General features: G+C 38.8%; 1 protein-coding gene across 1 annotated transcript; it reads left to right on the plus strand.

Annotated features, from left to right (window-relative positions):
- Nucleotides 1-2,026: 2,026 nt before the first annotated feature.
- On the plus strand, nt 2,027-58,798 carry CPE (carboxypeptidase E). The gene is made up of 9 exons (XM_051617849.1): nt 2,027-2,340; nt 39,851-40,047; nt 41,885-42,052; nt 42,994-43,111; nt 44,108-44,290; nt 50,161-50,300; nt 52,444-52,543; nt 54,869-54,987; nt 56,079-58,798. The coding sequence occupies exons 1-9, from the start codon at nt 2,058-2,060 to the stop codon at nt 56,175-56,177; spliced, it is 1,407 nt and encodes a 468-aa protein (XP_051473809.1). The 5' UTR covers nt 2,027-2,057; the 3' UTR covers nt 56,178-58,798.
- The last annotated feature ends 13,291 nt before the right edge of the window (nt 58,799-72,089 follow it).

Raw genomic sequence — 72,089 nt, forward strand, 5'->3', positions numbered from 1 at the left:
GATAACAAATATAGGTGAATACAGACAAATAGATCTGTAAGTATTTATATACAGTAGTTGCATTTTCAGGTCTGAAATTCAGATGCTGGATGAGTTTCCAAGCTGGTGTCCTAGAAGACATTATTTCCATTATCTTCTTGGTCAGAACTAGACAACTCATAAATTAGGAAAATATCCATAGGATCACAAAGGATTATTAACAAAATGTCCTGAAAATGGATTCAGTATATATTGGTGATGGAATGGGATGTTACACAGGCTCACCCTTTTAGATTAAAAGGTTAGGGTATAATACATATTACATTTTGGGAGACAAGATTCTGTTTGTAGAAGGAGGAACAGGATGTGTGATTTTTTAAACTTTTCAAAATTTTTAACCTTTCAAAATTTTCCAGTGGGGCTTTGTGTCCTTTAAAAATAGTGATAAAAACCCCCTGTTACAGAAGATGCTCTTTAGCATTTAGTCTTTTGCTTTTATCCGTTGTCCTTTACATAGTGTTTTGATGAAGTCTAAACACTTATGACTAGAAAAAACAAGTTGAAAAAACAGGTGGCTTTAGAAGTCCTGTAGTATTTGTGATCTAGATGAGACTGTGACATGATGGGATTTGCTCTCAAAATAATATTCTCAGTACCAGAAAGGAATTCTTGCTTTATTCTTTGCTTTCTGTGATGCAGCAAAGCTACCTTATAGGTGATTGTTCATAGTTTTCCCTGTGAGGTCAATCAAACACAGACATGTTATTCTGCAATAGTACTATTTGAATATTTCAGAGAGCACTCTGTCACTCCCCAGGGCTCAGAATTTGGGTCAGTTGTGTCTAATATCTTTATCAATTATTGAGTGCACCCTCAGTAAATTTGCAGATTACACTAAGCTGGGTCTGAGAGTAGGAAAGCTCTGCAGAGGGTTGAACAGGCTGGATCGATGGTCTGAGGCCAATTGTATGAGGTTCAATAAGGCTGTGTCAGATCTTGCACTTGGGTCACAACAACCCCATGTACCACTACAGGCTTGGGGAAGAGTGGCTGGAAATCTGCCCAGAGGAAAAGGACCTGGGGGGGCTGATAGACAGCTGGCTGAATGTGAGATAGCAGTGTGTCCAGGTGGCCAAGAAGGCCAACAACATCATGTCTTGTATCAGAAATAGTGTGGCCAGCAGGATTAGGGAAGTGATTGTCCTCCTGTACTCAGCACTGGTGAGACCTCATCTCGAATTCTGTGTTCAGTTTTGGGCCCCTCACTACAAGAAGGACATTGAGGTGCTGGAGCCTGTCCAAAAAGGGCAATGAAGCTGGTGAAGGGTCTGGAGCACAAGTCTTATGAGGAGTGGCTGAGGGAACTGGGGTTGTTTAACCTGGAGAAAATGAGGCTGAGGGGAGATCTCTCTCTCTCAAAATACCTGAAAGGAGGTTGTAGTGAGGTGGGTATTGGTCTCTTCTCCCTAGTAACAAGGAATAGAACAAGAGGAAATGGCCTCAAATTGAGCCAGGGGAGGTTTAGATTGGTTATTAGGAAAAATTTCTTCAGGAAAAGGTTTGTCAGGCACTGGAACAGGCTGCCCGGGGAAGTGGTTGAGTCACCATCCCTGGAGGTATTTGTAAGACATGTAGATGTGGTGCTGAGGGACAAGGTTTAGTGGTTGATTTGGCAGTGTGCTAGGTTCATGGTGGGACTTGATGATCTTAAAGGTCTTTTTCAACCAAACCGAATCTATGATTGTATTCATTTAGGTTTTTGCCAGTGTATTAACTCGGTGGACTGCATCCATAGCGTGAGGGATAAAAGTATTTCACCAAATTTAAAAACAAAGTAGATATCACTGGATTCTTCCAGTGCTTTCCTGCATCTGGTCGATGACCACAGCTTCAGTGGTACCCTAACCCCCCGCATCCCGCTTCCCCTGGCACACCCCGCCGCCCTCCTGCCGCGGGGATGGGGGGAATGGCCGGTCCCTCCCCTCCGCCCGCCCCCCGCTCCTGCCCACGCCCTCCCTTCCTTCCCTCCCTGCCGCCGGGTCCAGCAGCAGCTGCGCGGCCGCGGGCAGGCGGTGGGCATGGCGGTGCGGGTGTTACTGGCGCTCTGCGGGGTGGTGGCTGCCTGCCGGGCGGCGGCAGTGGCGGAGCCCGGGGCTGGGGTCGCCAGTCGGCGGCGGCGACTGAGCTCCGAGGAGGGCATCTCCTTCGAGTACCACCGCTACGCCGAGCTGCGGGAGGCGCTGGTGGCCGTCTGGCTGCAGTGCCCGGCCATCAGCAGGATCTACACCGTGGGTCGCAGCGCCGAGGGCCGAGAGCTGCTGGTCATCGAGGTCTCCGACCGCCCCGGCGAGCATGAGCCCGGTAAGGGGTCGGGCGGTGCGGCGACCCCCGGCGCTGTCCGCACCTGGCGGCAGGTAGCGGCGGAGCGAAGTGGGGCTGCTGCTTTGGGCCTGGGGTCCGGCGGCACTGAACAGACGCTGTCCCTAAAATACTCGTGCCGGTAGCGGCGCCGGCTGCCAGCGATCGCCTGCGCTCGGCGCAAAGCGTCTTCTTGTCTCTGCGGTTGAATTTAGCCCCCTTTAAAGAGCGGAACGCGCTGAAATCGCGATGAAGTATCAGGAGATGCAGCAGCATCGGGAGTGAAGACGCTGCCGGCTGCTCTGCGGGGAAGCACCTGGTGCAGATGTGCCGAAAGGGAAGGCGTTGGCCTTCCCGCTCCCTGGCAGGAACCCAAGGTTCAGGGAAAAAAGCATGGAAGAATGAACGTGCCCGTGTGAGCTGTGTAACACGACCAGGCTGCCTTCCGAAACCGTGTTACCGTGGCACGCTTGCGGGCGTTTGCACAGGTGTCTTGGGATAAGGTGGTTATGTGTAGCTGGGATATAAGATATTTTTTATAAAAGGGCATGTGAGTGACTCTGCATTTTTTTTATGACAGCAAGTGTGCATTTTTTATAATTTCCAATTTGGAATTGGTAATATCACTTAGGTCTGCATGTGAAAAGACTTAATCTTGAAAGCAGCTCAGTACTTGAGGCCCAGCCATAAGCCACCTGCAGTCATGTCTTCACATTTCCTTGAGCAGGTTAAAGACCGGGCCTGGAAGTCTGTGATTTTTAGCTAGAGATGTGGATTCTGTGAGTCTCTGGGGATTTGGTAAATACACTTGGTTCTCAGTGTGCTGCTTTATGATCTGAATATAATGTTACTTTGCATCCTGTAACCTTGCTTTGCATCCTCAAGGATCTTGCATTTTTGCTGACTGCATTAGGGCTACTGATAAAACTTGAAGAACATACAATAATTGGATAAAAAGAAGATAGAAGAGCAAGGCAGGGTAGCAAAGCATTGTCTTGAGATGAAAAATGTAAGAATTGCAGTGAAACTTGAGAAAATGTCTTTGCGGTTTGTTGCCGTATTGATATGAAGGGTGATCGTGCAGCTAAGAATTAAATCTACTGCCACTATGTAATTTGCATGCTAGAACGATATGCAATGTTATTGTGACTTTACATTACTGTTAGGGGACAGTCATGACAGCTCATTTATTTGGCACTTCTGTCAAGCCAGCTGAAACAGGGATAAGAGCAGCACTCTGTGCAGTCTGAGATGGGGCTGTGGCTCTTTCTACATACATGGTGCTTCTCCTGTTGGTGTCTGTGACATGAGAAAGGAAACCCTTTCTCATTGAGCCCAAGCAAAAGAGAATCGAACTTCATATCAATGAGCAATAGCAAACCTCAGAAAAAGAAATTTGCCATGGATTGTATCCACATAAAAGCTACAGTGAACATCAGGCTTTTTCCTAGAACATGCTCGGTCCCTCACAAAGGGAGCCCTATAGATGAAAATGCCACATGTAATGTCGAAGTCACATGTCAGGGAATGTGATGAGTCCAGGCAATCTTTAGTGCTGAATACTGAAAATGCTGGGGTTTTTTTAGAGGTTAAACCAGAGTTTGAATCGGAGCAAATTAATTGTTTTATTTAAAACCTCAGTTTTATTTTGCAGGGTCCTGAGTATTTCTCAAGAAGTGGAGAGCTGCTGCAGCTTTCAGTATCTGCAGTGGCACATGAGCGAGGCTCAGGATCTTTTTAGGAGGAGCAGTGATCCAGACTCCACACCTACTTATGGTTTTGCTTCTTGGAAATAATTGTAAAGGCACTGATAACATCCCTGCTTCTTTGGTACAGAGCCTAAGCACCTATATATTATGCTAATGCTTGCATTAAAAGTGTTTTCTTCTTAATAACATGTCCTTTATTCTACTATGTAGGGAAAAGTAGCGCTGTTATTTTTCTATGTGAGCATTTTTAAGTTCTGCAGTAAAAGAAGTGGAGTCTTGTCCTGGCCTTGGCAGGAGATAAGAGGCTCATCTCAGTTTGTACCTGAGGGTTTCTCACTCCCTCGGAGCATCCTACCTCAATTCCCAAGGCGACAACAGGAATAATATTATTATTGTGTGATTAAGTCTTGCAGGATCAGGACCTGATTTATCATAACTAATTATAAACAAATTGTAGATTCACAGATACACACATACAGGTATTAATTTTTTTTTTTTTTTCATGACAAGCCAAGAAGTTTTCATTCCTGAACATAATCTTTTCCTACAAGATATCCTGGGTGTCACAGAGTTTATTTTAAAATATATATAAGTATAAACTCAATAATGTTATGGCTTATAGGTTTACGGCCTGTAGAGAGCTCATGCTTCTAGAAGGCTGGTGAGTATTCAGGGATGATACCTGAATTATCTGGTGAGGTGCTGTGAAAACGAACAAAAAATGTTCACTTAGTGAGCAAGTTGATGACAAAACAAATCAGCAGATCATCAATAAAGATGCTTTGTATCAAGTAAAGTGGCTTTGTACTGAATAAATAAAATACTGCACGCACACATACATTGCGTAATCATGCATATTGTATGGCCATGCAGCATTGCATGAATGCATTTGATCATAGGCAAGCATATAAATCAACTTTAATTTTAGAATATCAGCTATTTTCAAAAATGAATTTGTAATACATGTGCAGTGTTTGAAAAAATGTATGAGAGAAATAGGAAAATTTTAGAGAAGTGCTCTAGACTGCCAAAGCAACTGGAACAAATCCTTAGGGAAAAAAGCAACTGGAATGATTGTTAAGGCCTCATCTTTTGCTGGGGTAAATATACATAATGAAGTGGGGTTTTTTTTGTTTGTTTGTTTGTTTGTTTGTTTTGAGTCCTGATACTGCATTGGAAAGCAGAATGACTCCATATGAGCCAGGGTGATTTCTTTTATAAGTATACAGTGTCTTGGCAGATCTTGGAAACCTTGATTAGTCACTTGGAAGATGAGCATGGCATTCATTGAGCTCTTCCCAGGTATGTGCTAAGGCCAGAAGCATGAGACTACCCGAAGTTTCTGATCCTGCATTAAATACTCAGAGAATGTGCTGCCTTCTCTGCAAACTTGAACATCACACCACCTGTGCTTCCCTTCTGGCTCATGCCAGAGTTTGTTCTAATATTTTGCAGTTTTTCATTGTGGCAGCAGTTTCTTGGGGCTGATCTTGCACCTGTATGGGAGACTAGAGCTTGCAATTGCTGATGGAAAAGAAGCCCTTGAATAAGGAGAACAAAAGATGGAGTAGAAGATATTTGAACTCCAACGAACAGGTTTACACTGAGGCAGCTGTTCCATAGAGATAACCCTTGAATTGATGGGGACTGGCAGAGGAAGATGTGGATCACAGTGGTTAGAAATAGAAGGCATTTTATGAACCTAGACTAGAAGTGATCAAAATATTTTGGAGTGGCTTTGATAGCAGGAGAAAATGCAATTTTTTCCTTGTGCTTCTTGAGAGAAGATGGCGGTCGGTAAGGTTAAATGAAGCAAGGAGAAAGCTTGTGCAAAATTGATGGTGCACCAAGGGGAAACAGAGGGCAGATGATAGTAAAGCACAGGTGATTTCTTGGACAAAGTAAACAGTATTTTGCCTTAATTTAAGTGCAGGACAATACTGCCTGCTCCTGAGAGAGGAAATAGGCTCTTGCTTTCGCTATCTGGTGTTCTGTTGAAGAAACACCCAATGGATGCTGATCTCTGGAGGCTTTTTTTATTACCATAACTAAGCTCATTAGGAGCATAAGTTGTATTCTTTAATAACAATGAAACATATTTAGAATTGATTAATGCAAAAGCAATTTCTGCACCATTCATGTTCAGCCACTTGTTTAGGCATGCTGCCACTTTGGACTCGTGTACCATTGATTTCGGTGGTGCAAGACCAGTCCTCTCCCATTACTCTTTCACTTTGAATGTGAAAATGAAACATTCTGACATTGTCAAGATTCCTAGGGTTTTTTTTTTTATTCTTTACATGAAAAAAATGCAGATAAATGTTTCTCTCAATGCCTACTTTTAAAAAATAAATTAGTAAGACTTTACAGTGGTTATTTTTCAACATTTGGTTTTGTGAAAAAGCCCTCAGAAGAAGCTTTACCAATATACTGGTTATGTGTGTTTTACGTACAGGCTCTGTAAATTAATTTTGCATCAAATGGAAGGGAGAGAGGATGGATGAAAATACAGATTTTGTGACAAGAAAATTATTTGCAAATTTGTGACTACTAAGTCAAATTGTTCATGCTAGAGAAAAGCTAACAGAAATCCTGAAAAATACCAGAATAACGGCATTTTGTAAACAAAATAATGTTTTTTAAAGCAGCATTTAATTTAGAAGTGTTTTTAAATTTTAAATATTTTATCGTTCAACCTTCCTACCACAAGCATCTCTGAAAACACCTCCAATAGAAGGAAAAGGTTTATTTGCAGTTGTGTGAGACATTTCTTTCTCTGTAAAATGGCATGGTTTTGGACTTGGCAATTTCGAACAACACATCACAGTGAGGTGGGAGCACGCTGTGTGTGAGGTGAGCAGCACAATTGTGACTCGGAGCATTTGCAGGACGCGCGGGTGTGACTTCAGTCACTTTATATGAGGTGCAGCTCTGCTGCATTAATCCTTGGACCCGTTGCTTTGTCAGAGACCCCTCTTGGCACAGCGAGGAACTGGGTTGGGTGGCTTAGTGCTGGCACTGAGCCTAAATAAGCTGCTTGACTTCCCAAACTGCAGCTCCTGTCCTGGCCCCCACAAAGTCACCTAATCTCAGGCTCTCAGCTTCTCACAGTCCAGCCCAGCAGTGCTGGAGCCATTTCCTCCTGCAAAATGATTAAAGGATTACTAAAAGGGAAATGAAAATCATGCCTCTACTGTATATTAGTGAATGGGGAAATCCAGGATCTCGCTGGTAATACAGAAACTGTGTCTAGGGTGGTTTTTTTCTGTCATTGAGGTGCTCCCTCATTCAGCTGTGGCACCAGCCATGTGAGCTAATACTTTCTGTGATAAGAAATTACGATGAGCAAAGCCAACAAACTCACAGGGAAAAAAAATTCTTGCTTATAGTCTTCATATTTCTCTGTGGCACAAACCCCATTTTAAAATATTGTTTAAATGATTGTAATTTGGAGGGCTCTGCAGCCATTCCAAAGGCCTATAAGTGAGTGCAGCAACAAGACGAAACAAATGTGTAGGAGGCTGCTGTGATTTCAGCCCAGCGTGGGTAGGACTCTGCTGTGCTGCTTTATTAGGGTAGACCAGGAGGGGCGAGACCGCTCAGTACCACCTGTGGGTCTTGTGGACTTCTCTTCTTCAGACAGGCAAATGCAACCCTAAGTTCAGCAGCAAGGCATGTTGGCAGTGGTGATATCAAGAGGCACAGAGCTCATCTCTTGGTTATGGTGATGTCGTCATATGCTGTTGTTCTAATTGTATAATTTACAATTAATTAAACCTGGTTTTCTAAAGCATCTTTACCCTTGTAATTTGCCTGTAAAAATCTCGTGAGCTCTTTGATGTGCCCTATTAACATTTCCCAGTTTTTCAGGGCATTAATATACGACAAGAGCTTGGTATTAAAACTAGATATCAGAGAGCAAACCTATTTTTTGCATGCCTGAGATTTAAGCAAATGTCAGTTTTTATCAATGGCCACCCATTCAGCATTCCCATTCCAAAGGGAGCTGGGTGGTGGTCAGTGCAAGCGCACCAAGTTCATACTCATCCATGTGCATTGCATAAAGGTGTAGGGACTGTCTGTGAATGGGGGGATATAACCAAACCAGTTTGTATGAGGAGTACAGGAGATGCTGTGCTGACCATGTTACACTGTCATATTTTTCTGTCAGCTTGTGGTTCAGCTTCTCTCCTCCCGCAGCTTATGTTTGCAATCCTCTTTAAAGACGAGCTGCTCTTCTGGCAGCAGGCTAAGAAGAGTTCCTACAGCACCAACCCCAAAGGGTGAGCAGGGCAGCTGCTGGTGTCTCTGCCGGGATAATAAATAAGCTGCAGAATAAAACATGGTTGAACTGATTATTCACGTAGCCTGCATTTGGATTTTTCTTTCCTTTGTGCATCAGGGAACAGATTTTTCTTTCAGAGCTTGTGAGGATGTTCTGGCTTTCCCGTCAAACACCACCTGGGATGTGCTACTGTCTTGCTTTCTGGGAGTGCTGATCTGGGACTGGTTCTGCAGAAGGTTGAGTGGCTGTAATTAACTTTCCAGTGAAATCCTTTATGGGCTGTCGTGCCACTTAGGGTAGTGCCTCTAGAGTCCCAGCCAGGATTTGGCCTGGGGTAGTCTCCGGCAGTTTGATTTTTAATGCTGCCTGTGTTCAGGGTGACGTGTCCAGTGTCCTTTGCAGATTTTACGGGTTTCACAGGTCTTGGAAGAGCTGTAGGATTTGCTGGCAGCAAGATGGCTGTCTTTATGTGCTGAGTGAGTTTTTTAAAAGCATCTGTTTTATTTTTAAGAGCCTTGGGTTTATTCTTTTTTTTTAGATTATATATTATTTTTTTTTAGAATGTGCTTTGTGACACACAGTTTTTTGAAATTAGATTGCTTTTCTTTAATATTTTCTTTCTTAAAGGAATAACATAATTTCCTTAATATCTCTGATGTAGTTCTATCTCAGTTTCATTGTCCAGCTAAAAAAAAAAGTCTAGAATACCAAGAGAAAATTGTTCTCACAAAACTCTGGTGAAAATCAGGAGAGATATGCATGTTTGTAGAACACATTTGCAGCTAGTTGTTAATGCCTTTCATGTTCTCATTGAAGTCACTGGAAATTCACAGTAAGTGTGGGTAGTCAGCTATGCTAGGCCATCTCTGCAGTGTTTCCTAGAGGGAAACACCTTCCTCCAAATTGTTTCATTGGTGGAGTTAATTAAAGGCTTCCCTTTTTGTTAGATCATGTAGGAAAGGATTAAGAGATGCTGTGTGCTGTTTGTGAAAATGCTGTAGATCCCAGCTATTACATCGCAGAAGTTTCTCTTTCATTTGCTAGAATAAGAAAAAAAGGGCAACCAAGCTGTAGTAAAAAAGGGCTGTAATCATAAAGAGTAAACATGACTCCACAGAAGGCAGTTGTTTTAGTTTTCAGGCTTAAAATTAGTCTGACTATGCAGAGCATTCAGAGTTTGTTGATCTGACCCAGGCTGGTTTTGAAAATCCCACTTGTCAGTAATTTCTTTTAAAAAGAAGGGTTGTCATCACCTCCCACATCTGCAGAATGCCTTAACAGTTTCCAACGAAAACAGGAGGTGAGCCTGTTTTGTTGTTGGTTAGGATTAAAGGGGTGTTTTATTATGGTGACATTAGCATGAACTCCAGAAAAATTAGAGAGAAGACTACAAAGCACAGTGAATTCCTAAGGCTTTGTGAGACATTTTGTTATAAGCAGTAAATTGCAGTTGTGAGATTTATCAAAAAGCGACCGTGTTGTTATATTAATTCTTAATTTATTTTACTCAGGAGAAACTCTTTATTTTTCTATAATTTAGTGATTAATATTACGCAGAGGGTGAAAAGTGCAAACAGGAAAGACAGGTCTTCCTATTTCAGAATAAACACAATTTTTTTCTTGTAACAATGAAGTTGCTACTAGACTTAGCCGATCATTTAATATTAAAACTAATTTAGAACTAGTTCTGTTTTCATTCCACCTTATTTTTGTTTTCAAAGGTGGTAGGTGATTTAGAAGCCTATATACTGTGTAATCTCCGTTTTCTGGTTAGCAGGTAGACCTCTTGGTTGGGCTGCAGTGCCTTCTGAAAATGTCTGTTTTCTCTGCTGGCTTTAAGAAGAGCTGACATTGGGCAGGCTTCTAACTTAGGAATGTGTGCAAGAGCTTAGGGTTACAACATGATGAATCCTAGCCTTCGTGTGTCATCATCTGAAGTACTCCATTGTGCTTTATATGCTTGCTTTGTGAAATGTACTGTTTATGAACTCTATCTGATCTTCTCTCAGCAAGTTAATTTGTATTTTTAAGTCTTCATACCTATTTTAGTTCATTTTCCTTCTAAAAAAGCCAACAAAAAACATAACATCTCTTTTTGGTTTACATTTTCTTTTTAAACAATGTCTCATTCATGTGTTACCACAGGCTCTGGCTTGTGGGGTTTTTTTTGTTTGGTTGGTTGGTTTTTTTGGGTTTTTGTGTGTGTGTGGTTTTTCTTTATCCTTTAGTTGAGAATTACACTGGAAAAGTTTGTAGCTGAATTCTCTTTACATTTTGTGGAATGAAAAAAAAGTGGAAACTGCAATGTGTACTGTAAGGCTTCTGAGTCAGTTAGTTTAAATGATGGGTAGAATTATGAGCAGTGGAATAAGGGGTGTATACTTCATATAATTAATTTTGTAGTAAATTGCACATTAGAAGCCAGGGGTCCGTGAATTCAGTGAGATCAGGATATTTGATTCTTGCCTTCTAGGATGCTGAAGCTACATGAAGACACCAAGGGTCTTCATAGTTAAAACGTTGAAAAAAAGTAATCCTTATAAATAAAATGATAGCAGAGTGGGCAGGTTTGACTTGCCATGTGACATGAATCTGAGGTCTTTTGGCTGCCGTAGATCTACATGTGTTATCTCAGGTTTAAGGTTGAAAACTTGTGCTGTATTTGGACTGTGTTAGGAGCTCTGCAGAACAGTCGTACAGGAAAAAAAGAAGCTTGACTTGCTGGGATTTGGGAATTTGGAATGGAAGTTCTGCCATATTATGAATAAATGACTGTATGTGCTGCAATGTGATGACTGCCCTGTGGCAATGAAGTTGTCACCTCCCTTACTTCTTTCAGGGTTGCTCTTTTGGGAATAAGGACACTAGACTAAAAGTTCAGTCTTGGTCCATAGTGCCCTTCCCTTTGGAGTGGGTTTCTTGCAGCATGCTAATGGTGTGTTAGCTGAATCACCACGAGCCACATCTTCCCATCACAGCAGCAGGTAACAGGGTGATTGTCAGAGGGCTATGGGGTTTGGTTCCATACAAAGGCATACATTAGAAATGCATCTGTGTAGCTCCAATGGCCAGGTGAGACAGCATCTTGAATCATAAACCCGTGGTTGGCAGTTTGAAGGCAGTAAATGTTTGTTTTTAATTAATCCTTTTCCCAAAGTGAGACGTTTGTAACCGTGTAAGCTACTAGGTGCTTCCTGGTAGCTGTTAATATGGAATTATGAGCAAATCCTGACATCCTTTTTTACTCACAAATTAAGTCCCATGGAGCAAGCCGAGGTAGTCATTCTTCTATGGAGCTGTTTGTGACCGTGGAACATGAGCTGCCTGATTTAGGACCAAAGAAAGAGACTACCCTGGCTGCAGACCCTGCAGACTACACTGAGAACAGCCGTCATATGCCACTTTGAATACTTTTCCTTAGGTGTGGATCTGCCTCAAAGCTGAGTGGAAAGAATTGTTTGATCAGGTGGGACATCTGACTGGTCAAGGTTGTGTCTGTTTTCTTGGCAAAGGCATCATCCTTGCTGGTGCACCAGTCTAATGATCTGGTAGTTTTTTCTGATATTTAGAGAGCATGACCCTGACCTTTGCCATATTAGTTCTTCAAACAAAAGAGAAATCATGCAGTGGTTGCTATGAGAAATACAACTAATAGTGTAAAGATACAAAGAAAGTGAAAGGGCAGTGAGGCATTTCAGAAACCAAAATTTTTTTGCATAGTTGTGTTTCCTATACCACCACATAACTAGATAACATGTCTGTGAATTACTGCATGTTTTCCCCCTGAGATTTCTAGCTGCGAGACAGGTCATTTGAATGTCCTTTTATTTTTGTGTCCCTTAGAAGTAAAGGGAGCCCACAGTGTGGTTATCTTTCAGTTACACATTACTGTCCTTCACTGTTATGAATGTCTATACCTTGCACATTTATCATTCAAAATTAACCTTTTTTTTTCCTATGCTAAACTGAAGTTTTTGTGGTTGTGGCTGGCTCTACATTTTGGCTTACTGCATAAAAAACAGTTTTAGAGCTATAAGCAAAATTGGGGTGAGTCTACAACCTAAATCACAATTTTTACACATGTAAAATCTTGTTACTTCAAATGGAGCTTTATGACTATATTAAGCTGACTCTCCATGTCTGATCTTCACCTGATAGAAACTAGACAGGGGCTTAATTTTTCCTCCCACCCAGCTGCTGAGCATCCATAAGTCAAACTGAAGTCAATGGGAGCTGTATGTCTGAATCTTTGTTACAAGCAGCAGGCTTATAAATCCTAACATGCAAGGCAGCTTACTTCTGTGTCCTTAGGAAAGAGGGCTAAATATGACTTCAGTGCTGGATTAGTCTGCGGTTAAGGAATGAATGATCAAAGCTGATGTCTTTCTGAATAAAATTTATTCTTTCTTTTTGATGATGTCAGTACATAGTGGGATGGAGAGAAGAAAAAAAACAACTGTGGAGTTGGGAGCTGGGCTATCTCATGTTTAAACTTTAAACCTTGTCATTGTAGGAAGTTGTTTCACCGAGAGGAAAAGCAGTCTCGTAATAAAGGATGTCTGGCTTCTTTCCTGGCTCTGCCATTCTTACTTGTCTTTTTGGATAAAAACATCCTTTCTGTCTGCCTCAGGTTCTCATCTATGTGCTTAGGTTCTCATCGTCTATACTGCAGGTTAATATATGGCTATGCCATGTACCCAGTATGTAGGCACTTGATAAACAGCATGTGGTTCAGCATTTGATCTACCTATAGGACACCATTCCTACCTGATTCCAGGCAGACTTTCCTAGTAGCAAACAACCCCAGTCTTTGTGCTGACTCAGCGATGGTAACATAATGTGAGGAGGAGTCAAGAGTTTCTCTCCCTGGTTATCTGCTGCAGATCCTATTTTTTGTTATGTTTAAAAAAAATCTGCTTTGATAGCAGAGGAGTATGAAGGTATCGCTTCTCCCTTTTTGCCCGGTGTCACAACAGAACCATCTATATTTGCACAGTTTCCATGTCTTACAGTTATGGGAACAAATCCATAGTAGAAATAAACAGTACAAATATTTAGTGGAAATCTTATAGTACAAATCTTTAATGGAAACATCTATAAATAAACAGAAACAGAGGAGCATCTGTTCCTTGGTACAGATGATGAAAATAAATTCTGTATTATAACAGTAGCCAAGACAAAATGGAAAAAGTACCTGACAGCGGAAGACCCCCTGAATAGAGAAGTTTAAGGGCCAGCAAGCTCATCTGACTTGAAAACTGAAGAATTGTCTGAAATAGATGTTGCTATGGAGACAGAGAGGATTAGCAGCCTGAGACTAATTTCATTGGTCTGCTGCTAGCACAAGTTGCTTGTTTGAGTAGCATTAATATGTTGTCTCATGCTGCTTTATATGCTGAGACCATCTGGCATTACTAGTATTTAAAGGTGCAGCTCTGTTATGGAAAGAGTTGGCCAATGAGGCTTGATTTATGCTTGTAAGACAAGTTACAAGAGTCAAGAGGTCTTTGAAAAGCTGCCTCATACGCTAAAAATACTCAGAAAAGTCAAAGCACGTATAGAGATGAAGTGGGGCTTTGGGAAGCGGCACAGGGAATTTTGAAAGTTCATTTTATACTCAGCTCACATTTAAAGTATTAACTGCACAAACAGGCAACTCTGCATGTTTCTTCAGGTGTGTGTGTGGAGGCAGCTGATTTTCTCATTTCAAAAATAAGCTTTTTCACTGGACACTGTGAAGCTGCTTGGGAGCTAAAGCTCCACCACCTTGAACAAGCATAAGATCATAATGTTTATCATATTGTGCATCAACGAAAGGTATGTTGTAGACTTAAGTGAATAAAACAAGGTCCAACCAGACAGAGACCCTCTAGGTTAATTCAGAGTCCATGCTGTCAAGAAGAAATATTTTCTTATTTCTCTGCATACCATTGAAAACATATTTTATAGCAAAGCATTTGATAAGAAAGACAGGTTGCACAGACTAAGATAAGGTTTATCTTTGATCTATTTATAGCTGTAAGTCTTCATCTGCTTTCCTTAATACTACTCTGGAATGGGTCTTATCTTCCAAAGGAGCTTATATTCACTGACATTCCTCAGATGCTTGTTAATTTTCACTATTTTTTTCTTTATAATTATCATAATGAACCTTAACTATTCTTCAGATTTTTTTCCCCACATGGAGATGAGTGGTTAATGCATGACCAAATACTAGCCAGAAAATGAAGCTTTATGAGTTCCAGTGTGGGGGTCTCAAAACTGGAGGCTTTGTTCTCCTGGACAGACTTAAAACCAAACTGGTCTTGAAGTTGTATCTTGATAATAAACACCGCAAAAGGACAGGAATTGAAGTGTTTTTACATTCTCAAGTTGCTGATGGTCTAAATCTACTGATGGAAAGCATTCATAATGGTGTTCTGCAGCTGTGTGACACTTGTTCACTGGTATTGATGTGATTGATACTAATTGGATAGTTATGGTGTACTGTGTAGTATAATAATAACAAGAAACAGGAACTTGGGGTCTTTCTCACAAATCTTTAGGTTTTAACCTTTTGTTCTGCAACTCTGACATTGATGCCAAAATAAATTCTTCATAGAATTTCAGTTCAAATGCAAGACCCAAGAAATACATAGCTGTGAATGTCCTAGCTCCATTAAATAGCTTTAATATTGTATTTGATGCTTAATGTTTTTACAGCTTAGTTTTGTTTTAACTCTGTCAGAATGAATGTAGGATACATGAAGAAAGCTAAATAACTTGTCTCCCCAGCCCACCTTCAATCCCCAGTTCCTTGTTTTCAAGTCAGTTCAACCCTGTTTCTTTTTTGTTGCTGATTTTTGTGGGGGGTTTTGTTTTGTTTGTTTTGGTTTAGTTGTTGTTCTTTTTTTAAGCTAGTCATGCATTTCCCTCTGAGACAAAGCTTGGGTGCAGTTTTGGGGAGCCATTTACCCCAAGACCCACCTTGCCATGATACAGACAGGACTGCAGGAGGATTGCTTGCTACCACCCCTGAGCAGTATTCCAGTGTTACCTTGAAATGTATCACAGCATCACATACACCTGCCTACACTTAGAACCCATCCAGGCTATGCTGCAGACTCTCACAGTGTTGTGCTACTAAAATCAGCCCGAGAAGCTGTGACAAAGCCCTCATGTGACCGCAGGAGCTTTCAACTAGATAAACACACAACTAATTACATCTTTAAGATACCCCATGGGGCTCTTCATAGCCTTGTCCAGCCATGGGGATGATCAGAAGGGAATAGCCTCGACCAAGTGAGGGTGTCAGCCACCTACCCTTGGCGTGAGGGCTCTTCTGTGTGCCCTTGGGATGTAGGCACAGCCATAATGGGTGGTTTCCAGTTTTATAATCAGAAGTTTTAGTTACTTGAAAATTATTTGTACTTGAAATCTTAATTTCTGGAGCTGTCTGTTTTGGTCAGATGCTACTTCATTCCTTTGCAGTATTTCGTTTGTTTCAGTTCTTTGGATTCTGAAATTAATCATATCTACATATATGGTCTGGGAATGATTTTTTTAAAAATTCTGTTTCATTAATTTCCAAGTATGCAATGCCACTCCCTTCTTGCTACATTTCCATAGCACTTAAGTGAGCCTACTGCAGCTGATTAAAGTAGTTACAGATTATTTCACTGTGAGGAAGGATGATTACATTGAGAATCAATAATACCTGAAATGGCAGTTGAACTACTTGACATTATACTGAGTTGCAAGGTTTGGTGACTTGGATGATCTGAAGTGGAAATAGATGCAAGTATCCTTTCTTGTCTGGAGCATACAATGCAGTTCTTCACTGTTAATGTGAAGTGCTATGAACATAGATGAATTTATAATATATTTTGTGATCTATTTTACTGGTAGCCCTGAAAACTGAGGATAGAGAAGTGTGCTTTTTCAATAACCAGCCGTAATGACAGATTCTTCTCACAATACCTTTACAATAAGCATGTAGAAACAATTGATGTATTTTAACAATATTCACTGGGTTTCTTTAATTAATATAATTCCATATTTCAGAAACCTGTAGTTGAAAATAGCTCCATCATCAGAACGTGAGAAGTCTCCTGGACAAAAAACACAAAGGCTCCAGCAATGCTCTTTTTGAATTAAGAAGAGGTGCTGTTAGATTTCTGCTTCCTAAGCTTTGTCCCAGGTGAATCACGTGTTTGAATAGCATTTCGGTGCTATTCTAGTAATCCCAGTGAAATTGCTATATGAGGTCAATCTGAAGTGCTTAGGTATTACTCTAAAACTTGACAAAGATTTGGTGCCCATCTATACCTCTGGCTTCCTCTGCAACTTTGAGAAGGAAATTTGTTCTGCTTTACTCAGTTTACCTTCTAGGATCTTGGAACAATAATGCTTGCACAGTTCGGAGCAGTCTGAGAGGGAGTCCTTTGCCCAGACACCATAGTGACTGCAGGTATTGGTTAGTGCAGTTCAATCCGCTTTTCATTTTCACCTTCCTAGGAACTGAAAGAATTAGGATAATTTGATCCAAAAATAAGAATTTGACATGGCCAGAAGAGGTGGAATCTCCTGTTTCAGGTCCTGTGTAAGTGTTCTATATTGTCCTCTCTAATGACTAGTGGCTTTGCCTTCTTTTCTTGTTCATCCACTACTGTTTAGAACTGAGTATGGTGTCACCAAAGTGAATAAGGAACCTATAAGCAAACTTACTTTAAATTTCTTCAAAATCTTCAATCACAGATCTCATGGGTTTTTCTCCAGTGTAAAGTAGATTGGTGTGAGGCAAGTACTTAAGCATCATTCTACTAACTGGAGTTAGGAAGAGAGCAGTATTTTGCAAAGGACAGATTAGCATCCAGACCTGAGCAACTTGCAGTTTGCTTACTGCTGGTGCCAGTCATTTGGGAGCACTTCCCAGACTATTTCTATTAAAATTAATTATATGGACATTGAGTATATATATGGACATTATACCCTGTTGCTGGTATAAAAAATGTAGGTTGAAACCTTTAAGAGCTCCCAGTTGTAATTTAAACTCATTGTATACTGGAAAGCTGTGAATGCCATCTATGTTTTTGATACAAGGATTCATTTAAAACATTTTCCTCTCTCTTTTTTTCCTTGTAATTTCTTTTCACTATTCCTTTTTTCACCTCAGTTGTTTGTGGTGGGGTTTTTTTTGTGTGTGTGTTTGTTTGTTTGTTGATTTTTTTTGTCACTGCAGTTGTCTTTTAAAGGCAGCCTCTCAAAATACAGTAAAGGTGAAACAGTAAACAGAAGAGACTAAAGAAAATGTGGTTTTGCAGATTCTTTAAGCTTTCAATTTTCTCCAGCTTTAAGGCTGCATTATAGAGTGTATCAGGATTATACTGTCTAGAAGGAAGCTGTAGCTGTAATTTACAAGAACACAGCACGTTAGTAAGCAATCTGTTTATAACATTGTGGTTTAGAGCAGAACATGCCCTTTCTGTAGGAGGATCTTGAGCAGAATCTCAGGAACACTGAAGCAGTTGTGGGTGTAGAAGGAAATGTCCATTAAAAATGCCGGGGAGAAACCACAAGCAGGGATCTTCCTGTGCCATTTATAGCTCTGTCATTAACTGTCCCTTTCAAAGCTTCAAATGGAGATAGAAATCATGTCTACATTTAGATGCATAAAAGAAATAGACAAATAATTACATCAGTGGTTCAACTGATGATGAGGTGATTGCTGCATTCTGTACCAACTGGGATCTGTCATTGCAGTAGTGTCTGAAGTGAAACCTCTGAGAACAAGAGCACGGGAGTACGGGAGGCAGTAAGTGTAGCAGGTCTCACCTAGTGTATAGGAGTAGAAGCAAGAAATGAAATACTGTGATGATTTCACCATTAATATTGGTACCAAAAAATGCTGATTTGGTTATTGAGATTTTCTTGCACAGAGTCAAAAAGCAGTATGGATCAAACTCTTCTCTCTGATGGCTTTCAGTGGGGGATAGGTTGATTTTAATGCACTCATCATCCTTTTTGTTTACTTTCCTTGTGGTTGCCCTTGTGTTACTCTCTGTTGTTTAAAAGAAGTTGAGATTAATGTAGCATAGTTTCTCTTTGTGTTTACTTGGCAAATTGGGTAGCATGTTTAATTTTTGAAACGGTTCATCAGAACTGCACTAAGCACATTTCAAGAAATGGATGTTGAGGTTTTTTTTCCAGCTTTCCCATTAACTGTTTTACAATGATGAATGTGTCCTCCAGCAAAGCAGTCAACATTAAATAGCATTAAAATCCATATGGGTTTCAGTTCTGCACACAATGAAGCCCATTGAAGCTTTGCCAGTGACATCAAGGGTTCCAGATTTTAACATATTACCTGTGCTGTTAAGTATTATGGAAGCCACGTGGGTGGGTGGGCTCCATGTGCCTTCAGAAGCCATTATTATTATAGTTCCTTGTAGCAAGGAAAAATTTGAATCTTTCAACTATTGGCTGTGTAGAAGATTAATTTTTTGGGAGTTGTAGCAGAAGGTTATTAATGTGGAAGTGAAGGCACACCCTATCAGTGGTGTAATTGCTGAGCTGATCTTTAAAGTTCATTGAATACTCAAGAGGAGAAGGTATATTTAAAGAGGGGAAAATTTGTGCTAGTCCTTATCTTAGATAGAATTTCACATTAAAAACTAGACACTTGGTAAATTTTGCAGGCCTTCATGTTAATGCTGAAATTACCTTTTCATAACATGATGACGGGAAAATGTGAAAAAAAAACTATGGTGAACGTTCTATTTTAAAATAGTACTGATGGCATTTATTTGCCACAGCAGTGAAATCTCATCTAGACTTCTAAATTATTATGTGTAGGGCAGGCCAAGAACCAGCCAGTGAGCAAGTGAATCACAGATAACCTGAAGATTTTCTTAATATAAAATACATAGATACAAATTAACATATCTTGTGTTGTAAGTTGTTATATATTGTTAACACTGTGAAGAATCAAAGGTTTAGCAAAATCTATAGTCTGATTTTTGTTCCAGTTTGCTTGGGCATCCCTAGTAGCAATTATAATTTCAGACTTTTTCAAAAACCAGTCTCTTTTACTAAGCTCTTGGGGGAATAAAAAAACCAAACACAACAACCCAAAAAACCAAACACCAAAACCAAAGAAATGAGAAGCTTTCCAAATTGGCATTTTCTTTTTAAAGGCTTGCAAAACAAAAATGTGGGATTTTTTTAGTTTTTATTCCTTTGGATCTTGTGCTGTGAAAAATTACTATAAAAGGAATAATAGTATCCATATGAAAGTAACTACAGTCATGTGGTTGTTGTTTGTTGTTTTTTTTTTTTAATTTAGTTTTTATTTTGGACTTTGACATGTGAAAAATAGTAAGTCTTTTATTTATATTCTTTGATTTCCTGGATTGGTCGAGACTGTGGTCTTTCCTTGAATAGTCATAATTCTCCCATGGCAAAGTTTCACCTTGAAGACAAGAGATTTTTTTTTTCCCCAATACAGTTTGTTTAAATAAATTTTAATAAAAATGAATAAACATGTAAAATTACCCAAATATTTGTTGGAGTTTAAAGCATGAAAATATAGTTGAACTTCAAGTCTTGGTTTTCCATTCTTGGATGGTGCATCAAAATTCTCCAGCTGCTTATTAAGTTTTTTGCAGGTGATTTCCTGGCTTATTTTGACTCATCTCTCAAAAACTTCAAGTGTTACTATATGTTGCAGAAAAAAGGTCTTTTGGAATTTCTGTGGTAACTCTGTGAAAGTTACAGTGTCCTCAGTCAGGGGAGGTTTCTTAGGTCAGGCTGCTTGCTGGACTCACAAGAGTGAGGCCAGTGTCTCTTAACACTGAAGACACAGTGATCCTGTCTTGCCCAAGAATCAAGGCAAACCAGAACACCATTGGTAGGTGGTAGAATGAAAGATACCTCAGAAAGCAGAATTTCAAATGTTCACATTGAGCTCAAAAGCCTTTGAGATCTACTAAGCCTGAACTGTGTTCAAGTCAAGAGCTTGCTTTGTTTGCAATTCAGGAATTTCAAAGGGGAAGACCATAAATAACTTTAAAAAGGAAGTGGTGTTAGAGAATGGGAACAAAAATATCAAAGCTAGCTTTCAAAAACTTTCTCATGTATTGAAGGGGTAAGAGCAAATAGGTTTGAGGCATATGGTGCATCTTGAATAACTGTTTTATTTATTTCTCTACAAATGGAGAAGAGAAATAAAAGAATCTACCTAATGTTAAAGTCTGTGAAAGATCTTTAGATAAAAAGAAACAAAATTCTCCCAAGAGAGTTAGTGTGTTGCTATGTGAACAATTATAATGCAGTAGCAGAAAATGTTTACTGAATGCCCAGTATTCTAGGAAGGATTTTCTGTAGAATATATCAAAAAAGAAAGAAGTGTTTTGATGCCAGTTAAAAAGACCTGTCCATGTTGTGAGATTTGTTTGTAGTGTTGACTCTGAAGGATCATGGCAAGACTATTGAGACTTGAGCAGACTCTGAAAATGCTGGAGTTAAAAAGACATTCAAGGACAATTTCATTATATTTAGTTATTGATATATGGGTAATACATGTGTGCAAAGGACAAATTTTTTCAGAAAATAGATGCACAGATCCATCCCTTTGTTGGGTGTCTACCAAGTGCAGTTCTATCGGAAAGGCTACTTTGTTTTCTCAAGTGACTGGATCCAGTGGTACTGATGAAAATCTGTTGAGAGAGGTTTTCTTCTGTGTTAACGGAGCTTTTCCTGAGGGTGTTTTGAGGTGACTGGGATTGTTGGGTGCTTATTTGTATTGCTAGCCTGTGCTTAAACCTGCATCTTAATCACTGTCGTCACCCACTTAGGTAGGTTAAGCTCATCTGTGCTGCTGTCATGTCTCCAATTATGAGATTTCCTCAGGCAGTATGCTTGTTGAAACTGAAATCTGGAGAGAGGACCAAGATGAACAACCCGTTCATTAAGGAAGTGTCACAGAATTTTTAGCAAGCATAGATATGAATTAATGATGATTCCTAATGATCTGGAGATTGATACCCTCAGGAAAAGATGATCTTTAACAACGTGAGACATCCTTTCACAATGGCATTGGAAATATTGTAATATTCTGTGAAAACAGACAGGAAAATAAATCTTCTGTGTTGGAATGTCTTGCTTTGTCGATGCTGATGACTTTGTTGGAAGTGCTGTTATTACGTTTTCCTTGATGTTTTTGTGTGAAATAATGTTCCTGGCTGATGCCCCAAAGATGATGTTGAATGTTCTCATTGTCTTATTGATGCCACTATGTTATTAAACTTCTTAAAATGGATTTTTTTCACATTTCCCTAATAATTGAAATAAACATAATTTATTAAAGTGGACAAGTTGAATATAATTACACTTATGATTTAGTTCACATTTTCTTTCTCAAGGAGAACTACAGAAATTAGCGTTAAGCCTAAGTATCATTTTAAAAACTTTCCTCTGTTCCTTCTTTGTATTGTTATGATGTTATTTTTTAAAAATCATAAATCTGGAAGGAAATTCCTGATCTTTCATTTTTTCCCATGGAAACGCTGAACTGCATTTGACATGTCAGCTCATAATGTTGTAAAAAAATCATGATTACCCTTTCAAACCTGTGTCTCTATGGGATTTCCTCAGGAACCAGGAATCATAAGCAGTGTTTGTAGATAACACTATGGAATTACATTTCACTGTTAAGTGGAATGCGAACAGTGAATTAAAAAGTAGTTTTAGTTAATTATTGAGCATTATCATTTTTAGAGTGATTAGAAGAGAAAGAACTGGGAAAAACTTCATGATTCTAGTAAAAGTGAAATCACTGTATATATATGATTTTTTAATTAATGTGACTTTTGAGAGTGATCTGCAATTGAAACATAATTGTGGTCCAGATTGTGGACATCACTTTTAATGGTACTTTTTCCTTTATTTTACTTTATTCTACTTGTAACAAATGTGGATGCATTATTCCTAGGTAGTAAAGTCAACACAACAAGGGAAAAATTAACTGGTTTTTTTTTTTACAAACATTGATCCACTGCAAAGCTACTTAAGTGAAAAGAGAAGTTGTTTACAAGATTTCTTTCAGGAGTAAGCGTACTGTGATGATGGATATAATGTAAAAATATAAGAAAGGAAGTTTAAAAATGGTCCAGAAAGACCAGTGTGTAATTTTCAAGTGCTGAGCCAGTAGAGATAGCAGCCAGAATAATTTCACCTTTTGACCTCTAAACTGGGACAATTCATATCCCATCATTTTCCCAATGCATGTGATGTTCCATTAATTCCTAGCACTTTGGTGAGAAAAAAACCCCAAACAAACAAGATTATGGTCCTGTGGGAGGCTAAGCACTAGTTTTACTTGCCAAAGCCATCAAGAGAATAAATGGAAGTATATTAGTCTGGCAGTAACTTGTGAGACTTAGCTGCTTCTGGCCTGGGTGTCCAACAGCTCTCCAGTGAATGGATGCTAACTACTGTGCCAAATGAAGTATTGTAATGGTGGATGGACAGAAATGAAAGGGTAAGGATTAGGATTGAGCAGTGGTGAGGTCACACACATGGAAACTACTTTCAGTGTGGAATACCTAACCAGAGAAGAAGAAACTAAGTAAACTTAGTAGTGGGAAGGTAGTTTATGAGAAAAAAGTGAAAACATGAAATAAGAAAATAGTAATGTAAAAAAATACAGGAAGAACACCTAGTAATATTTGAGTTTGGAAATTAAATTATGAAAACAACTAGGAGCAAATTCTCAGAAGTGTTCCCATTTTATTTGTTCTTAGGCCAGTGTCTGTTGGTCTTGTTTGGTCTGTGACATGATAAGTCAGTGAAGGTTCCTCCCCTTGCCTTTTTTTTTTTTTTTTTTCCTTCTGATTACCAGCATAACAAGTCCTTGCAATTTTAGATTATGTAAAAACAGCAGGAGGCTCTGGGTTGTGTGATCTCACAGGGTGTATGATGATGGAAAGCTGATGCTGTGGTCACTAGGTTGTAACGAGGTCATGGAAGCATTAACTTTGTGGCCTGGTGCTGCCTGTCGCAGTGTCTGAGCATGGCACTCGGAGTGGACTGGCCAGCGTCTTATTTCTGGGAATGAGCAACACTGAGACACGGCTCATTTGAAGGACATGCACCTGGGTGCTCAGCAACTGGCAGCTCTATTGCTCTGGCTTCAGAAGAGAACACTGTTTGTGCACAGGTTGCTAAGTTTGCACCTTCTGCCTGCTGTCCTCCCTCTTTTTGGGTCCCTTGCAGTGTAACTACCCTCTTCCTCCCCTTTAACTTCAGAGAATCTCCACTTTCTTCAAAGTACTTCTTTGCTGTTCTCAAAAACATCAGCTTCAATCATGGAATAGCCTTCTGGGTATGCGACTGAATTTCCAAGTTCTGTTTTCCAGCTGCTGTGCTGCTGTGAGGTTACTCCCTTTGTTCTCTTAGAAGCCTGGCAGCAGAATTGAACTGCTGCCTTTCAGAGGCTGACATAATATGTTATTTCTTATTTCATCTTATTGTCTGCCGGGGGTAACTTATCCTGGACTTGTATTCTTCTCCATAATTGTCTTTATTAATCGACCTCATATAGCAGATTAGTGTAATGCTGCCTGAAGTCTGTAGTATCTTTTGAAGTATTTTTGACTTGGTGGAAAAAGTCCACAGAAAATGTGGAAGGTTCAGTATCCAGCATCCCCAGGCATAGAATACTGGTAACAAAGTAAAATCTACATTTCCTATATTTGACAGAAAAATCCATCTAATGGAGAAAATGTACTCTGAAGGGAATCTGTCTTGCCTTGTTAGTGCACTGGAAAGAATGTATCTTCAGAGTGAATTATTTATGGAAGGCACATCTGTGTTTTGTGGGTCCTCATAAGACCAGCAGTGTGCTACTTCTGTGGTTGCTGCCACCCAAACTCAGCTGTTAATGCCTCTTATTCCTCTATAGCTGATAACTAGTTGCAGTCAGTTCTCAGAGTAATAGAGCAATCCCATTCTACAATACTGAAATGATAAAAGCAACGAACTAAACCATAACAAAAAGTCCAGCATGGCAAACTTCTGAAGAGGAAAATCCTCTTTTTAGATGAAATAGTACAACTAGCACCTTGTGAAATGAAAAAAAACCCAACCAAACAAGCAACTAAACAAACAAGCAAAAACCCCACCACCTTAAAAAATGGGAAGCATTGCTTACCCAGATCTTATCCACATAACTCCTTACATATGGGCTCATACATTTGAATTGTGGAGTTTCTGCACTTTCTAACATCTGGTTCTTAGAATCATAGAATGGTGAAGATTGGAAGGGACCTTAAAGATCATCAGGTTCCAACCTCCCTGCAATAAGCAGGGACACCTCACACTAGACCAGGCTGCACAAAGACTCATCCAACCTGGCCTTAAACACCTCCAGGGAGGGGGCTTCCACAACCTCTCTAGGCAACCTAATCCAGCACCTCACCACCCTCATGGTGAAGAATTTCTTCCTGATGCCTAACCTAAATCTCCCCTCTTTCAGTTTAAAAACATTACCCCTCATCCTATCACTATCCTTTGTGGTGAAAAGTCCCTTCCCAGCTTTCTTGTAGCCCTCTTCAGGTACTGGAAGGCCGCTACAAGGTCTCCCCAGAGCCTTCTCTTCTCCAGGCTGAACAGCCCCAACTCTCTCAGCCTGTCTTCATAGCAGAGGTGCTCCAGCCCTTTGATCATCCTTGTGGCCCTTCTCTGGAGCCTGTCCAACAGCTCCATGCCTTTCCTGTGATGCGGGCTCCAGAGCTTTATGCAGTACTCCAAGTGTGGCCTCACCGGAGCAGAGTAGAGGGGCAAATTCACCTCCCTCTTCCTTTTACTATAGGTACTGAAGTTAAAAAAAAAAAATAAAAAAAATCAATCATTATTGTGATTTCTGTGCCAGTTCTTCTCTAAACTTAGTTCAGGCTACTATTCAGAAACAGGTTTAAGTGCAGTCTTGAACTGTAGTCTAGTTACATAAGGCAATGATCCTTCCTTAATTCATAGACAGTTTGGCACAGGATTTGAAGTAACCTGATATGACACTGTTTTATCAAACCTCAGATATAGTAAGACTTTTCCATTTTATGTAGAAAGTTATATTTTTTCATAAATTAATGTTCCTAGCCCTTCAGAAAGTCAGAACTACTTCTTGAGTTTGCAGACTCAAACTATAATTGTAACAGGCTCTAATTTTCATATTATAAAAGGTATGACTCTGAACTCTCACAATAAGTTTGAGTATTAGCATTTACTCTCTTACTGATGGATTTAGCAGACAGATTAATTTTAAAAATAAAATTGTTGTGGCATGGACATTTTCCTTTGACAGGTGTCTGGATACTAACTCTCCAGGATGCTTGCAGTCTCTTAAGTTGTTCACTTGAGGAAATAGAGAGTTCATCTAGCTCTACTAAGATCTCTGCTATTAAGAGAGATGGAGTTAAAGGAAAGGACCTAGAAACTCTGAATAGGAACAGGTGTTCAGTCCATATAAGCCACAGTGGGAGAGGGTGAACAGCAAGTCCAGTTTTTCTGATGGTGGTGCTGTGTTGTGAAGCTGCAGAACTTCATCTGTGATTGTCACCTTTCTGAGTCTCCTCTGGGTCACGATGGCTAATTCAGTAGTGGCACACTTAAGCTGTGCCCCTTCAAGCAGTCTGGCCATTCCTGGCTCCACAGCCTGATCCTGAGACCTTGGTTCAGATCTGGAGCTCAGCTGCAAAAGGAAGTGCTGAGATTGCTTTCATGCTTTTTGTGTTTCCCTTTTTCTCCCAAGACAGAGTGCTTGTGCAGAACTGAAAGATGCTTTGCAGATTATAGATTAAAGGAAAAGCTGAAGAAAATGGCAGTGAGAAACCTACATCAACTGATAAAAGTGTTAAGTAGCTCAGTGCAAGGACTTGTTATAGTGGTCAAAATGATAAAGAAAAATTTCCCTGTAAGGTTCATGAAATTGTGGAATTATCTAGAAAGGGCACCAGAAGTCAGTTACTTAAACCAAATGGATAAATACTGAAGGATAATTTAGAGCAAAATCTTCTGGAAGGAAGAGAATATACAATATTCATATAGATCTTGCTGAGTTCTTTGGCTTCTTCACTTACCTGTTTAAAAAAAAAGAAAAAGAAAAAATATTTTTTTCACTCTTTTATGTTGAGATTTAGAATGTTCATGGCATTGAAATTAAACTACACGTGAAGGGCATAATGAAAATACAGTGTATTATTTAGTTTTGTCTAATTCACTTGAAAACTGTTTACTAGTTGCTTTTCACTCAACTTTTGTTTTCCTTTTTAGGTGGATTTGGGTGGGTGTAATCACAATTCAGCAATCCTAAAATAAAGTCGTAAGATAACACATTTCCTCCCTTCCTTTAGATAGAAACTTATAGCTCTAAAGCCTAATGTTAAGCAAATAGCAGCTGAACATCACATGTCATCCTGCTTTTTGTGATATGCATCGATGTGATACCAAAATGACATCTGTTAATGTATTTCTGTGGTGAAAAATCCATGAAGAAACAGCTCTGCAGTACATTTGCACAAACTTTCAAAAATGTTATAACAACATTCTTCAATTTTTGTTTAGTGGAAACATTAACAATATACTTAGGAACAGTTATGTAATGAGGAGTGCTTTGTATTTCTTCCTCTGCCAAAATTCACCTGCTTTTATACTAATATATATATATATATATAATCTCCCATACCCATGGAGATGTTGTTCTGTTGTGGCTGCCTAACATATAAATCACGAAGTTAAAACATAACACTGTGTAACGTAGGAAACCAGAATTTATCTGGCTTTCTGAGCTCTGTGGTAGGAAAAAACTTCCCCACAGTTGCGTCAGAGGCCATGATTTGATGCCCTCCTTCAGATATCTCTTTATAATATTTACCTTTTGTCACAGCAGTTCCTAAAGGCGAGGGAGGAAAAGGGGTTAATGAGCTGTACAGTAAGATCATTACTTGCCCTGTGCCTGCCATATGCTTCTATTTTCTTTTCTTCTTTTGCTTAGATAGCAAATGCTCTGAGAGCAGGTACAATCTTGTTTGTTCAGTCACAGAGACTGCTATCCTGTGTGCTCCTGTACATGTAGGGAAAGAGGGCTGTTGTCCCCAGCCAATGTTTTTTCTTAAAGGCCTCTTGGTTAGTGATCAATACAATAAACTATATAGATTTTTTTTTTTTTTTTAAATTTGTGTACATGTCTCAAGCCACTCTCTGTTGCTGAGCACTCTAAAATAAGTGTTTTTCTTCTTCTGGGAAAAAACCCCCATCATTGACTGTTTTTGCCCTGGTAGGAGAGAGCTGTAAGCCAAAGCATAAAGTGCTCATAACAGGAGTGTATAGCACATAGCTCGGAAAGCCGGATAAATTCTGCTTTCCTACGTTACACAGTGTTATGTTTTAACTTGGTGGTTTGTATGTTAGACAGCCACAACAGAACAACATCTCCATGGGTATGGGAGCCGTTCCTCGTCAGGAGACTTTTACAGTTCCTGAAATAAACTCTTGTGGTTTTGGGTTGTTTTTTTAGCTTCTTGCCATAAAAGACTTATGTTTTCCCTCATATACTGCTTCCTTTGACACATGGAGTTGATTATTTGGATCTAATAATTTGGCCTTCTAAGTAGCGTGAGATGTAATAATAGCACTGTACCTCACTTGAAATATTTTATTATCAAACCTTGGTTCTAACACTGCAGAGTTTGAAATAGTCATAGCATAGCAGTAGTAAAATGTATAATTTTACTTTCTGTTTCCCTCTTTAAGCAAAGTAACAGAAAGGTGGGCTTAATATTGTTCTAACCTCAGTGTGCTTTTCTACAGTTGGTTACCAGGTATGAATCTGCAGAGTAGACAGTTAAGCATCCACACTCCACTACATCTGTGTGCCTTGCGCTGATACTTTACACACACCTTTTCTAGTAGCTTTTCAAATAGTGTCATGATTCTAAGTTTTGTATTGCCTATCACAGGGTGGAGTTTTCAAGCTTTTATAAATCTCTTGGTTCATACCTGGTTTGAAGAGATTGCCTCAGTGAAAACAAGCCACCTGGAGAACTCTAACATGAAAAATTAATGTGTTTTCTGGGTTACACAAGTGCAAAGAAATTATCTTTATATATATATATAAAAGTCTTAGTAGGCCCTGTATGTTTTTAGCCTCAGATCATTTATAAATAGGTGAAAAGCTTTTGCTTAAAAATAAAACAAAAAGTAGATAAATGTGGACAGAAACCAAATATGGAAAAATTGCATCCAGAAAGATATTACTCAGAAATAAAGACTTGATCTAGAATTTTCAGGACTGAGTGGAAAAGTTCTGCTCATCATTGTTGCTTTTGCATGAGACCATAATGCCTTATTCTGGAAAACTCCTGAGCTTGTGCTTGACTTTATGTTCCAGACGAACCCCTCTGACACTAGTATACTGAATGCAAGCATATGTTTAAAATGCTTCACTGCTTCAAGTCCTAAATAAAGGGAAAAGACAATAAAATGGTAGTTTTTGCTGCTAGAGAAGTTTAAAGGAATAATGTCTTTATTGTATAAATATAGAAATCTTTATGATTAGAAAAAGAGCCATATCACATCAAATATCACTTTGATATTTTTGGTGGGAAATACTGTTCTTACCTGCTGGCTTAGTAGCACATGTCTGTGAGTTTTATGCTCTGACTGCTCTTTCCCAAATTTGTTGCCTTTCATTAAGTGCAGTCTTTAAAGGATAATGTGGTAATCTTCAGTCTCTTTGCCTTCCCATTTCTGTGTTCCTCTAATCTAAACATAATTTGTAAATTATTTTATGGTTTGTAACTATTCAATTGTTTCTTTATGGCTTTGCAGACAGCTGGAAAAAATACACTGAAACATGCCTTTGGCAGTCATTACTCTGTGATCATAAAAGCTAAACCCAGGATGAAAGAGAAAGTTAAGTAAATTACATGTAAAAAAGAAGTAGAAAATATGGCAAGGACTCGATAGTGAATACTTTTTGTAACAATGCAAGGAGCTTTAATTTTGTCTTTTAATGCAAAAATATAATAATTTACTAAAAAAGGCTTTTTTTTTCAGATTATATGACTAAATAAGAATGAACTACTGAATCATAAGGTGTGAGAGAGTTAACAAAGACAGGGAATACTGGGTTGCTTCCTAAAGGGTTCAGTTTCTTTCTCCCTTGGAGTCACATGGTTTTGATTTTGTTTGTGAACTGTGTCAAATCTGGCTTTTCATGTGATTTCAAAATCTGCTACTGCAACTTCTTCAGTTAAAATTAGAAGCGTACTTTAGATCTAAGAATATGTTGGCAAACATGAAACATGGAAGTCAGTTTAATGACCTGGGGATGACCTCTTGGTGCCCAAGTCTTTCAGTGAGGGATGTTGGTATGTGTCTGTAACGTGTACATGCCAACAGACACACACAACAGCAGGTAAGTGCTTCTGTGCAGAGTCAGAAAAACGTTTTCTGTCCACACTACCCAGTACTGTTGTTGAATTACTGTCCTTGAATTAGGAGATAGTCAAATGTGTATTGGATGAGACACCACATCTTCCCATTTTACTGGAATCAGTATTTCCTAAACTTCCTTTTCTGTCCATTAGACAATTTTTTCTTCTCAAAAAGCCCCGAATGCCTGAAGTTTCAAATTGAAAGTGTTGCTGTAGAGCTTCTCAGGAGATGCCTTTTGGCTGTGAGTTGGCTAGTTAGCTGCTTCATGGAGTCTCTAGCCATGAAGAATGACAGTGAAGTATAAAAGAAGTAATTGAAACCATCTCAGAATATTTGCTAATAAATAAAGGCGCAAAAGACATGAAAAAAGCACCAGATTTTATTATACTTTTTAGTTATACCTCTCTGGTCTTCTACACCTGAATAATATTGAAATAAAATGCAGTAAATTGGGAAGGTAGGGCACAGTTTTGCTCTCACTTTCACTGCTTCAATATTGGTCTGAATTACAGAATTATGGCAAAATACTTCAGCTCCTACTGTTTTATTGCACTTAATAAAAAATATAAATTACTACCCAGGATTCATGGTGCATACACTCAAAGTGGTGCTAGATACGGCTAAAACCAGTAACAAAAACTCTAACAGAATTTGTCTGATGTACTGCTAGTAACATAAAAGAGAAATAAAGTTACAAGTGAGATGAAAGGAACCACAAGATGGATTTGCTGTAGTTTTTGTATTGATCAGAGGAAAAATAATTACACAGTGTTAGGAAGAGCTACTTGGCTTCTGATCCTGCTGGTCATTGCCCTTTAATGTGCTTGGCATATTGGAAGCATAGTATGTATAATTGTAGGAAATGGCTATTATTTGCCCTTTTATGAGGAACATGCTTTTGAACTAACCTTTCTGCTAAGCAAGTCCGTTTTATATCAAATTGCACAGTGCTCTATTTGCCGTACATAGACCTCGTTATAAAATACCTCATTGCTCGTTGGAAAAGGTTGCCTAGGGAGGTTGTTGATGCCCCCTCCCTAAAGGTGTTTAAGGCCAGGTTGGATAAGGCTTTGTGCAGACTGGTCTAATGGGAGGTGTCTCTGCTCATAGCAGGGAGGTTGGAACCTGATGATCTTTAAGGTCTCTTCCAACCTTAACTGTTCTATGATTTTATGATTCTATGATAAGCTTGGAGCAAAGTAGTTAAGATACCATGCTTTTATGTTTGTTTCCTATATGATGGAAAAAATCTGCTTGTTTTTAGATCACTAGGATGTGTGTCTATGAGCAGACCCAAAAGCCATTACAGATTTTTTGGTGAAACATTTGTTTCTGTTGTATGAAGGCTGTTCTGTGTCTTGCAGCTCTACAGCTGTGCTGTGGCTCAGGGCGTCAGGTCAGTCTCCATTTGGGATTTTCTCATCTGAAACTCCCTTATCTAAAGGCAAAATGCCTTCTGAAAGCCTTCTGGGTCCATTTGCATCTGCTGTTGAGATAAAGAATTTGTCTGGTTCAGTCAGCACCGTTATTATTTTTGAGTCAACAAGCTCGTACATGATTCACTTCTTCCTCTTACGCACCAAGCTTGATTTTATTAGCCTCTGCTCTGGTTTAGCTTCCTCTCCGTATACTGTGTTGCTAGGAATCATCACCTTTTTGCATTTTTTTTTTTAATGGTTAAGATGATATGGGAACATTTTCTAAAGGATATCCATATTTCAAACATATGTGAATGTGAAGAGATAGAGTCCCTTCAAGCATCCGGGTCTGCATATCTATCTAAACTAGATATATACAAATCATTATACATTTACATATATCTATGATATATAATACAATATCGATTTTAAATAAAATTTTACATACCATTACAAAATTCTAAAGTGTTGCAATGTTTAGTGATATAGTGTTGGATTACCAATTTCGATCACTCTTCCTACTTAAGCTTTTTTTCTTCTTCATAGTGACCTGATTTAACCATTGGTATCTCAAGAACAAGTGGGATCCAGATTTAGTGCTGCATTCAAACCTCAAATGCAGAAACTTCAGAGTGTCAGCTGCTAAAATCATGGTGAAGGTGAAGTGTAGCAAAAGAACAGATCTCAGTAAGCCAGTTTTTAATCAAGATTTCACACAGTTTACCAAGTTTTTAAACTTACAGTGCAGCTGCAGTTTTTCTGGCAAAAAAACCCAAACCAACCCTAACTTCTAAAATGACAGAATTCTATTTTAAAAAATTCTTTATATAAAAAGGATGATGCTAATACAGTATTGGGACTAGAAGAAGCCACCTGGCTATTTGTTGGTTTCTGAGGATAGTGACATAAATCAGGTCATTTGTCTTCTGATGTAAATGTTGTCCTCTGTTAGTCATCACAAGTCAATCTTTCATATTTATTTTTTTTTTCCACAAAAGGAGCAAGGTAGCAGCATAATTGGCTTGCTTAGTTTGCCTGTGTCTTTCTTACTGCAATTCATTTTTTTAAAAGGACACTTCATAACTCTTTATGTAAGCTCCATGGCAAAGTCCCAGAAGGTAAGATCACTAAATTGTAGAGCTCACCTAAGCAAGGGAAGCTAAATAAATATGCCAGTACAAAAGCCACTCTTATTCTGTAACATGTTGTCTACACGAGGGACTTGTTACAAATGTACATGTATGGGGAGATTTTATCCCTCTCCATCTGTTAGCAACGACCAGTGCACTTCAGCATCATCTGTCTGAATCATGGATCTGCCCACAGGATTTCACACAGTGTCAGACTGTGATAAAACATCAGCAGAATAAAATTAATGTTCCAGTTACCAATAGAGAAGGAGCATTCAGTGTGTGGGGTAACAAGTGGCATTGCTGTGCCTTAGAAAGCCTCCTGGAAATTAATGGAGGGAGTTTGGGGGGTTAGTACTACTTATTCCTAGATCCTCAAGCACAGAAAATATATTTCCCAAGGATTCAGAATGTTCTTATGGTGGGAATTGTAATCCTTTTCAGTCATAAATAGCTCTCCTCTATGGAGATAAAAATGCAGAGTTTTGGTTGGTGAAGGTGAGCTCTGTGAGTGCACTTTCCGTGCACACACACTGGTACATCCTGGGGCCTAAGGCAGTGCAGCCCAAAAAGCTTCCCTAACTTGCTTCTGTAGCATCGCAGCAAGTACTGTGGCAAGAGGCTGCAGAAGGGGGAGCCCTGGCCTGACTTCACTCCCTCAGCCCTCTTCAGATTTGCTTTCTGCTCATGGCACTGCTTGCGAGGTCACAGCACCCATCGTTCCCAGCCTGGAAATAGCCTCCAGGTGAGCTCATGCCTGCGCTTCTGTGCTTTTGGTCATGTGTTGGCAGAGGGAAGCCACATGGCAATGTTGAATCGGGCCTCTATAACTTACTCGAAAAAAATTGTTTACATCTTTTCATTGACTTTCTGTTTGCTTGTTTCCAGTAAAAAGGGAGAGCTTACTTTTGTTTTTTCACCTTCTTTGCCCAACATTTCTGCCTACTTCTTTGACTTTAAAGTCTGGGATCTGGATACAAATGGGTTATTTTTTACTTTTATTTCTTCGCTTCATGACATCAGGATGAGGAAAAGCAGAGCTGGTAGCAGGCATTTGAAGTAGTTCAGCTTTGAAATTTCTCATGTATTTGTTACACACAAAAGGAATGAGATAGGCAACTTCATCCTTTTCAAGTGCTCTGATGGCTGGCAGGTACTTTTGTAGTTGAAGTGAAAAAGCTGATTCTAGAGTTTACTGAAGGGAGAAAGTTTGTTAAGTGAACTTGACGAGGAACCATCATAAATACAGGTCTAAATTATGTATCAACTTTCTCTTAATCAGAACGTCTGTTTTGATGATGGATTTAAAAAGTAACTTTGCTCTATGTGCCAACCAAAACTGGAGGAATACAGTTAGTGTCTTTAAAATGAAAATTCACTTGGTCACACATAGTTATAAATGGAAAAGCCCCCCCCCGCCACTGCGTGCAGCGGAAAAGGTGAATTGAATCAGTCGTATCCCAGCATCACTGTGGACGTATATAGAATTACTTGTGCCAACTCTTTTCTGCTGGTGTCCTTCACAAAGAGCCCCAGGGGCATGTTTTGGTCTGAGTTTTTTCCTAGCAGTAAGAGTAAAAATGGAGAGGATAAAAAATTGTGTTTGTCTTGTATTCTGCCACAGACTGGTGGTTCAGGGCAGTTCATTTCATGTTTGATTTCTGAATAACGTCATCTTCAATGCTGATCTAATGATACTTGCTGCTGTAAGGATGTAATGAATTCTATAAATGCTAAGTCCTATTCAGTTTTCCTAGAGCATAAAAAATGCAATGCAGTGTAAAACAGATCTGGTGAATTCAGTTGTATGTATAGATAGTTTTGTTATTTCAAAAATTCTGATTCATTTTAAATCTGCTCTTTTTAACACATTTACATAAAACCAGGGGTTTGTGTATATGACATCTCAGTGTTTCTTATAAGGTAGAGGGTTTTGGTTAAATAAGTAAACTTGTTTTGTTTTACAAATGATTAGTTATGATTTAAAGAATCATCGTCAATTCTATGAGCTCTCAGGATCAGTTTGTGCTCAGTAGCACAAAGCTAGCAGGCAAAAACTGTTGTGCTCTCTGGTAAAGCAAGTGAGCTTTACCCAAAACATTGAATTCAGTGCAATATGTCAGTGTGAGCACAGGGTGTTGCAGAAAGATCAGCATTGGGATGTGCCAGCAAAGAGCTGTAGGTGGGGACTGGTGGGGCTGAGCAGATGCTTTGCCCACTTCTTGTGGATGGCTGTGCCAATTTCTGTAGCTGAAGGGGTGAGAGTGGGCTGTTGGAAATCTGAAGAAAGCATCGAGTCACACAGAGCCTTTTTGGTGGAAATAATTGTCTTGAGCATGAGGTAATCTGTCTGGAGAAGTTAAATTCCAGCGCAAAGATGTGTAAGATCGTACTTTGAAGCTCAGCTGACAGACTTTCTACTCAGTAGAATGGAGCTCGCCTCTTAATGTGTATGTGTCAAGGCCAGCAGAAACATATCTGTTCTTTGTGTGCTTTTGCTCTAGGTTTAACATGCTGTACAGATTTTGTTGTTAACTTTAATTTTAAGCAGTAGTGTTCAAATAATTCAGAAGAGCTTGAGACCAGTTTTGAATTATAGTTGCTAAAAATTGCAGACGTTTGTTTAAAGTGGGAGCTTGCCAAAAGATCCGTGATTTTTTTCCCTGTTTTCTCAATGTATTTTCTAGCAGTTAATGGTAAGAAAGTGAAAGATTGGATTTTTCACAGGCCTCAGTGTTGACCCATTTTTGCATTCATGTAAGCCACCTGTGAAACTTCCAGTAATTTCTCTTTCAGCAAGATTAGACCAATGATACATCTTCATAAATGATGCCTTAACATTACATAAGGCCTATACTATACAGTGATTTAGGAACTGATATTGCATTGCAGTTATATCTTTCAGTGCACATAAAAGTTGTGGAGATGAACATTTTTTTAAAATCCTGTAAGAGGCAGGTTGCAGACATTTAGTTTACAGGTTGTTAGAAATCTAAATTTTCTAATTCTTTCCAGTCTCACCTCCTCATTTATTGTCTTCTTTCCCCCTCTTTTTTCATGTTCAAAGGAGAAACCCATTTTATAATCCTGTGTTTTCCCTGTAGTTCACCTCCAGAGAATTTCTTTCTCTTTGAACTGCTAACAAAATGTGGAGCATAAGAAAGTCTTCAATCACATTTAATTAATTTCTTGCCAGCAGGGGTTCTGAGATTTTCCATGCCATTTGTCTACAAGAAAAGTTTACTGGTTGCCAAATTAAAAATGACAAGCGACTGTAAGTAAACAAAAACACTAATTCTGTTATTTCAGGAATGTTGCTGGCTTTTACATGATAAATACAGGAAATCAGAAGTAGGACTCTAGTTTTTAAGTGTGTTTGAGGCAGATTTGCAAAACCCATCATTAAGCACTCAAATTTCCCAGTAGTTAATTTTTTTTTCTTCCATGTGGCTTGCAGTTCCATGAGTGAGCTGCTGTATATTTTAAGGTTAACTGCTTTACATTAGACCATGACTAGTGGCATGACATTACCTTGACTCATAGTATATATAATTAGTAGGTGCTAAACTTTTTGTCCCTACATTTTAGATAATTACTGTCCTTACTGTATAAATGCAACCTGAGATGAAAATGGCAGTGGTTAGTCATCTTTAATTGGATGACCTGTCTAATATCAATGATGTACATGCTATTTCTTGCAAACTGCAGAAGACCTTAGCTGGCAGTAACTGCAGAAGCAAATGATGACATTTTAACAATGTTTGTCAGGCACCAGAAAGGCATGATATTTAAAAATACTTTTTCCTTAATAGTTTATCAGTTTGTAATGTACCACACAGTCAATCTAAGAAGGATATAAAAGCCTTCTAGTAGTCATAATGATGTGATGGTGGAGGTTTCACTGGAGATACTGAGATATTTAGAAATTTGATTGCTACATTTTATTTCTTATGACTTGTCCTGAAAGATGTTAGTATCCACCCATTCATTTGCTGTCGCAAGCATCTGTGTCTGAGCTGAAATGACATTTAGGCGTTTATAAATGTCATGCTTACATCATTGTGCAAGGCATACTTTTGCTATTGTGAATGAGAGATTATAGTTTGAAAAGATATTGTCAGAAGATAAAATTAATTAAGAGTTTTAAATATTTAAACAACAGAAATATTCCCTTGTATTTGTCATACTTGGAGTGTGGGAATCCATTAACGCAATTGTGCTTTACCTGTGGAGGTCAAGTAAATGCTGGCTTAAGGACTGGGCAGCTGCATCCTTGGTGTTTGAGGTTACTATGTTAGCCCATGAGGTGGAGAACGAGGAGATGGTTCCTTCAGGACCCATAGCAGGACTGGGATGCTGGCTGCTGGCTGCATCATGGAGTTATTCACTAAAATTCAGGCAGCTGGGTTTGCTTACTCAACAAACAGAACAATGGCCTCAGCTAGCAGTCTGCCTTACAGCTTGGCCTTCATTGTCCTTGAGAAAAAGGTGATTAGGAAAGGGTTTAGGTAACAGTGACTACTACAAAAAAGGTTTTCAGAAGGTATACTCTGAGTTGCAGTTTTTACTCTAACATGAAAGATGGAAGTGGAAATGCAACATAAGGGCTTCATTAGTTGCAAACTCCTATTAGCAGATAGTTGCCTGTGGAAGCTCTCTCAGCTTTTTGGGCACTGTAATGGTAACTAATGACTTCAGCAACGTTGTCACTTTTTCCAGAATGGACTCCCTGACTTTCCCGATGATGGGCATGGACAACTAATGAGCAAACTGCTAATTCCTCCGCAGCCAGCTTGTGGCATTTTTTCCCCTGAAATAAACCATAAAAATCAAGTTTGTTTCCTTTGGAGCAGCTGCAGAGTTTAGATATGAGAAGGACCCACTGTTGAATTAATAAAGAGTTTTCCTAAAATGGTTGGATGCAGCCTGAAATTCAGGATCTTCTGATGCGGATCAGAAATGCAGTATTTCTTTGGTTGCTGTGTCAGGGGAGAACAGTTCCCACATGCGTGAACCACTCAGCCTTGTTCTCCACAGCCACGGGATGGATAGGAGCTGGATTTCTCTGCTTCAGAGAAAGGTGTAAGAAAATGCCTGTAGGAGCTAAAACATGAATACAAAGTTAAGTTTTGAAGCATGGTTGTTACTTAGCACTATTACCTTTCCCTTTTTGTTCTTTTGCATTCAATTTTAGATCAGTTAGTTTCTTAACTCTTGGTTTGTTAGCAAAACTTGGAGTTCTGCTGATTCCTCACTGCCGCTGGGATTCTTTGAATACTGGTTTCACACTGTGTTAAAAATAATGTTTTCTTTATCAGTCTAAATATGTTCATTGATTCCTTTCACTGAAAAGCACTGTTTCTCGTCCTGCGGTGTAGGGAATTGCTGCTTTCCAGATTCCTCCATGCCGCAGTGGCTGGTATATGTGACTGTCCCTTATTATTCTTCCTAAGGAAAATGGGGTTGATTTCTTCACTCACTTTTCGTAGAAAAGACTTCCTATATTTCCAGTGACTGTCTATGTCTTCAGAAACTCCTTTTAGCTTTTAGTTCTCATTTGAGATGGGTGATTACCGTTGAAGATATGCCATAGATAAGGCTGTGCACTCGGTTCACTGTAGATTCTGTGTCTGTTTTCATAAACCCTTCTAAACACTGTTAATGATTCTTTGGGGAGGGGGCAAACAGTACTGTATGGGAAACATATGCTTTTATTTTTTTCACTTGAGCCAGGCCTATAAAATTCAAGTGGGAGAGAAAGGCAGGATTTATGCATAGGACTGTTGATTAGGAGAAATTATTTCTCCCTCCTGCAAGCTTCCTTAGAGATGTCCTAGGGAAAACCACAAATACAAAAAGCAACTGTTTTTGTATTTATTGCAGTAACCAATTTGTCTGTTAGCTTGTGAAGCACTGTTCGTGTTAAGTACCATGCCAATACACATATGCATTAGTATTCTGATTATGAGACAATGTGATGTGCAATGCCGTGTATTTTATGACATAATATCCATCTCTACTAATGGGATCAGCTTGATTGCATGGACTTGATGATTATACCTCTCACATTCCCTGGCATTATCAGGTAAGAAAAACAGTAAATAGGAGCTCAATGCCAAAAGAGGAAATGGAGGTTTTTAGTCACAGTAATGACATTGTGTGTATCAGATAAAATGAAGCTATTTCATTGAAATGAGAAAACTTTTTAACCTATCTGACAAAAAATTTCATGGATGAAACCATATGTACAAAAACATCTTAACTGGAACGAAAGAAGTCACAGTACTAATACCCCTTTGTCTGCTAGCATCTTATCACTGGATTAAGGTTAACAAGCACAGACTGAAGAGTTGTAAGTAGATACGACTGTGTGCTTGATTAGCAATTATTTAGGTCTGGTTGGTGTAACACTGTTCCTGGCTTGAATTTGCCCCTGTGATAGATCTAAAGGCTATTGCAAAGTGTGCTCGAAGACTGTACAGAGCATATGATCAGCAGAATCTTTTAATAAAGCTGCTACAGCAGAAGTAGTGCATTTAAAAAGGAAAAGGATAAGGAAAACGGGCTTCAACCCAGAAAACAGCATATTCATTTAATTTCCAGGGAAATCCTTTAAATCTCATTCACTTATTTACATTATACTAAAACCTCTCTGGAATTATGGCTTAAAGTGAAGTATTTTAAAAGGTATATCCTTCACAGCTCTAAAAACCCTGTCTTGTGTGTTTTCATGAGAATGTGACAAATGAACAATTGTGAATATTGGACTGCTTGTTTATATATTGAATATATAGAGGAAATTATATAGAATATATTTTTAATACATATGCATTAATATTATACACAAATATATAATATTTATTAAATCAACATTAAATATATGCACATTAATATATGTAGGTTGTTTCTGTATAGTACTAAACTGTTTATTATATGAGTTAGGTTTTTGCACTTACTTCATAAACTCTGAGCTGAATATCCAAAGAAACTGCTGAATAAGATTTTTCAGATCATTGGGATCAACAGCTGTTCACTGGCAATGCTGTGGTAACAGAATTGCAGTTTAATGCATGTGTGGTGTGATAAGCTTACCTTAATCTTGGAGAGAACATGAAAGATAAGAAGGTCTGTTAGTGTCAGTTTATATATTTAAAAAACTACCAAATCAAGACATGCTTTTGTAGTATTGAGGTATTAGCTGTATTAGATCTTCGCAGAAGTGATGTTAATGGTCTTGCTTAGCATTTATTGTGGCATACCATGTTGTCCGCTGGTATTCTTTCTCTGCCTTTGGCAAACAGCTGAATATAAATTATATTTGTTTAGCCAGAGTTTAGAAAAAACGTAGTCCACTTTTCTGAAGGAGACATGTAGCTTCCTGGGAATACCGTGGCCAATTGCAGTAACAGCAATATGCACATCTCATGTGTGCTTTGTGGTCCAGACTGTTAGTGATTTTTGTGTGTTTTTTCTAAGACATGTTGTTCTTTCTTCTTGCAGGAGAACCAGAATTTAAGTATGTTGGGAATATGCATGGGAATGAAGCTGTTGGAAGGGAGTTGCTCATCTTCTTGGCTCAGTATTTGTGTAATGAATACCAGGAAGGAAATGAAACTATTATCAACTTGATCCATAGCACACGTATCCATATCATGCCATCTTTGAACCCGGATGGCTTTGAGAAGGCAGCATCCCAGGTTTGTAAGGCTACATATATAAGAATAATTATCAAGATACCAACCTCAGGATCTTAATGACACTTGGACTATCACTTTTCCAGATATATGAACTCTTGGGGGTGACTTGAATGGAACAGCATAGCTGAAGTATATTCTAGTAGTACAACAGGGTTGTTCTGTTTAACAAGCAGGATTTTATGCTTGGGTTTTTAACAAACAGCCATCTCTCTTGTGAGTTAAACGTATTTAAAAATATAATTATTATGTTTCATGCATAGTCTTTCATCTAAGTTCACTGACTGAACTGCTTCCTAAACAAGTAACTTCTAGGAAGTTACATGATCTTTCAAAAGTGGTAGGAAAGGGAAGTTTGATATTTACTTTAAGGATATTCTAATGTAAATGCACTTACATGAATTATTTACATTCAGCATAGCTTGGTCTCTAAACAAGCAAACTTTGTGAGTCATCTTTTTAGTATAACTTAGATTCTGAACTTCAAGCATGAGGTACCTTAATTAAGCTATTAGCAAAGAAAATTCACCATGTATTTTAAGATGACAACTCAGTCGAGAAATGTAATGTTAGTGCATAATTAGTAAATAGAGGCCAAATAGGACCCTGATATATACAGCTGGTGGTGTATATTATATTCTAAAAAAAAAAAAGTTTTCTTGTTTTACAAGATGCATTTATGTTTTAAATTAATACAGAAATTTTTTTTGGTGACTGTTTACTTATGATTAAATAAGTCAAACTTTGTTAAGATCTTTATTGAATGGATTCTTACATAGTCTAAAAAAACCCCAAACACATAGAACCCTTTAAAACCATATTCGGTCCTATGTCTCCCTCTCGTGGCAGTGAAGCAGAAGATGCCCTTAACTTCTTGCAGTGTTTTACTACTTTGAAATCTCTCTGTAGAGATTCTGTAGTAATACTCTCTGAGACTTCTGTTCCTTAGTCAAAGTACACTTGCTCTTACATGATTGCCTTACAAGTTACATATGATTTTTAATACAATTTGCTTTAGTGCCACTGTCACTCTAATTTAGAAGCATCTTGATCCTGTACACAGTATGTGACTGTAGATTAAATATATCTCAAAATTAAAATGAGTAATCAAACTACTTTATAGAGTACTGAAAGCTTACAGACACAAGCTCTTCACTCTGAAGGCATTTCCTTAATGCAAACCCAAACCTGTTATAGAGAATCGGTGTAAATAAACGATTTTGTGAAAATTCTCATTGCATCTTTATGTAATGTTGCCATTTCAGTGAATAAAGCTGACAGACACTGTAAAAATAAAAATATTTGGTAAACAAAGGTCAAAGTCTTCCTTTACCCTGAAGCCATTCAGAGGAACTTTGAAATGAATGCAAATGTTCCTGTGACTGGCTGATAATCTACAGTTGCTCTGAGGCTCACTAAAAGAAGGTCTGTAACTCATGAGCATGGGCATGAGGCAATGCAGAAAAGCCACATCTTGGGCGAAGACTTGACAGAGCCAGACTGGACAGGCACTGGAAGATCTGATTCTGCTCGTAATTTTGCCCATCCTTAGTCCAGATCTGCCACTGTGAGTGTGATCCTCTCTTCCAAGGCCCTCAGTGTAGCAGAGGTTGGTTTTGTTCCCACAGAGCTCTAGGGAGACATAGGAGTGACTCAGCTCTTGATGCTTCAAAAGTTTTATTCCCATGTGATCCCTTTGTATTCTCAAGAACATGAGAAGTAAATCTATCATTTGAATGTACATGGCTAAATATACTCATATAAAGGTTGATCTGTAATCTCCTGAACCTGCTCATCTCCCTTCTCTATCTCCCTTTTCTATTTCCCTTTTCTCATCCAGCCCGGTGAACTCAAAGACTGGTTTGTTGGTCGCAGTAATGCTCAAGGGATAGATCTAAACCGAAATTTCCCTGATCTTGATAGAATAGTCTATGTTAATGAGAAAGAAGGTGGCCCAAACAACCATCTCCTGAAAAACATGAAAAAAGCTGTGGACCAGAATCCTAAGGTAAGTAGGGACTGAATACTGGGTCACTCATGCCCATCGCTTCCCTTTTACACACCAGACATGTAGCAGACTCTTAAGAGCTGTGTGTAACGTCTTTATGATTCACGTTCTTCTAAATATTGTTTTCATTTTATTAAATTTTTCAATGTGATGTTTCTGAAAGTTTTTCTCAAAGTGGCTTGCTGTAGTCAGCCCTTTTGATCCATATTGCTTAATCCTTAGATAATTTCTCTTTCAAAGCATGTTATATTTTTAAGGCCAGAGAGTGCATTGCCTTGTCCCTTGGTTTGAAGCTATTCTTGTAGATGTTCTGCATTTTTACCATTGCCAGAAATTCGCTTGTGTATGTGCATAATTACATTGTTGGCTATGCATTACAAGCTAGACTCACACATAACACATGCATTTTTGTGAAGCTGAAGCCTTAAATACACAATTTGGAGGGATTTTAATCTTCTTGTGTTTCCACCCACAGGATGATCTAGAAATTACAGTGTGACTGAAGTCCCATAGGATTGTGGCCTTCAAAGCCATATTCTGTCTTCAAATTCAAATTACTAAATGAAGTAATCTTACTTTCAGTGCAGAGAATAGATGTCATTCTGCCAACATTTATTTTGAATTAGTTTATTTTCCTTGGTTTAAACTTTGGTAGACTTTTTTTTTTTGCCACAATGGGAAGAAATAAAATACTGAGATTGCTTTATCTGTGTTCTCATTCTGAACTAATTGACACCAGTTCTAGACTTACATTAATCTGTTTAGACCAGTTCTGATATAAAGGACTGATCCACTTCTCTCTGAAGCCAAAATAAAATTATGGTGCCTTTAAATGGCTTGCACAATATATGTGGTAATAATTAAGCCAAATAAATACAATTAAATATGTTTCTACATTGAATTATCAGCTTGTAACTGCTGGTAGTGCTATTTTGTTATAGCTTGCTCCTGAAACAAAAGGTGTCATTCACTGGATTATGGATATTCCCTTTGTGCTCTCAGCCAATCTTCATGGAGGAGACCTTGTTGCAAACTATCCTTATGATGAGACTCGAAGTGGTATGTAGTATGAGTTAACATGAAATAGTAAGAAGTATAAATTATATTCCATATTTATTTCACTGCTACCTAGATCCACTTTGTAAATGTCATGTCATGACATTGTGATGAATTAATTCAGCATTTTAATCACATGTGAAGCTGGTCACTGTATGGCCATATTTCCTAGTTTTGAAGACAGATAGTTTCTGTAGAGTTATGTCACAAAAAATGATGTAATGCCTGAGGGAATCATGGTCCCTCAGGTATTTTAATCAAGGCAGTTTAGGACTTAAATTAGCTCAGGCTGTTTGTACCCTGTTAATTGAATCAAGAGAGATGTATCTAGGCTGCTTGTGAGATCTAAGGTTTCTTTACTTGCAGTTTTTAGAAATGAATTTCTGGAAGTGGTACTGTGCTAATAAAAACAACTACCATTGTTTCCACTTTCTAAGTATTGGCCCCATGTAAAAAGGATCACATTGTGGCAGAGATGTTAGAATTTCACACACAGCAATATGACTTTGTTTTTTCTGCCACTAGGGAATATGCACATGTGAAATGATCATGAGATGATGGTGTGGTTTGTGATTGTCTTCCTTCAGTCTACCTTCTCACAGTTTAATTGCAAATTGTTTTATTTTTGGACTGTAAAATTCTCTAGAGAGAGACCTTTTTCTGTGTATTGTGTGTTCTTCTAAGAAAGTATCTGAAGCCTAGAATAGCTTAGATTTTGCAGTGCACTTTGAAGTTAGTATTTTCATAAATATTAGGACTGATATGAATAGTCACCCTAATAATGGGACAGCCTGGCACAGGCAATTGATAAAGTATTGGAAAATGTTAATGTTGTTAAAATAATGCTATATTAGTCTGTGATGCTGTAGGACACGTACATGTGTAGAGAGACTCTCCAGGCACAGTCCTGCTGTGCAGTACTGGTAATCTAGGTTGTGAACCCAGTCAGGGGGACTGCCCTTGTAATAATCCTTGTTCTTGGATTTTTTTCCTCCCTAGGCAGTGCTCATGAATACAGCTCCTGTCCTGATGATGCTATTTTTCAAAGCCTGGCTCGCAGTTACTCTTCTTTTAATCCTGCTATGTCTGACCCAAACAGACCACCCTGTCGTAAAAATGATGATGACAGCAGCTTTGTGGATGGAACAACTAATGGTGGCGCATGGTACAGTGTCCCAGGAGGTAAGCCCCACTGTGTAGGGGTTCAGTGTCACTGGAGGTTATTTTAAGCTTGAGTTTTCACTGGTTTAATTATAGCCTGGACTGCTACCAGGTTATCCATGACTTTTGGTCTGGTTAAGTTAAAGCCTAATCACTCACCACGGTACAGCTATAGAATCCTATACAGCTCATGAAAAGTCCTGAATATAAGAAAAATACTGAGAGGTTTAATAGTTAAAATTTGTTTTAATTCAGTCCAAAACTATCTTAATGAAATATTAAGTATTAACTATAAAAATGTGGGCATATTAACCTCAGCCCTTTTTTTTTTTTTCCTTAGGAAAATGCTGTAAAAAAACAGCCTTTCCATCGTTGAAATGCTTTGATTCTCACTAAACTGCATATGCCAAAGGCATATTTTTCCATTGGAAAAACTTATTGCAAAGTTTGAATTATTTCCTCCTTTTGGATCTTATTTTAAGTTAGACTGCAGATTTCCCAAGTGAGCCCTTTCATTTTCTCATGCATTTGTACAGAAGTTAGTAGATGAATGAAAACTCCATGGCAGTATTTACCACTGGCTGACTTGTAAAACCAGAAAAATAATTAATCTAAAATAGTTCTGATGTTTCTATGTCTAGTGCTAAGGAAAATAGCTAACCATTGCTCATCTCAAGTGAAAGTTCTTGTGGAAGCTTCAGTCTGAAAATCCATTTCTAGAAACCAAAATGTGCCATCTAAGTTGTCTGTCATATCAGTGACCTTTTGTTATCCATGTGATAACACACTCCAAGTTAGCAGTGCTATAAGCTATTGAAAAGCCATTTGTGTTGCTTTAGGAAAAGTATTTAATGGTATATCTTTACAAGCAAGATGGCAATTCTCCCTTCAGGCCTTGGGCTTTTGGAGTGGAGGGAGAGCAGATGGGCTTGTAGTGGTAGGACATGGGGTAATGGCCTTAAGCTGGAAGAGGGCAGATTTAGATTAGACATTGGGAAGAAATTCTTCACTAAGAGGGTTGTGAGACACTGGCTCAGGTTGCCTAGGGAAGTTGTGGATACCCAGTCCCTGAAAGTGTTCAAAGCCAGGTTAGGTGGAGCTTGGAGCAACCTGATCTAGTGGGAGGTGTCCCTGTCCATGGCAGGGGGGTTGGAACTAGATGATCTTTAAGGTCCCTTTCAACCCAAACATTTCTATGACAATTCTATGTACAGGAACATTTGACACTTGGTTCTCTCACTTAATACATTTCACTGTGAGATTTTTCTGACTGTTACCTGCTTAGTAGTTACTTCTGTGGAGCAGGGAAAATAGCTCCCGTAACAGCTCATTTGTGCTGTATCTGAGACCATGATGCCTGTTACACTTGTTTTGTATTAGTTGTCTTCTGTAATTAGTTGATCATGGAATCACAGACTGTTAGGGGTTGGAAGGGACCTCTGAAGATCATCAAGTCCAACCCCCCTGCCAGAGCAGGACCAAAACTAGGGCAGATCACTCAGAAAGGCAACCAGACAAGTCTTGAAAGTCTCCAGAGGAGACTCCACAATCTCTCTGAGGAGCCTGTTTCAGTGCTTGGTAACCCTCACAGTGAAGAAGTTCTTCCTCATGTTGAGGTGGAACTTCCTGTACTTGAGTTTTAATCCATTGCCCCTCATCCTATCACGGGGCACAAGTGAAAATAGGTTGTCCCTGCCTTCTTGATGTCCAGCTCTCATGTATTTATAGACATTGATTAGATCCCCCCTCAGTCTTCTCCTCTCTATACTGAAAAACCCCAGGTCTCTTAGCCTTTCTTTGTAAGGCAGGTGTTCCAGTCCCTTAATCGTCATCACAGCCCTCTGTTGGACTCTCTCACATAGATCTGTGTCCCTCTTGAACTGGGGAGCCCAGAACTGGATGCAGTCTCCAGTATAGGACTCACCAGGGCCGAGTAGAGGGAGAGGAGAACCTTCCTCAGTCTGCTGGACACACTCATCTTAATGCACCCCAAGATACCGTTGGCTTTCTTGGCCACAAGGGCACATTGTTGTCCCATGGGTAACTTGCTGTCTACCAGGACTCCACGGTCCTTCTCCACAGAGCTGCTCTCTAGCAGATCATGTCCCAGGCTGTACTGGTGCATTTTGTTGTTCCTTTCCAGATGCAGGACTCTGCACTTGCTCTTGTTTAACCTCATTAGGTTCGTCTTTACCCTGCTCTCCAGCCTGTTCAAATCTTGCTGAATGGCTGCACAGCCTTCAACTGAATCAGCCAAACCTCCCAGCGTCATGTCATCAGCAAACTTGGTGAGAAGACACTCTGTCCTGTCATCAAGGTTGTTGATGAAGATGTTGAACAGGACTGGACCCAGCACTGATCCCTGAGGGACTCCACTAGTTACAGGTCTCCAGCTGGACTCTGCACCATTGATCACCACTCTTTGGACTCTATTGTGTAGCCAGTTCTTAATCCATCTCACTGTTCATTCTTCTATCCCACACTTCCTGAGCTTGCTCAGAAAGATGTTATGGGAGACTGTCAAAAGCCTGGCTAAGGTCAAGGTAGACTACATCCACTGGTCTCCCTGCATCTATCCATTCATTCACACCACCATAGAAGGCTATCAGATTAGTAAAAAATTATTTCCCCTTGGTAAATCCATGCTAACTACTCCTGATAACCTTCTTCTCTTCAATGTGCTTTGAGATGACCTCCAAAATGAGCCACTCCATCATTTTTCAAGAAATGGAGGCGAGGCTGACTGATCTGTAATTTCCTGGATCTTCCTTCTTGCCCTTTTTGAAGACTGGAGTGGCACTGGCTTTCCTCCAGTCCTCAGGCACCTCTCCTTGTAGGTTCTTCAGAGAGCAGTAAGCAAAAGGAAAGACGTAATTTTTCTGTACTGACGAAACGCCCTTGTAGCCACCAGACCCTGGGGAAAAACAAGCCTGTATGTAAAATCTGTGCTATTTTTAACACTGGCCTTCTCCATACCAGCAAGCAGTTAATTATTTCACTTATGCACAAGAAATCCAAATTAAATTTGCACAGAAGGCTTTAATTTTAGCATTTCCTTAGTTGTTGAGTGCATAACTTTTCAACATCAGTAATGTTTGGTTTTTTTAATGTACCTTTTCATAGTGTCTTTTTATTTTCAGATACTCCCTGATCACTCTTGGCACTCAGTTTCTTCCTAACTTGAATTACCTCTTATGTTACCAGTTTTGGAAATAATATTAGGTAATTAATTTTTTTTTTTTTAGAAGGCACATGTTCTCCCAGTTATGCACAAGGTTCAAGTTCATCCTGTCCTGCTAAAAGTTACTGCCTTTATATGTGCAGAAGCTCAAATAGCTTAGTGAAGTAGCTTATAATTCAAAGTCTAAGTAATACTGATTCCTGGATGCCAGGGGAACACCCTGCTCTCCACTGTCTTTGTAAAAGTTGGAGTCCCTTTTTTAAAGGCTGAAGAAATTAATTTTGTCCCATATTCTATGCTTATTTAATGTCAATACTAACATAGGGACACTGTAGCCCTTCAGGATAGCAGAAGAGTGCAACAGAGGAGGTTTTTTTATGCTTAGTTTCAAAGAACAGTTCTACTTGTGGTAAGAAACGAAGGACATTCGTTGCTAAATCTGTTATATCTAAGTTCTGCTAAGAAGATAGATCAGAAATGATCTTCAGAGAGTGGTCTCTGTTAAGTACAAGAAAGTTAGTTTTGTGATATCCTTTATTAAAAGAGAAGGCTTTGGGAGTGTGGTGATGTGCATTCATGTTATGCATGCCATGTGCACAGCAAGAAAGAATAGGGCAGTTAGAGAGAGAGCTTGACCAGTGGTAGAAAAATTGCCACAATGTTGAATAAATTTTTGGAAATTTATTGATTTCTTCGATATTTCACCTGATTGCCATATTGAGAGTGCAAATTGTACGCAGACAGCCTGATGCTCTCCAGATTACAGATGTAGTAGGCATAATTTAGATCTAGACTATTTTCACCCCATTCTCTGCCCCAGATCATCACCTGCAGCTCAGTGATGCAAGCTGATCTGTTTCAGGAGCAACACATACAAGCTGTGGATATGGACATTGTGCACAAAACTGGAAAATACATCTTTATTCTGTCCTTGAGAAACTAGGGCATCCCTGAGTACCACTTTGCTTTGGAAGGTGAGGGGGAGGGAGAAACTTCCTGAGAACAGAGCAGCAACGGTCAAGAGTTGTTGGCATCACAGTAAAATTACATCATGCCCTTCAGGTCCCAGTTCTCTTCATGGATTCTTTCTTTCTTGTGGAAGAAAGACAAAAATCAAGCACAGTAACGTTATCTAGTGCCTGGAACAGGTGTCTGGCAGTTAGCACTGCTGCCAGGATTTTACTCATGCTGAATGGTCCATCTTGCATTCTGCCTGGTTGGACATCAGAGCCGTCTCTCCCAGAAGCACCTTTGCTTTCCATGTCCTCATTTTTCAGCCATCTAAAAAAGGCTTAGAAAGCAAAAGGTTCTTTTAGGAATGTGAAAAGTCCCTGTTCCTATTGGTAGTTAGGAATCTTGTTGCCTGATTGGCAGAAAACAGATTCACCCTAATGTGTTGGCAAAATCTCACCCAACTCAATCTGTTCTCTGCCCTCAGTGTTCTTTTTCCAATATGATGTCAGCTCTCTGGACATTTCTGGATCAGTGCTTTAGTAAAGAGACTGTATTAGGTAGCTTGAATGGGGAAACATAGGGCTGAATGAGTTAGCTGTGTTTGAAGCACTTATAAATCCCTTAGTGACCTCCATGGGGATGCTCAAAATGCTCGGTAGCCTTTTTCCTTTCAGTCCTCCATTTGAGAATCCACTGACTGCTAGCTAAGTAGACTAGGAGGGCCACGTGCTAACTCCACATCAGCTTCTGCAGAGAATATATTTATAACCCTCTTGTGGACAGCCACAGTCCCTCTCCATCTGGTTGATTCAGTTACAGATTTGGAAACTACTTCATTAATTGGTTGAGTAATGTGAGTAAATAGCCAGTATTTCCATGTAGTAAGATGAAGGGTGCAGAAGTTTTAAAGAGTACATATTTCCCTTTAAGTTGTTATTCCTAATTATGCTGCTGTATCAATTTTTAAATTCCTATCATTAAAGTTGCATTACTAATGATGTTTCTCTTACTGTATTGATTATTGATTTTGCAGAGGCATTGGGTAGATGGGAAATACCTCTATCTATGGAAAAATTTCCATGTAAATGAAATTTATAGGAATTTTGTGTTTTGGTGGTGGGTTGTTTTGTTGATGTTGTTGTTTTTGTGGGTTTTTGTTTGTTTGGTTGGGTTTTTTTAATGGAAAATCATAAGTATTTCGAATCTGTGATGAGAAACTTGACATTCCTTAGCAATCAGATGCTTTTTTTGTAAAATGTTACTAAGTTGTACCTTATATTTTCAGAAAAAAAAATGCAACATGTTTTTGACCAGTCTTTATAAATCTATTTTAAAGGCATTTTGTAATTTTTATTTTCTTTATAATTAATTGTAATTTTTCTAGGTTTACAAAGTGTTAACCTTCTACTTTCACCTGGAAATATTTTAGCCATAATCAGAAACATTTTTCTGTTCCTGAAGAGAAAAAATTGTAATTTATATGTCAGCTGTCCAATAACACGTCAGGCAGGAGTATACAGGCCAAGTACAATGTGTAGTAGAAGTATACAGGCCAGGTGTTAAGTATTTTCTAAACTTTCCTTGGGAAGAAAATGTATTTGGAAATCAATTGTCTTGTTGGTTTCTCTGATTTAATGCCTCTGATTTCAGAAAGAAGCTGATTAAATACAACTCAGCTTCTTATGTGTCCCCCTTTACTCTTTTTACTTCAGGACAATGCAAAATGTGTCACTAACTCTCTTTTCTGGCACTACAGGAATGCAGGATTTCAATTATCTCAGTAGCAACTGCTTTGAAATCACAGTGGAGCTTAGCTGTGAAAAATTCCCACCTGAAGAAACTCTGAAGGGCTACTGGGAGGACAACAAGCACTCCCTTATCAATTACATCGAGCAGGTAACAAAAAGGATTGCAAAACTCTAGTTATTGTACATGAACCTTTGTGCTGTGCGAGCATCAAATTCAACATTTCTTATTAATCCAATCGATTCTCTATTATTCTTACATATCTTGAAGGTGGTAAATACTATGTGATCTTTCTAAACATGCGCAAGAGAGGAAAAGAGGAAAGATGTTATAGTATGGAATTTATTTCACCTAAGAAACAGATACTTGATTAAAATTGTGTATGTTGGCTTCTTCAACAAAGAGGATTGCATGAGCTGCTGATATTTGACGTAGAGCTGTCAGTGTGATGAGCCCACTGAAAATTATACAAAATCTGGCTGGAAGCATAAAGTGTAGTCATGTGTTTAGATAATCTTGTGCAAATGGGTTGTTGGAAGTTAAGACTCCTGAAATAGGCCTTTGTGTGTGTTTGTGGCTAGGGGTTTTATTGGTGAGGTCTTCTGTTGATTTTGGGGGTTTGGTTTGTTTATTTAAATAATTTCATGCCAGTGTGGCAGGCTGCACTGAAATGATGGCAGTGTGGGAGTACTGAATTTCTGAAACCTGTCTATTGTACTTAAAGATCACAAATATATCTGGTATCAATGGCTGCACACCTGGGATTGTGAAATCAGAAGCATGTTTTGTTATCAGAGCTGGTCAAGTGATACAGTAATTCCTTTACAAATGTATTTGTGCAGAAATGCTTTAGTTAGCCAGAAATATGAGATATTTTAATATTTTAAATTATTGAATTACAACATTCTATTACTAAGCTGTATGTGGGCTGAGGAAAAAGCTGTATCTATTCTGCAGGCTTTTACCCATTTGTTACGGGTTTCATCTCAAATTGTTAGCTCCTTTGCATATGGGTTAATTTTCTCTGTCTCATGGTAAGCAACAGTGTCACTGCATTTTCAAAATTACTTATGTGTAGAAGATCATATTGCCAACTTCCTTTGCTCTTGCTGAGCTGCTGGCTTTATCCTTGAAGTTCAACTGGTTTATCTGGCACTAGTTTTCTCTCCTCTTGCAGGGTAAGGGGTCCAGGTCTATGCTCCAGCACCCCTGTGGTTGCTGAGGACAGTGCAAATACCAATTTTCTGCTTTTCTAAGCCAATCTGTGTCTGGCTTCTGCCACATTGTAAGTTAGAAGAATCTGGTAAACTAAATTATAGCAGCTGAATACACCTTCTTAAAGGCAAACATCAACATCTCGAAATAAAATTTGTGATCCATAAGTCTTCTCAACAGAATTGGAGAGAAACATGGTAATCTCCTGGCTCACAGTGGGATGCATCTCCACGCATGTTCAAAACATCCCATTCTCCCCAGGACTGAGAGCTCCTACCTCAGGCTGTTAAAAAGTAGTTGACCCTCAGTCTCTTGCCTCTGAGGAGCTAAGACCACACTTAAGAAAAGCCAGCAGGACTTGTCTCTCCACACACTGTGGGCAAACCAGTGCTTTAATTTTGTATATGCTGGGAAGAAACAGCTTAGGTACTGCCTGTGCTGTTGCCTGGACTACATTTCCTAAGAGGCAAGAAGGAACTATGACACAATCCAACACCACCTTTCTCTTGCAGGCTATGGTGAGGGTGTTGTGATCTGTGTGGTCCCAGCTCAAAGAACTGGAAGTTTTGGGTACACAATAGAGATCTCAAGCATCTCACCCAGGGATTGCCCATCAAACCTTGTTAATGTTTCACTGTTTCACTTTTAAGCAGTTATGTCCATTTTTCCCCTAAATTCTTACAGCTGATGAAAATTTAAAGGGGAAAAAAAAAAAAGCTGGGTTTTTTTTTAGACTTCAAAGTTTCTCAGCACATTCATTAATCCCCAGTGACACTGACTTTCAAGTCGGTGTTGACATACACTATGATTTGCTACACATTTCTGAGAAGTGCACTACACAGATAAATTAATATAACTACCAGCTGAATTATTTTTCCTCTTTACTGTTTGTCCTCTTATGGTGATTACTAATTTTCTTTGACAGTTGTCAGCATTTAGACTGTGGGATCTGTAACTTGCATCATTAGATATATCAACAGATACTTCACTGATGAAAGTGCCATCTTTTCTTAAGAATTTTCCAGTCATTTCCCATGTGTTGCTGACATTTATTTATTTATTTATTTATTTATTTTAGATTCATCGAGGAGTGAAGGGCTTTGTTAAGGATCTTCAGGGCAATCCAATAGCAAATGCTACAATTTCTGTGGAGGGGATAAGCCATGACATTACATCAGGTGAGTACTGCACCTCAGAAAGAAGTGCTGGAATTTAACATCCTCTGCATGGTGACCTGGAGCCATTTCACATATTACTAGCTGAAGCTGTTAAGGGGGCAGAGTTTTGAATCCAGGAAAACATGTTGTTCCTCAAGGAGCTTGTTGCCTGCAGGTTTTCATGAATCTTTCTCTTGCATTTTGTTCTCAAAGTAGCTGAAGACTGGTTGTTGGGATTTCATGGATCTCTGGCTTTAATTGATTCTGGCAGCTCTAGATTATTCATGCTTAGTTTGTCTTGTGATTTGTGGTGCAAGTAGTGTTTCACAGCTCTGCCAGGATTTAAAGTCCAGTCAGTGGTACCATTTTGAGCTTAAAGGCTAAATTGTAGTCCAAAATTTTTACATTACTTAAAATATGATCATACCTTTTGATACTTAATTCTTGGCATATTTTGAGTTCACGTAACTTCCTCCTGCAAAGATAAATTCTCGCAGCCTTTTCAAGTTATGGGACTTCTCTTTCGAAGGGTGGTTCTAAAAGAGGAGGGTATCCTGCTGATATTTATAGAAAACTATGTGTTATCTCTTTGGTGGTGTTGTGCTTTATTCTTAGGAATGAATTCAAAGGTAGCTTGCATGGTGCCAACTTGCAGCCTTCCCTGTAGACCTATGCTTACTTGTCCTGAATGCCAGGTTGTTTTTTTTTTGTTTGCACAAGATATGAATTAGAAAAACAATAATAAAATGCCATTGTTTTATGCATGAGCTTGTGTTATGGTAATTTTCTTAACAGTATATCTCACTATACTGTTGCAGAGCTGCAGAATACTATGAAACAGGACTAGCAGACCCTTCAGTTGTCTTTGGTTTGTTCTCACATCACCTGCAAAGAGGGCAGCATTTCTGCCAAGCAATAGAACAATCTGTGATAATATTAGTCACGTTCCTTCACTGTGTATAAGAGGACAGAAAATATAAAGGCTGGAAATAAATTTTCAGGGAATAATAAAAAGAGAATAAGCTGTGCAAAGAGGTATTTTGAGGTATGAGAGTGTGATATATATGATACGGCAGCTCGTGCTTCTGTGGTAGAAAAAAGCATCTAATCATGATTCCTCTCATTGTATATGTATAAGCTTAGAAGTCATGTATTGTCAGAACAGTGAGGAAAACAAGTACTTGAATTTTAGCAGACTCGAAAAGAAGGATAAATATTCTTTGGCTTTTTTTTCCCCCTGCCCCTTTGTTTGTGAGTTAAAATTCAGCTTTGTTCCAGTGCCAGGAATTAAAATAGATCATTATCTCTGCTCTGGAGCAGTGTTTTTTTCCTTTCTGTTTTATGAAAAGTCTGGGAACAACTGGACTGACTACTGAGGTTTTTTGACTGTGCAAATTTGAGACCTTTAAGTAGTATCTCTCTCAATGCTCTGTGTAACTGCAGATGTATTGAGAAAGCATTTAAGGAACTGGCAGTAAGAACATGGCCAAGTGCTTTAAATGACACTGCTGACTGACTTTTAGAATAGCCTTGCAATGTTTTCTGAAATTCTCTGTGGAGACAGAGAAATTCAGAGTATTAGCCTGTGACAAATTAGGTGATTGCCCACTTCTGGTGCAGGGAGGATCTGATTCTTCGTGAAAATGGGAGAAGGTAATTTGTAGAGAAGAGGATGATGCATTTTTATTCTGTGAATGGAAAATAGTCTGATGTAACAGTGCAGTAGGAACCTTTCTTTGACCTGGGTGGATTAAACTTTCACTTCTTTGTATAGCTAAATAGAAGGAAAAAACCCTTGAAAATGCCTGGATACTGAAACTTGTAGATAATGATTCTTCAGTGGTGATATATGTAAAATATTCCAGGAAATGATAATTTATATATTTTTCTACAAGATAAATTGAGAAAGGTTATCCTGTTTATTTACATTTGATGAGGATAAAATGGACTTAAATTTGGATTTTCAGAATACTGAGGGATATTAAAAATCCACATTGCATTGCAAACTGAAACTCAGATGCTTAACAGGAGCTGCACGTTGGCTGGAGGGTGCTTCTAAGGTGGAATAATGACCCAGATTGCTCTTTTCTTCAGCATGCTGGAGAGCCTTCAGCCTCAGCAGGAAAAAATCTTTCATGGAGGCTACAACTTCAAAGTTGAAATCTGTGTTGTGGTTACCAGGAAAAAAGAAAATCTGTGATTATATATTTATACAGCCCTTTCAGACAGACAAAAGGAAAGGGCTGATAGGAGTATAAAAGACTGACAAGATATTTGGTCCCTTCTCCTTAGCAGCATATTTAGATTTATACATATTTTTTTGGATTTTTTGCTTCTTCTCTACAGCCAAGGATGGTGATTACTGGAGATTGCTTGTGCCTGGAAATTACAAACTTACAGCCTCAGCACCAGGCTATCTGGCCATAACTAAAAAAGTGGCTGTACCCTTTAGCCCTGCGGTTGTGGTAAGTGCTCACACGTGTGTTGGTTTATCGCCTAATATATGTAAAAAAAAGTCTCTTATTTTTTTCCTTCATGGTATACATGTAAGCAGGAGGTGATTTATCAGACTCTGCTAATTTAGAAGACAGATTTGAAATCTATTTTTCTAGAACTTGCTGGACAAGCCACTGGGAGTAATCTCACTGTAAACTCATTTCATGTCCTGTTGGTCCAATTTAAAATTAAGACACAGAGAAGGGTAACGTTGAGATACTTAAACTTCCTTTATTGGTTGATGTGTAAATAGCTAATCAGATAGAATGTGACAGGATATCTTTAAATAGTGCAACATAAAAAAATAAGAGATGTTGAAGGTTTCATTGAGACCTGATATTTTTAATGTAAGTTGTCAAGTGACTGCCTGCAGAGGTTATAAACTGCGTTCAGCTCTGTGCAGGATAAAGATGGAGCTCTGCTTTATGGAGATACCCAACAAGTACAGTGAGTAAGACCTAGGCAGCATCTAAGAGTTCAGAAGCATTTTTAATTAACCCTTTGTACAGGTGCAGAATCCACTCTTAACAGTTAAAATCAATACTTATTTCTCTATTTTGTATCACATATACTAGGATATAGGATACACTACACTAGCACATCTTATCTACACTAATGAGCCGTATGTCAGAAAAGCTCCCTGGATCTTCTTGATGGCATAGAATTGAATATGTTTTGAAATGCTGTGGGTCTGCATTGCTAGATGTTAGCATAATGCTAATAATACTTTTTATTATACGCTAGATGATTTATGTGGCTGGCTCTTATTCAGCTTCAGTTTCATTTGCCCGTATTTTTAAAAAAATTTTAGTCAAGTCAAAGACTGGACAGATGTCTGGTTTCTTTTGGAAATTTTGATCACCTATGTGAATTTTTAGGATAAGTTTATTGTACTGATATGCTAGTATTGCACTTATTTAAATCAGCTCTCGAAGACTGTGGAATAAACCTCTCTAAGCCCCTTGTCTATGTTAAACAACTTCTTTTAATAAATGACTTTTGGAAGACTTCTCTCTGTCTCCAAATCTTACCAATGTTTTTGACTGTTTCCCTTACTCAGGTTGATTTTGAACTGGAGTCACTGTCTGAAAGAAAAGAAGAGGAGAAAGAAGAGTTGATGGAGTGGTGGAAGATGATGTCAGAAACACTAAATTTTTAAATGAAGATTTTGGCTTTACAGCTTTTAATCTATTATATGTTGACTTAGTATAATGTACTGTGGAAAGTTCCTATATTCTAGATTTTGTGCACTTCACAGCAATTAACTTTCATGTTTTCAGTCATATTTTGATTAATATGATTATAAATAACTACTAGCCTATTAGCTAGATAAACAAGTTATTAACTTTCATATTGTTATAGAAAATTTGCTCTTCTATACAAATAAGAAAAAATGAGTGAACATCTCTACAGCCTGTATATGGCAGTACAATCTATTGTCTATTATTTGCAAGTTCAGAATATGTAGGTTAACTCTTGATTTTAAAAAATTGCTGTAGCCAATTCCTAATACTGCCAGAAACATTTGACAGTGCATAGCAGCAGACAGTGCTCTTTGCTGAGTTCCATAATGGATGTTATTGAAAAGATTTATAATAACAGTGTGTGGTGTAATAATGTTTTACAAGGATTAAAATTCAGTATAACATTTTATATGTCTCTGGTGTTGGAGCTATTTAAATATGTAAGAAACATAAGCTGAGTTCATTTTGGTAAGCAGGAGGAATCTGCATAAGCTATTTTATGAAAGATAACATGGAATGAATTCAGGAAATAGCAGAGCTTTATTTCTTAAACTGTTAATGATATTTCAAGATCAGGTTTTAATTAGTTCGTATTACTTACTAACTAAATTAAAAATTGTGAATGGGTGAAGAAGATGACCTTGTGCATCTTGTTAATATGGTGCTTGTGTGTATTTTACAGCTAGGAAAAAAAACCAAGTTTCAGGTGATGTCTGCTTTAATTAGATAACTACCTTTTCAACAATCTTCACATGTCAGTGGTGTCTGGATAATCAGCCAAATGCTCATATGTTCAACAAAAGCTTCCAAAGCTTTACAGTTTAGACAATGAACTGGAAGTCTACCGAGGACATGCATTTAGGCTCACAAGCCAAGAATTTTTGTTTCTTTTGCTGCTTAGTCTGACCTAAAGCTAGAAGCCAGACAGATAGCGAAAAGTTTTTCAGTGTGGTGAAATTTTCAAAAAAGACTTGATAAAGAAACCCAACTTTGATTAAAAAAGATCCTTCTTCCTCCCATGTTTTTTTTAGTATACGTGAATCAATTTGCTTTAGTAATTAGTTTAAGAGAGTGAAATTTGCAGTCAGAGAATAAACGTGAACCATAGTGGGTGCAAGTTTGGTATAATTCTTCTGAAACTACTGCCTGTATGCTACTTGATAGCAGTTAAGCATCTAATCTGTTTGAAAGCTTACATAGTAGTACTGGTCTATTTAATTCAAGATCAGATGTTCAATACAGATTTCCTCCCTCTGTTTCTTTAGTATGACTGCCTGTGTTTTGAATAGCATATTATTTTAGTTGATGCTGTAGGACAGAACCAACCAACAATGCACTGTCATCCTTCTGTCATAAGTGAAAAATCACATGTTCAGGAGTAGGATCCAAATTTACCTCCTTTGGGTATTTAAAAATCTACTGAATATGTGTTGTTGTTTTTTTTTTGAGAATTTGAAATTCTTCAATAAAAATAGATATTCTTCAATAAAAATGATCTTCTAAGGTGACAGGCTTCAGGTTTGACACACATTGATAAATTGAAAAGCAACAAAAAGGCATAAAAGCCTTCTCTGATCAAGAATTTGTTGTGTAACCTGTGGCTCATTTGGATAGTGGATATTTAATTCCAAACTTCAGGGGAACTTCACTTGCTACAAGTTATTATGCAGTGATGACCTTCGACTCTCTCTTGCGATGAGTAACCCCTGTGGCAAACAAAGAATCTTACCTGTACATGCCTTGGTGACAACTCTGGCTATAGCTGTGCACAAGAGCATGCATAAAGGGTGTTTGTGACAATTTGAAAGGCTAAGACACATAGCACAAAACACACCGTGAGTCTGGAAGTTACAATACCATTTTCAACTGAACCAGGTAAAATCAAAGCACCAATATAAAAATTAATTGAAACTAGAGACTGCTGGCACGTGGGTAAATGGCTACCAGAGTGTTTCTGACTTGTAAACTACTGTAATAAATCAAGTGTATATTTGATCAGAACACCCTGCTCTGCCCCTTCCAAACCCAACAATTTCAATCTGAACAATATTACTACATGGTGTGATGCCTGTCATGCATCCGGTCTTCCTGTGTGGTGCATAGTTAGTGCAGACATTGCATCAAAGTGATCTCATAACAGATTTGTAATCCTTTCTTGTATTATGTGTGCGAGATCCTCTGGTCTGCTGTTTCATGCTTTTGTAATTAAATGTAGTGTCCCTTAAATTATCTCTTTGTTTTGCTCTAGATGACTGCTTGCTTTTAGTGTGCTGTGAAAAGGTTCAAGTAATTAAATGTTACAACACCAGAACCACTGCCACTCTTATCGCTGTAGGTAAACATCCTTAAGAACAGCATAGCCAGGACTCTTAATAAAATTAATTCATTATGTGGTTTTCCTAGCTGAACTGAGTTGTGTTGTAGGACTGTATATGTTTAAATGGAAGATTAAAGTGTTGTGTGATGCTGAGCTTTTGGTTAAAAAGGCACATGCCGTACTATTGTACAATAAATCTACAGGTTTTATTTAAACATCCTCAGTGAGGTGCGTGTGCCAATTAATTTGCTGTTTGAACAGAGAAACAAGACTGGGATGAGTTCAGGTATCCCATTTAGAGCCATGCATAGCCCCTTAACTTTGTGCCAGAACATCTTCCTTTAAGAATATACATCTTTCTGAGTGCTGTTTCCATGCAAGTTTTTAAGTATAAAGTCATGGATAGGAATGAGATGTTCTGCATCTATGCAGGGTTGGTGGGGACAGGGCATACACTTGTGTGAGTCTTTCTCTTCCACAGTATTTACAAATCTGTTCTTTTTCTGTATTAATTCTTAGGATTAGAAAGCACAGTGTGCAGTATGCTTGCAAACCTGTAGTACTACACATTCCTTGTTGCTACAGTGGTCAGGATTACAACAACCATGTAAGTAAAATGAAATCAGTGCCTGAGTTATGTTTCCCTTTTCCTAGGCTGTAGTGTTCACTTAAACATATGTGAATTTACACATAGTCCTTGCTGAGTTGATAATATCATACATTAGAGTGCAAATTAAAACTAAGAAGGTATGTCAAAAAGAACTGCTAGCAGGTTGTTTTCTCTGAGGTATTCTAACAGATCTAACAGCAGAGTTAGGAATACTTAATAACTAGCCTGTTAAAGGAAAGCGGATTCAGTGAAGGATGACAGGAAAGTTTAGAGGAGCTGGAATTGAAAGTTAAAAGGTGAAATTCCCATAAGTCTGATTCTCTCTCATATCTGAGCTTAGTTTGACTCAGGCGCGTGGAGGCTGTAGAATAGCAGCAGTTTAATGTCTGCTCTAAGAGTTAGAGCAGCTGCTTAGACCTTCTCAGTAAACCTGCTCCAGCGAAGGAGTATCTTGTTTCCTACTTGTAGTTAGCACTGGAAATACAGAACCTAGAAATACCACCCACATGCTTGCTTTCTGGCTTCCTGAATCATAGAATGGTTTGGGTTGGAAGGGACCTTAAAGATCATCCAGTTCCAACCCCCCTGCATGGACAGGGACACCTCCCACTATACTAGATTGCTCAAAGCCCCATCCAACCTGGCCTTGAACACTTCCAGGGATGAGGCATCCACCGCTTCCTGGACACTTGTTCCCCTGTCTCACCACCCTCACAGTAAAGAATTTCTTCCTAATATCTAATCTAAGTCTACCCACTTTCAGTTTAAGGCCATTTGCCCTTGCCCTATCACTACATGTCCTTGTAAATAGTTCCTCCCCAGTTTTTCTGTAGGCCTCTTTAGGTACTGGAAGGCTGCTATAAGGTCTTACCTGGAGCTGTTTCTTCTCCAGGCTGAACAACCCCAACCCTCTTAGTCTGTCTTCATAGCAAAAGTACTCCAGCCCCCTGATCATTTTTGTGGCTCTTCTCTGGAATCGCACCATGAGCTCTATGTCTTTCTTATGTTGGGGGCCCCAGAACTGGACACAGTACTCCAGGTGGGGTCTTACAAGAGTGGAGTGAAGGAGAAGAATCACCTTCCTGAAGCTGCTGATCATGCTTATTTTGATTATCATGTCCATGCAGGTATTTTCTTTTACACACCCTATCACCCACCCATATGTTTCTGTTTATGAAGAGCTACAGCTGTTGTGAATAACTTACTGCTGGTTAATTTGACTCATAAGTTTGGTCATTGACACAGCGTCTGTTCTAGTATTTCTGACTTCTATAATTAAACCCAGAAAACAAAAACAGTCAGGAGGTTTTCTGAAAGTCATGACATTAAAAACACCCATAGTGGGTTGGTTTGTCTCTTGGTTTTTGAGGGTTTTGAGTGGGCTTGTTTCAAGTTTCTATTTTTAAAGCCTGATTTAGGGGGGGAAGAAAGTGGTAACTGAGCAGCAGATGTAATCCTATGCCTCCAGGAGCTAAGGTTTTGAACAGTATAGCAAGTATTGGAATAGGCAGCATAAAAATTACAGATTTAGAAACAACTGCTGTTTTATTTTACTAACTGTGATAATGGGAGTATATTAATTGAGTTAAAGGGCTGTGCAGTGCTTATCTTTCTTCAGCTCTCCTTATTTTGCCTCTCCATACCCCAGGCACTATATTTCAGCAGTGACTTAAACACACCCATGATTAGGCACTATTTATCACAGTGCTAAATTTTCCTTGAATTAATGGTTACTACTTCATGTTGTTGTTCTATCTTTGTACTACTTTCATCTTCAGTTAAGCCACCACAGATTTTTGTAATCACACATCCCTCTGTGCACAGTGGAAATTGTCAAAGAGAAGCTGAAGAGCTTGGCTCCTGCATTGGGAATGCAGAGGGAGTCTGACATCTGGGAGTGCACTGGAAGTAGTTTAGTATTGTGAAATAAGTAGATTAAGACCTTTCTGCTAATCATTCTTTAGTAAAGCACTCGATAGGATTATGTGCCTATGGGATTCTAGGAGTGCAGTATGTCTCTGCCTTCAGACTTTACCTAAAGCTCCTCTGGAAAGTTTTCCATTAGTTTCACTGAGGTTTTGATCACACCCTCAAGCCTGGAATCTGAGTAGTAAGGACTATCTGGTGCCAAGACTGCTCATTTTGCATTAGCAGTAATTGTTCTTCATCTTTTCCAGCAGAACAATGCAATATAACAAAGAAATGAAGTCCACTTTCATGGTGTGTATAATTGGTCCTGGAACTTGCTAAGAGTCATTGCAAGACCTGAAGTAGAAATATGGGAAATTAGCTGGGCCAGTGGTAACCTACAGCTCACTAAGCCTGTGAGCCACTGCTCAGTGGAAGATAATAGGGTAAATCAGTGTGCCATTTGTGTTACATTCACCCACTGAGGATGTGGTCAGGGCCAAAGAGACAAAATACCAAGCTAGTTGAACTTCTCACCTGACTGCAGCGTAGCACCAGAGAAATCATAGTGCTGCAATACCATCCAGTAGTGTGAGATTCCAGTTCATGAACTTGGAGGAGCATGTGTTCTGCATGTGCTCGTGTCCAAGGGTGCAGAACCAACATCCCTTTTCCACATTCCAGCACCTTTCGCACAAAAGGTAAATTAAACACATTTCAGAAACTATGGACAAGATTCAAGAGAGGATTTGGCTGCCAAGAGCAGTATGAAATTACAGTCTGACTTCCCTCCCTTCAGCTGACTAAGTATCCGCTCATGTGGCTCTCTTTGGCTGCTTCCAGTTCTTTCTCTGGGTGTGTCAAAAACTAGCCCAGTCTGAGCAGCTCGAGGACCACTTGTGCCAAGACCCATCAGGAGTGGTTTATAGGGCTTTCTTGTGTCTAAAGATCCTAAGTTTGCACTTGCCCTGTGAGGCAGGTCCTCTGTGGCATGGGCTGGCATTCTGAACCTTCAGGTCTCCTGAATGAGAATCCTCACCATGCATAGCCTGTGTGCTTAGGTTTCTTCCAATGGAGGTAGATAGGTGCTACACCTCCCTGCTAGTGTAAGAGGAAGCATCTGGCCTGTGCCCCTGACTCTACATCAGACTTGTAGGTTGGGAAGTACTCCTGGATCCCACAGGTTAAACATGGTCTGAGTCATGGTCTTAGAAACCCAATCTGAAAAGGAATGGCAGCAAACCTGTCATGGCCTGGATTGGGCAACCCGGGTAGATTCAGACTGGACCCCCATGCTTTCTAAACTCTTTCTCAGAGAGGAGCCTCCGTGCGTCTGGATCCAACCTTTGTCTCAGACCTGGTCCTTCCAGGGAGAGTGATTCAAATGTTACCGTCTGAGGAAACGCTCGACCATCAGATACCCCTTGATCTGATTGAGATGAAACAACACTCAAGGTCTGTATTTGAATGTTAGCTTTAATTAAAACTATATAAGAAATAGCTCATAAAAGCTGATACTTCTCAGGCTGCACAATCATAAAGGCTGATTATTGAGATCACAAAAATCACAGTACCTATATGTTCAAGCTGCACAATCTGAGAAAAATTGGTTTAGGCTTTTTGTTACTAAATGGTTTATGAAGGAAGAGAGTGAGAGAGAAAACAGGAGAAGTTAGAGAGATAGATAACAGAAAAGCACCATCCTGGATCCAGCATTGGGCCAGCCAGCAGGAAAGGTTTCATGTCAGTGAGGCTCCCAAAGCCCACCATCACAGTCCACCTCCTTTTATAGGCCCATTTCACTTAATCATTTCACAACAATGAGTAAGCATAGTTGAGACATAACACCACTGACCAACTGGAGGGGACCTCCACCCCTCCACTCCTGCATCATTATCATTATAATTATCTCTATCATTGTCTCCATATATATGTCTCCCTGTATAGGCATATATCAGCATAATGTCTTTGTGTTTCCTTTTGGGGCTGGAATGCTTTTTAATTTAAAGAAGTTTTGTATAAAATACAGAAGCAGCTTTGGGAGCAGGGTCACACTGAAATGGAGATAACTGGTTGTGCTGCACAACATTTATTATTACTATGTGGCAAATGGGGGGCATTCACTCCGGTCCTGATGTTACTAGGTTTTAACAGATGTAATAAAAACTTGGAAGGCAGTTCTTGCAGATGTTTACTGTATAAAAAATTAAAGCCTAGAAAGATCTTACTGCAAATAAAACATTGAGATGCTGCAAAGTTTGTTGTTTTTGTTTTTTTTTTTTTTAATTCACCGTGTGTACACATACATAAACATATGTGGAAACAAAGGAGCAGGGCAGGAATGTACCTCATCTTCTTGAGGCTATTTTTAGGCACTTAATTGCTCAGAAATCCTTGAAGGCACCTATTCTGTTTGCTGTGAAAGGAATACAGACTCCTGGTTTTATGACTCATATTTATGCTTAGGTTAGACAAGTGGATGCCAGGCAGACACTTGTGCTACGGGGCTGGATGCCCCCAGAGGGCAAAGGGCCAAGCAGGTGCCCTCAGCAGGGAGTGCCAGGCAGCCACCTTGCCAAAGAGGCTGGGAAAGCCTGGGGTCCAGTTACTGCTCACAGGAATGCTTTAAAATATTTAGTAACATACAGCTCTAACCTAGCTGGTGATTATGTAAAAACAAGGGTGGCTGCTGGCTTGGCATGCAGGCTGCCCAGCTCCATGGCTGATGCACCAGCTGCCCTTCATGCACTGTTCTGGAGCCTGTAGAGCTGAATCTTTTACTGCATTTTGACATGAAAATCCTATTTATGATCTGTTTTAGCAGAGCTTTTGTAAAAGAAACTTCTGAAGGAAATGCCTCAGGTGCCTTTGAAAAATGTAGGTTGAAAATTAATTTTACAAAAAGAGTTATTGAAAGGTAAAAAGTACAAATTTGAAAAACCTACTGTTCTGCTTCTACTTGTAGCTTTTATTTCTAAAAATGTAAATTCAGATTTTTGATATTGTATGGTGTAATGCTTAAAAATGTAAAAGCATTTTTACTTGTTTCATAGTTTTTGTAATGTAGCCACATAATTGAATCCACACTCTAGCAAAGAAGACTGAACAAGATCAAATAGTTGGCAGCTGAAACTAGGCAAATTCAGAAGTAGAACTAATATTCAGTATTTTCTTAGTGAGGTTAATCCACCTTTGCAGTAGTTCATGCAGCTGTGTGTAGATTTTTCATCACATGAATTTTTAAAAATAAGATTGTCATCCTTTTGAAAGACTGTTTAAATGCTGTTTGTGTTCTTTGGCTGAACCAATCCTTTATTCTTCATGGGTACGCCCTTTCAGTTGATTGTCCCATCTGGTTTAATTATTTCCTGGAGCTTTAGACAATCACAGATCCCCTTGAGCTTCTGCTTCATCAATCTAAGAACAGTTTTGGATGCATTAATAATGGGATTCTGAGAATTCAGGCCTGGATTCCTAGGGCAGTATCTGTATGCCATTACAAATATCTGTATATTGATTTTCAATATTTGCTTCTGGGTTTTTTCCCTTACTATCTGTGCTCTGAATGAAGTCAAGTGAGATTTTTAACCTTTGATTCTGAATGGAATTTTCAAGTATAACAGAACCTGCTGAAATGTTGTAGGAAAGAGTTTGATTTTAAGATAAATCAAAATGTTTAAAAGGGCTTTCTCTCCTCCTTCAGTCTTACATGTTTCTCAATTTTCTAGGAATTACACTATTCCTAGAATTTACTAATTAAAGAAAGGCTTTATTTAATGATAATTATGTCAGCTGCTTCAGCTCCCATAATATCCAATAAATTTATTTGTATTGCAAGTTTCCATTCCTCTTACATTCATTTGCTTGCATGGGAAGGGATGGGATGTCAAAGCCATACATTTTTTTTTCTCCCTCTCTTCAGCAGTTTGTAATTGTTCTTTCTCCACAACCTAATGTTTTTCCTTCCAATGCCCCTGAGGTGCATGCTTAAAACACGTTATGGCCTGTGCACTGCACAAGGTGCTGGTTTCCAGATCAGTACATGTGAAAGAGATTGAGATATGATGAAATTTATTATCTAAAAGGTGAAACTAAGCCGCTGCTGGTAATAGGAGATCACAGAGTCAAAGAACATGCACTGCTTTATCATTTCAAATAAAAAGCCTTGTTATTCTGGACCTCTGGATGAAAACTATTGAAGGCAGTAAGTAGTCTTTCACTTCATGTCCTGCCAGATCTTCACTCAGGAGTTCTTCTCCTTGAAGGTGGGGCTACAAAGATGGGAATATAAACTGCAGTTCAGCTCCTTTTCTGCTTCTTTTTACTCTTAGTTCCTCGCGCCATTAGAGCAAACTATTCCATGACAACTTGCACTTTCTTTTAGACAAATGAATAATTAGGTGGATATTGTGCAAACCATAAAAAAGCACTCACAAAAGGGAAACAAAGATTATAAATTTTTTTCTTTATACATATAGATGTACACATATATACAACTTTGTAACTATATACATCTATACATAGGTAAATATACACACATTTTCAGTCTTCCCTGAATGTCAATGCTTCACTTGACACGTTTTATTAACCTAGCTTTTCATAAAACAGTGACAAAAGAGGCTATCTTGGATCTCTTTATTTGTTGGGCAATGATAAATTAGCAGCCTTATCTCTTACTAAACTAGTGGTGAGTTGCAAGGCCCAGCACTTAGCATATTACTGTCCACTGTAGTTAACTCAGACTTTGGAACTATCTCATGGTTTTATTATTATTTTTTTTTTTTTTCTCATTTTCCTTTGAAAGGCATATTTTTCCTCCAAGAGAAGATGGCCCATGAAATGACTTTGACCTACCCTAATCCCTATCACATCAGTTTCAATACTCAAAAAACTTGTTCATCCAGATAGTTTGAGCTGCTGCTTTATTGTTTGATAGTCTTGGATTAGGAGACCTGGACATTCCTGATCCTAGAATCAAAACCATCCTTGAGAATGAGAGAAAATATCAGGACAAGCTTCATTAATTCTAGACAAACAGCCAGGAGCACACCCAGTGAAACTCTTTCTTGACTACAGCTGAAGCTGAGAACTTGAAAATTACGTCTTTATGGGGACACTGAATGTACAGTGAAGGAAAATAAGAAACTCACACCACATTTCTAATTTTAAACCAGTTTTTCTCCAGGGCATGACACAATTCTACAAGGGATTTTCACACCTGAGTAGATTATGGGGGAGGAGAAGGGGAAGCTTAATAGGGGGATTCTGTTTGATTTACTCTTCTTCTCTACACTCCCCTGATATCAGCTAAATAATTAATATTCCTGAGCAATAACTTCTTTAACATCAGAGTCACAATTACCATTACTGACATTCTGCCCATCTTAGTGTATATTTTCCTTCGATGTTTTTCAGATATTTCTTTTAGATATTATGTTGGAAACCTTGAAACTTGACTGTGCCTTGCAAGTTCAGTATGCTGAGGTTAGGCTGAAGGTCCGCAGCTGCTGTCACTGGCATTGCTGTGCTCTGGACAGACAAGAAGTAATTTCCTGGAATATTTTGAGGCTCATTCATTTTGCTTATACCAACAATGTCTTTTTTACCTCTTCGTAAGATATATGCCTACAATGATTTGTTTACAATGAGGTTACCAGGAGGGAATACGAGGAGACATGATGGGCACTAGCTGTGCAGAGATGATAGGCCTTTCTCGTCCAACCTTGCAAGTCTATCTGTGTTGCAAGCTCAATGAAAGTATCTCAGTCATTTCTTACTTTCAGATTCAGGCTAAGATATAAACAGAGAGGCCTCATCAATAAAAGCAAACCAACCAACCAACCAAAAAAAGCAGCTACAATATGGTTATTTATCTGAGGAAAAAAAGTTCCCATGTCATACTTTTCCAAAGAATGTTTTCCCTTTAGAAAACTGCAGACCAAAATAACAAAAAGATAAAAAACAGTTCCTGTTACAGCTTTTTTCCCCCCCCAGAGTCTAATATTTGGAAAACTTGCTTTGAAAAGTTAAAAAAAAAAAAATATGTTACAAAAACCTTTGATTCTAATATGTAGAAAATCTAAGCATAAAATTAAGAACTATGTAAATTTAAACTACATTATGTTTTCACCTTGAAATTCTGTGAAGTGGAAAATGTGTTGTGACTCATCCCACCCCTGCTGCTAGGTAGCATCCTCTGTTAGAATGATGGGACAAACAAATTTTGGCTGATGAGCTGACCATCCTCTGTATCACCCCTTAATCTAATGCTTCTTTTTTTTTTTTTTGAGTCAGCAATCCAGGTAATTAGGTACCTGTTTGACCCTTATTTGAGGTGTCCATAGAGAGGAGGAGAGACTTAAAGATATGCTGAACTGACTCTTCATCTCCCATTGTGTACCAGGGGGCAACAACCAGAGTCTATTTTCCATTCTGTATTTAAAACCATTTACTTCAGTGGAATTTGGATTACAAACAGTCCTTGGGAGTAGAAAATGACCTTGTGTCCTTTTTCTTTCCACCACAAAGATTCTCTTTCCCAGCTTTCACATACTGAGCAAGGGCAGTTTGGCATGTGCTACTGCTGCACATTTTCCTCCTGATTACCTGTTTCCTCTCCTGTGTGTGTTTTTGGCATAACGTGTCATGTTCTGAAACTGCACATACCTGAGATATTTGGAAGCTCTGAGTTCTGGACACATCTGGTTATTAGATTTGAGATGGCTGCCCCTTCTGTGAATAAAAGCCTCACATTGACATAGGAAATTCCACTAAGATTTCCCCCTCTATATGATAATTTTGTGTCCAATATTTTACTTCCTTTTTTTAACATAGAAATATTATAACAACCATGCAAACAACTGCAGATGCTTAAATGGAACATGTCATTTTTAGGAAACGTAAAATACTTGTCTTCTACATGAGAACATACATCCCTCACAGCTAAATTAAATGGTAACTTTTGCCATCCACTGTGGTTAATGCTCAGTAGCAGGCTATGGCCTTTGGGAAACAATTCTGTAGCTGAATGGCTAGAAATCAAGTCTTTCTGTATACTTTTTCTGTGAACAAAATAACGTGTAACCATAAGACCAGCAAACACTTTCTTATAATGTTGTAGTTGGCACAGCTTGAGAAACCTCTTGTTTGACTTCAGCTAGCTACTGATGATTGGCACATAGTTGTGCTCTTGGTACCAGCTTCATCTTCTGCTCTAGCTTATGAATTAGTGGGAAAGTGTCTTCAGAAATTTCTTGACCCACCTCTTCTTCCTTAGAACAGCATTTTTCCCATGCTAGCAGAGTTAAAATGAAAGGGTAGCTGGTAACTTAAATACTGAATAGCCTGGCTAGAGCTAGCAAACAAATTGAGGTTCATGAATAGGAGGCTGTTGAAATCTCTATGTTATTATCCAACCAGAGGAGTTATTTATCTGAATTTTAATGTAGACATCTTGCTTTTTTCCACTTTGGATTAAAAAAAAAAAAAAGCCAACCCATTCAAGATAATTACAAAAGGATCCAGTTGTACACAACCTCTTCTGCTTGGAACAGGATTTTTCTTTAGTTAACAAAAATTCATTTTTCTTTTAGAAAAATAAGGCAGATACTACCACTTGTTATAGAAAGAATGACCTTTTTGTATCTTGCTCTCTGAAGAAAACATCCATTTATTCTATTAACTAATCATACAGTAAGCTTGTGATCAGGTGTTTTTATTTTAGTAAACAGGGAAAGTACCAAGCTCTAGCTACAGTAATGACAGGTTTTTTTTCTGACTACATGCCAAAAGGCTCCTGATATGCCTGAACTAACTTAGATGATGCTGCATCTGCTTATGAAAAGTTGTGAATGTAAGGGTGCAAGAAGTTTAAGCATAGTGATAGAATGAGGGAAACAGTCCACAGGAGGCCATGGCAGAGATGTACTAAAATCTTTCCTTGGTTCTGTATCTGTAGGCTTCTGCTTTAAAGACTTAAGTACTTACTTCTCTTTTATACTTGAATTGCTGATCTGTTAAAGCAAATGGGAGTATTTACAGGTTTGGTGGTAGGTACAGGTATCAATATCTTGCTGAATTAGTTTTCAATATATTTAGGAAAAAGGAATTACAATCATCCTGGAACTCTATTTACACTTGCTACACTCTTGGCTTAATGCCCAACAGCTGCACTAACCACAGAAGTTATCAGCCCTAATTGTCCTTCAGGTCCCTCCCTCCTGGGAGGGACTGGCCTCTCTGAACTGCTGACAGAGCTAGTGTAGTGTTTCACTTAAAATGACAGTGGTTAGCTTAAACAGTTGTTTTTTGCCAACTTGGCTGTTTTAGACTGAAATGAGTTAGGGTGCTAGCTGGCCTCTTCTCCTAGCTCAGCTGTTTATGGGCTGCATGTTTGCATCCTGAAGCACAGTGTAAGTAATATTATGTGGGGCAGTAACAAACCAAGACTGAATTTGATGAAGAATGTAGATTGAATGTGAATTGTTGTAATAACAAATACAAGTGTGTAATGTAGAGGCTAAACAAAAGGCTACAGGTTGTTAAATACATTTATTGCTACTAAACCCTGTGCAATATATCATGAGATCAGTAAAACAAAGGAACATGTTAAAAAGGAGACCTGGTAATTCAGGCCTCAACAGCTAGAAAAGAGCTGGTCATGCATAACATCAGGCCCTTGATATCTTGTTAAAATGGAGAAGCACTGAAAAGAGCAGGTGTTGCCAGTTCTTGTAAAATATGGTATTTGTAGCTGCTGTTGGGGTTAAAGGAGCTTCTTCAGGTCCATAAATGGGGAAGGCTGACTTTGAAGTAGAGGTATGGTTTTGAACTCCTTGAGAACCTTTCTGATCATAGTAAAGGTTCTTTCTTGTTCTCTTTTTCCAGTGGAGAACCTGTTTATGTCTCAGAAGAACTGGCAGGTGGGGTGAGTGTGAAACTATTTTTTTCCTTTTTCACTCAGCATTTACTGCAATGCCTGAGCCCAAGGAAGGACTGGGCAGGAAGGTGGGAGTGTTCAGTGCCAGACTGGCCTCCCCACAAAACTAGTGGTCAGGGGCACTCAAATACAGTGCTGGTGCATTTTCCTGTTCCCTTGTAGCATTGACTATTTCTGGATCTGGGTGTGTTTGTGTTTTCAAAGAACTATTAAAAAAAAAAGAAAAAAAAAGAAAAAAGAAGATAAGACAAAGACTGGAGAAATATGGGCTTCAGAGTTCTTGTTTTAAAAGCCCAGTTTCTTTAACTGAAGGGAAGCCTGTGTTTCATAGAATGATTAAGGTTGGAAGGGACCTTAAAGATCACCAGGTTCCAACCTCCCTGAGTAGAGAGGTTGAGCAGGGACACCTCACACTAGACCAGGCTGCACAAGGCCATTCAAATGCATGGTGCAGCATTGCTCAGTACTTGGTGTTGCAAGACTTCAAAATGGCTAAGCTCTGCTCTCACAATATCTCAAATGTCTCTCCTGTTGTTAACTTGGGTGTGATGTGTCTCTAGAAGTGTTCACAGCTAGTGGAGTCAGGTAGTTTCGCTAAGTAAAGCAGAGAATGATAGTAGGTGGGATATGTAACTTCTAATAGTCTGCACAGGGTGGTGTGCTGGTGGGAAACCTCAGTTCCTTCCTAAGCAGGACTGGGAGACTCCTATGAGGCTACCTGGGGCAGTGGCTCAGGGCTTGAGAAGCATGGTGGGAACACCCCATGGCTCCTGCACGGAGCTGTTGGTTTTTTACCACTGCAACATGGATTGTGACTCCTTGCCATCCAGAGACTTGTCAGTGCAGCTTAGCTGCCATCTATTTCTTGATAAAAGTTTGATTAGTTATGGGAAGTAGGCTGAAAAGGATTGAGTTCATTCCTCTTTTTTCAACCCACTGTCTCTCCAGATTTGGGTGGTTGTATTGCTGTCAGGGATGAGGCCCTGTGTCCTCTACAGGGTAGGACCACTGAATCCTCAGCACCCTTTGCTGCATAATACCAGTTAAAATTCTTAAAACTTTGGTAGATGTACCCACTGAGTGCAACAGAATGGGAATCAGTAGAGCAGCTGCTTCTAAAGTGGTGCTTTCTTTACAGTGCTGACCTTCTTTGCAACACAAGCCAAACGTTTCTTGGGATTGCGTAGCCTGGAGGAAATCTGTCTTTCTGCAAGAGAAAAAGCATTGAGGAAAGCCAGCTGAGAGGAAAATTCAGCTGCTATATATGTTGCTCTGTTTCCTGGGGTTTAAAATATATACTGCATACACTAGATGGCAACATAATACCTACATAAAGAGGTTACCACTGAATTCAACAAAGTACTTTGAGAGAGGTGCTACAAACCCTTTCAAAATAATAACTTTACCTTGACTGTTTTACTCTTATTGTGAGCAAATATTCTACCATAAAGGAAAAACACAGGGTCAGTTTAGATCAGTAGAGGTCCACTGACTATGATTCTTGCTTGTTCCAAGTTCTTCAGTAATTTTCAGAACTGTTTATGTATTTATCAGAAGTTAATAATGATTTCATGAGGTAAACACTGTTATCATGTGGTTTAATGTCCTTCAGTAGGTTTTGCATCTCCTATCCCTGTTTGACACTGGCTCAAATAGCTTTGAAACATCCTTCCTGTGTATTCCCTTTAGAATTCTTTAGATATTGCAGATGTTCCCTTTTCATTTCCTCTTTTTTCTGATGAGCAAAAGCCTGTGTAATCTCAGTAATGTTTCTGGGACACAAGAAAGATCTGTTGCATGCATATTTCAGGTCCACCTTTTTCTCAGGGTTTGCTGTGGTTTCCTGGAATTAGCCCACGTATAGATAAGCCTGTGATAACATTTGATTTAACATACACTATATTGTCATTATTTGTATATTTACATGATTGACTCATTTAAACATGGCCACTACAAGAAGGTTTAATACATCTGAATGTTCAGTAAGGTTGTCTAATATACTGAGAAACTTTTCCTCTATTTGAATGAAATTTAAGGGAGATGTGTTGTCCTGA

The sequence above is a fragment of the Apus apus genome, chromosome 4 (assembly GCF_020740795.1).
Source record: "Apus apus isolate bApuApu2 chromosome 4, bApuApu2.pri.cur, whole genome shotgun sequence".
Taxonomy (NCBI): Eukaryota; Metazoa; Chordata; class Aves; order Apodiformes; family Apodidae; genus Apus; species Apus apus.

Coding starts and splice junctions, on each gene's coding strand:
- CPE (XM_051617849.1), top strand. CDS start 2,058: ATGGCGGTGCGGGTGTTACTGGCGCTCTGCGGGGTGGTGGCTGCCTGC. Junction 40,048..41,884: donor TTGAGAAGGCAGCATCCCAG/GTTTGTAAGGCT, acceptor TTTCTCATCCAG/CCCGGTGAACTCAAAGACTG. Junction 50,301..52,443: donor TTATCAATTACATCGAGCAG/GTAACAAAAAGG, acceptor TATTTATTTTAG/ATTCATCGAGGAGTGAAGGG.